General features: G+C 32.5%; 4 protein-coding genes, 2 long non-coding RNA genes and 1 other non-coding gene across 8 annotated transcripts; 3 read left to right on the top strand and 4 right to left on the bottom strand.

Annotated features, from left to right (window-relative positions):
• Window positions 1-916: 916 nt before the first annotated feature.
• On the bottom strand, window positions 917-5,278 carry LOC126670533 (mechanosensitive ion channel protein 10-like). Its single transcript, XM_050364286.2, has 5 exons — window positions 3,628-5,278; window positions 3,408-3,528; window positions 1,965-2,258; window positions 1,674-1,876; window positions 917-1,318 (listed from the first exon to the last, which is right to left on the bottom strand). Exons 1-5 carry the CDS (start codon window positions 4,953-4,955, stop codon window positions 1,051-1,053), a joined length of 2,214 nt encoding a protein of 737 aa, XP_050220243.1. The 5' UTR covers window positions 4,956-5,278; the 3' UTR covers window positions 917-1,050.
• Window positions 5,279-10,544: 5,266 nt separating this feature from the next.
• Window positions 10,545-33,636, bottom strand: LOC126670529 (mechanosensitive ion channel protein 10-like). Its single transcript, XM_050364282.1, has 6 exons — window positions 33,310-33,636; window positions 31,095-32,589; window positions 30,887-31,007; window positions 12,225-12,518; window positions 11,921-12,123; window positions 10,545-10,965 (listed from the first exon to the last, which is right to left on the bottom strand). The coding sequence occupies exons 2-6, from the start codon at window positions 32,573-32,575 to the stop codon at window positions 10,698-10,700; spliced, it is 2,367 nt and encodes a 788-aa protein (XP_050220239.1). The 5' UTR covers window positions 32,576-32,589; window positions 33,310-33,636; the 3' UTR covers window positions 10,545-10,697.
• On the top strand, window positions 15,512-18,527 carry LOC126670540 (uncharacterized). The gene is made up of 3 exons (XR_008790057.1): window positions 15,512-16,154; window positions 17,230-17,314; window positions 18,181-18,527. It is a non-coding gene; the product is annotated as an uncharacterized LOC126670540 (long non-coding RNA).
• LOC130015049 (uncharacterized) lies at window positions 23,207-26,293 on the top strand. Of its 2 annotated transcripts, none has more exons than XR_008790058.1 (3): window positions 23,207-23,920; window positions 24,996-25,080; window positions 25,947-26,293. It is a non-coding gene; the product is annotated as an uncharacterized LOC130015049 (long non-coding RNA). The 2 variants fall into 2 exon arrangements; XR_008790059.1 differs by having other exon boundaries at window positions 23,210-23,920; window positions 24,996-25,051.
• Window positions 33,637-34,617: 981 nt separating the features above from the next.
• Window positions 34,618-39,227, bottom strand: LOC130014648 (mechanosensitive ion channel protein 10-like). Its single transcript, XM_056104463.1, has 6 exons — window positions 38,803-39,227; window positions 37,109-38,615; window positions 36,811-36,931; window positions 35,782-36,075; window positions 35,468-35,670; window positions 34,618-35,063 (listed from the first exon to the last, which is right to left on the bottom strand). Exons 2-6 carry the CDS (start codon window positions 38,599-38,601, stop codon window positions 34,796-34,798), a joined length of 2,379 nt encoding a protein of 792 aa, XP_055960438.1. The 5' UTR covers window positions 38,602-38,615; window positions 38,803-39,227; the 3' UTR covers window positions 34,618-34,795.
• An 11,274-nt stretch (window positions 39,228-50,501) lies between these two features.
• Window positions 50,502-50,609, top strand: LOC126670810 (small nucleolar RNA R71). Its single transcript, XR_007638806.1, has one exon. It is a non-coding gene; the product is annotated as a small nucleolar RNA R71 (small nucleolar RNA).
• Window positions 50,610-59,811: 9,202 nt separating this feature from the next.
• LOC126668704 (serine/threonine-protein kinase STY8-like) lies at window positions 59,812-64,319 on the bottom strand. Its single transcript, XM_056104708.1, has 5 exons — window positions 64,101-64,319; window positions 63,448-63,765; window positions 62,399-62,912; window positions 60,970-61,112; window positions 59,812-60,045 (listed from the first exon to the last, which is right to left on the bottom strand). Exons 1-5 carry the CDS (start codon window positions 64,317-64,319, stop codon window positions 59,845-59,847), a joined length of 1,395 nt encoding a protein of 464 aa, XP_055960683.1. The 3' UTR covers window positions 59,812-59,844.
• Window positions 64,320-70,777: the final 6,458 nt, after the last annotated feature.

Here is a 70,777-nt window from a genome sequence, read left to right as displayed (position 1 = left end):
TTACTTAAAAACCACCCACGTTATTTTTTTTTCATTTATATCCTAATTTAGGAAAAAAAAACCGTTTGTACCTTTTTTGGGTTTTCATATTCACCTCTATCCTAAAATTAAAATTTTTGACATTTGAATTAATGTAAGGATAAAAACATTAAAATCAATTAAATAGAAAGGTTATGTTATACCTTTTTTTTATTTGAAAAAATATTTAAAAACTTTCAAATAAGTTTTAATAATTAATTAATTTCATTAATTTTACTGAAAAAGTAAAAAACGTTTCCAACCTATCCGATTGACGAACTCACTGTGACCCACTGGAGTACGAGCGGCTGCCGCTCCTTCACATAAATAGAGAAGGAGCGAGCTGCTTCTTCTCAGATATAGAAAAGGAGCTGCTGCCAGCTCTTTCTCCATATTTGGGAAGGAGCGAGCAACTCTTTCTCTATCTGAGAATGAGAAGGAGCTGTTGCTCCTTCTCTGATGGACCTGCTCCTGGAGAAGATCTATCGGCGAGACGGACTGCGACGATTTAATTTTATATTAATTTTTTACAATTTTTAATTTAAAAAATTATTGATAATTAATAAAAAAGTATAATTTTTTTTATTTTTTTTGAAAAAAATGGTGTTTTTCAACTATTAATAACATTAGCGTCTAATTAGAATATAGGTTAAAAATGAAAAATTAATTTAAATTTTTTTCTAAATCTTTCTTCTCATTTCCCTAATAACTGATTGTATAAATTCTAAATTTTTCATGAACCGGATCTAGGTAAAAAAATTTCTTTGGTGTAGAGGTGAAGCATCAAAATCCCAAAAAGAGTACAAACGGTTTTTTTTACGTCGGGATACAAATGAAAAAAAAATTAACGTGGGTGGTTTTTAAATAATTAGACTTATCAAATTCTTGGAATAACCAGTTCATCAAAGCAGTCAAATATTGTCCAATTCAATTTACAAATGAGTGGTCAAGATTTTATTGCAACGGTAACCTGAGCCATATATGTCAAAATTGAAGCAAAATAAACAAAAAGAGACTACATTTACAGCTTGATCAAAATTTGGAGGCAATTGCAGCATCTGATCCAATATGGCGGACGTGAATTTGTTGTGGCGGAAGATAATATTTGATTTCTAATTCTTCCAGCATCGTCTTGAGTGCAAAAACAAAGTCACTCCTCCGGCCGCTCTTCACCGGCCAGTCTTGAAAGTTGATAGTTTGAGAACAATATATAGCCATTTTTAATTTGTTCACATTCTCTATTTCTTTCACCACAAATCCATGTCCAGCATACCAATGTTGGGGATTGTTTTCCAGATATCTACAGGCAAATCAAAACACCATCAAACTTAAAATAAAAATAAAATATTCAATTTACTGATAAAAGATGAATAACTAATTTTCAAAGTATTTAATTTAACTCGATTTTAATTTAGACATTTGATTATAGCTTGGTTTTCCTTGAAAACTTTTTATGTATGCATACATTTTAACATATTTTATTAGTCCAAATTATGTATACATGACAAATTTTCATGCAATAAAAAAAAGAAGCGAAACCCGATTACCGCATAAGCATTTTTGGTCGGTTTGATATTAAAATTTTATAATCGAAATGAAAGGAATCAAATTTTATCACCATAATGAAATAAGACTATAATATAGAGTGAACTTACTGCTTGATTTTTTCTTTGAGCAATCCAATCTTCTCCATTGAAGTAGCAAAATCAATTGAGAATTCAATAGCTTCGCCCATATCAGGGCTTCTGTAAAAATTGGAGATCGGCTTCGTAGCCAAAACAGCATTGGGATAGTATACCTTTTCATTATCAAGCTTCAAGAAAACCGTCGTTAAGATGTTCATTTCCTCCACCAACAGCTTCATAATTTTAAATCAAACAGAATACTTAATTGATTTAAACATCTAAAGTATAAAATCAAATTAATTACTAGTTGAAGGAACATACAATCATGCCATCAACAACACAACGATCACCGACGTCAAAGGGATGCGCCACGAAAACAAACATTAGAGCTTCAAATACGGTTGTACATGTTTTCTTCATCATAAAGGCGATCACTAGAAGTTGTGTGACGATGTACCAAAGTGATTTTGAATCTGCAATTTCAAGTAACAGTATCCAAATAAAAATTGTCACAGCTATCAGAACTCCCAATACAACTTTGTTCAGCTGTTTCACTGCAGTCTTGGTATCACATAAAGCATGTGCAAGTGCTTTCCGACCATTGTAAACCTTAACCTGTCAAAACAATAACATAATCACTCACATGGAATGGAGCTATAATACACATACACTTCATTTCATTAATGTTTATGTATATCGGAAATATTTTGAAAATGAAAACTTATTAGATTACGAAAATATTTTAAAATACCATTTCACCTCAACTATTAGCATTTTATTTTCAGTGCAACCTAGTGTGGTACCCACCAAGGCCTGTCCCTCTTAGGCCGGACTTGAATAGTTATTATTTAACTCAAGCCTAGTCAGAGCCCATAACTAATAGACCTATTTTTTTTTTCTATGAACAGACTTGGACTTTTATAAATTTTTGTAGGAAAGTTTAGCAAAATACCTAAAAAAACTAAAAATATCTGCAAAATTTAACTCAAAAACTGAAAGTTTGCAAATGTACCTAAAAATTTAAATATTTATTTTTTATTCTGCAGTTTTAAAAGTTTCAAAAAACACAACTTCAAACTGTTTTCAAAAACAGTTTCAAAAACAGTTTCGAATAGAGTTTCAAACAGTTTCAAAAAAACACAATTTGAAATTGTTTTATAAACCGTTTCAAAAACAGTTTTTAATGGAAATTCAAACGGTTTGTAATGATTTCTTAAAAAAATAATTTGAAACCGTTTTAAAAAACAGTTTCTATTTTAGTTTCAAAAGGTTTTAAAAAGTTTATAACTTGACATTTTTAAAACTGTTTATAATACAGTTTCAAAAAAAAAACGGAGTATTTTTATAAATTTTCAGAGTAAAAAAGTAAATTTTTGGAAAAAAGATAAAAAATAAAATTTTAAAAGCGGAATATTTTTGCAAATATTTTTAAAATTAGAGTCTTTTCTGTAAATTCCTCTTTTTTGAATTCTAATGTAAATAAAAAAAGTCCTACTGAAATCCGTATAAATATAATGTGTGGGCCAGATTTGGATGGTATATATGAGATCTGAACCGAATTTAGACTGGGCCTGGATTTACATCTAAAGAGTCAAGCCCGGTTGATTCTGGTACGAAATAGCGCAAACTTGACCCATGAACATGTGTAATGCAATATATATAGATGTAGAGGGAAAAATTTCTTATTTAAACCCACTTTATTTTGAATGATTATCAAAAAAGCATAATAAACTCATAATGGAGGTAAGAAAAATGAGAAATTACCACCCAGTCTGTGAGAGATTTTCTGTCAATTTGTCCATTCTCAGATGCTTCAAACAGTGGAAAAACAAGATCCACCTCTTCACTAATCATAAACCTATGGAAGTCCTCTTCATCAATGTATCTATTAACCAAAACAGCAGAAATTTATATCATCGAAAAACCGAACAGAGAATTATAAGAACAGAAACATAGTAATCATTTAAAGAAATAGATTACTTACTTCGAACCAGGCTTAGCAACATTATTGAAAATATGATACGCAGCAGCAATCGCCTCCATCTCGTTATGAATCTCATTATCATAAGCTCTTGTATTTCCATTAACACTCTCTTCCAATGCATCAGAAAGTGTACAGAGTCTTGAATTTGTTATTGCATCTACCAAAGTTTTCATAGTCCCAGCTGAAACTTTTTCTTGCTTCATTGTATAGAGTTTCTCCATATCAATCACTTTTTTCTCATTCTTTTTACCCTTTTTCGAACTTCTGAGACTGAGTTGACCCGTGCTGGTTGATTTTCCAACTTTCTCGGCTTCCTCTATCACTGGAGGTCCTGAAAGAGTCTGCAAAACATACTGATGAAAGATTGATTCTTGAATTCTGTCGAAGAACGTGTTTACATGAAAACTACAGGCTAAAATCTTTAATAATAGAGTCTTGATCATCCACAAAAATGATCCGATAAGAAGCGCAGCAAGAGTCCAAGTTACGCAGTGCAGAAACTTTTTAGCTTTCTTGGATCTCTCAGTTTCGCAATCAAATAAAAGTCCCCAAGCAAGAAGAACCAAACCGATCCAAACAAACACTTGAACACTCTTTTTCAATCCGTAAACGAAATAAAGAACTTTTTTTCGCAGTAAATAATTCCTTTCGATCAAGAAAACAACAAAATTCATAAACCAAGTAGTAACCATCATTCCTGAGAAAATTACCAGGACAAGAACGCACCATTTCCAAAGCTCTAAGCCCCAGATCATATATTCCTTCATTTTCTGAACTTTCAAGCTTGCCACCAAGCAACCCAAAAGGCTAAGAAATACAATCCACTGCAGAACAACTTTAAAACCTAGTTTCTTCTTCTTTTCTTTTAAAGATTGAACTCTCTTGACAACATCCTCCACGTCATCGTCATCGTCATGGTCATGTACATGACCAGACAATCCTAGAGCTGTTCTATGAGCGATGGAGTTTGTCCGAATAGCAGAATAACCAGATTTGCTATTATGTGATCCTCTACTCAGTGACCTCCTCATAGACGAATTTCTTGAAATGTGTTCTTGAATATTAGCTAAATTATCTTCTTCCAGTACAGAAGCATCAACAAGAAGTGGCTGTTCACCAAATCTTGATCTTGGTTTTGAATACATTGACCTTGCGAGAGACCTTCTTCGAGTGAGAGTCTCATCAGAAACTGGGATTTTCGGGGGCTTACCGGGACCCGGGCCGCACCTCGGACTCATTTTTGTTAACTCAGTAGTTGAGTCACTTAGATATCCATCGCCTGGGACTGTTATCAGCAGCTCTCTAGGGGCTGTTGTCTTCTCTGCCATGCTTCTTTCAAAGGAGCAAATTCAGAACTAGAGCTAATCAGTGATATATGGTGATGATGTTTAAGTGAGTAGGAGATGTAAATTAATATGCAAGTTCAGTGATTCAGAGTGTTTAATATTCGAGTAGAATATATACATCACATGTTAATTCATAATAAAATAAAAAAGTTTGGTTTTCTTGAAGAAGATGAGTAGAGGGAGCAGCGAGTATCTTTCGGTATGGGTATTTTGAAATTGTGTGCCAGTTTGTTGGTACGCTGAGAGATCCATCCATGAAACCTCTTACTTATTTGTATTTTTCCTGAGCGGGTTTTTCCAGGGATGGGAATGGGAGTAATAATGTAAGGTTTTAATATTGTTTAAAGAATAAAGGATCATTTCACCCCCTTATTTTTGCACCAAATATTTAAGAAGTTAATTATAGGAAAACCGGACAAAATAATCCAGACCTTTGGTAAACCGTTTTCTGACACAAAAAAGAGTGGGTTTCATAATAAACTCTAATTAATCATAATGAAAACAAATTAAATTATGCATTTTTCAATTTTTTTAATCAATTATAATTAAAGTTTAATTAACCTCAATTAATCTAATTAAACCGTAATAGAACCTAATTATCCATAGATCTAATTAAATCCACTCTAAGTTTAAAGATTAGTTTTTTTTTACTCTAATAAACTCTCTAATTTTAACTCTTTATTATATTTTATCAATAAATATTAATTAATGTTTTTTTAATTTTAATTTTTATATTAAATTAATAGAAATTATATATATTAAAAAGAATATATATTTATTTTGATTTAAAAACTAAATACCAATCGATGAAATATGTAATATAGAGTACGAATTGGCTCTCCACATGTAGAGAGCGAAACTCGCTTTCTTTTCTAAATATACATAATAGTTAGTCCATTAGATTTGTATTTTATTGTTGCAGTCTTTAATTTTAAGAGTTTGACTTTTTTAGAGAGTCCATCATCGGCATGCTCTAATTGACCCTAATTTTATATTTGATAAAGAGTTAATTCCATACAAAAATCACGAACTTTATACGAAGTTTTATTTTAATCACGACTTTTTTAAAAGTTTCCATATAAAATCATGACCTTTCATATTTTTTTTCAAATCTATGACCGATTATTTTCCGGTGTATTTTTACCTTTTATTTTTTTAAAATCAGCCGGATTGCGGTTGCCACATCTGAAAAAATACACTGAAAATTAATTTGTTGATAGATTTGAAAAAAATAAAAGTTCATGGTTTTATATGACAACTTTTAAAAGTCATGATTAAAATAAAACTTCGTATAAAAAATCATGACTTTTTTGTGAAATTAATCCTTTAATAAACTCACTCTCTTTGTTCAAAAATCAAATACCCAAACAAAGCTTTGTCTTTGTGTTTGGGTTCATGCCCAGACAAAACTCAGACGAAGAAATCTGAGTTTGTCAAAAGCTTCGTCTGGGACGGACACTCAAACGAAAATTTCGTTTAGGTATTAATTTTTTTTTGTCTGGATTCGAACCCAGATGAAGAAAATTTTATCTAGGCAAGAACCAAGATAAATTTCTGATGGTGGATTTGCTGTTTTTGGTGGTGGACGACAGAGGAAAATAGAAATCGTTGAGAGGAGGAGAAACGGGGCTACGAAGGAAGAAGAAGGAGAAATTATAGATTTAATGGAAAAGTACAATATAATTCATAATGTTTTTAAAACGATTGATATGATATTGAAACTTGACTTTTTCAATATAGCTAAATGCAAATTCATACACCAACTTTAACCTAATTTGCAATTACAACATAAACTTTTAAACTTGGCAATATCGGTAATAAACTTTGCACTTTTGGCAAATCGATACACCGATATTCTTCTGGGACATTTTAGCTGAGTTGGAAGTCGGAATTGCCACGTAGGCTGACAAGTTGGACAATAAACGGTGTTTCGATTTGCTAAAAAAGTAAAAGTTGATAGTTGTTTTGCCAAAATTTTCAAATTAGTGTTGTAATTGCAAATTACACTAAAATTTGTGATTTCATTTGCAAACGTGCCAAATTACGTAGCAATACTGAAATCCATTGTGTCAGTATATGTGTTTTTTATGGCTTCCAACTCATCAAAATTGTCCCGGAAAATAATTGGTGTGTCGATTTGCCAAAAGTGCAAAATTTATTACCAACATTGTCAAATTTAAAAGTTTATGATGTAATCGCAAATTAGGTTAAAGTTGGTGTATTTGCATTTAACCCTCTTTAATATGAAATGGTAAAGGTCTGAATTTTTTTGTTCGATTTTTTTCACAACCGACTTTTTTGATACTATTTATTATCAATTATATACCTAAGTTTTTTTTTATCTTTTTTATGTTTGTATCCCAGCCTCGTAACTGTGTTGCATTTGTATCCACATTTTTATTTTGATTTAATCACTCAAAATACCTTCACTTTTAAACTTTTTTCAAACGCACCATGACGTTGGAAAATTCTCTCACCTTTAAATTCTATTCCAATTGCAAGCCTGACGTAGGAAAATTTTCTCAAAATCCCCCCACCTTTATATATTTTTTCAATTGGACCCTAAATTGGATATTTTTATCGTTTTGATTTTAAAACGTTATTGGATATAATTTTAGAAATAATAATTTTTTATATTATTAATGATATTAGTGTTTAATTAGAAAATAAATTAAAAATAAAAGATTATTTTAAAAAAAATTCATGTGAAAAGAGGTCAATTTAATACTTTGGGATACAATTGAAAACGAATCTAAAGGTGGGGGAGTTCTGAGAGAATTTTCCAATGTCAGGATGTAATTGAAAAAAAGTTTAAAGGTGGGATTTTTTTGAGTGATAAAGCCTTGTATTTTTATGCAAAAATTACTTATTTTATTTTGTACAGAAGTCACCTTGTTAATAAAAATAGACATATTATTTTGTACAGAAGTCACTGTACTTTTCAAAAATTGCAAAATGGTGACCGAACTTCAAAACGTAACAAATTGGTTACTAAACTTTCAAATATGTGATTTTGAAAGGTTTTTTAGTGTTTTACGGTCAAATTATACATACGTAGTAATCAAATTTTGATTATTTATAACAAATAATATCTTATATTTCATATATACACACAATCAACAAAAAATCGACTTGAAATAATTTTCTTCGGTAACCAAAAATCCTTCTATCTTAACATAACCAAATAGTATAGTAACTAAAATGTTACGTTTTGAAGTTCGGTCACCATTTTGAAACTTTTTAAAAGTACAGTGACCTCCAAAATCAATTACCCCTTCGATTTTAGTCCAAATTTTTAATTTTCAGTTTTGATTGTAGTTATTTGTTTAAATTGGAGCGAAATTATATAAACGATTTTCAAACATGAAGCAATATGAAGAACATAGTTGAATTTTTTCCGCTTCAATTTGACCAAATAGTTACAAATGAAACTGTAAATTGACAAATAGGTTAAAATTGAGAATTTTGAAAGTTTGAAGCATTAACAAAAAAAAAGTGTAGCATTTTTTAATGATTAAGCCGTTATGTCTCACCTTAATAAAAACAGGTATCTGTTATAGTTTTAAATCAATCTCATAACTATTAAGTTTATAAAAAAAATTATACATGTAAATATAAAGTTAAATATATATCAGATAATTAAATTATAAAAATTCACTATGCATGATGTTGTAAGGGTACATATTATGACAATCTATAAGTGTCAAGATTTAATAAAATAATTTCAATTTATAATCAAACAAACTTGACTAAAATAAGTGCCGATGTAAAAATTAAATATTTTTATAATTATAAAAATCATTGAGGACAATTACCAAAATTTATTTAATTATTCTAATATCATCTAATTTTAATTTTTTTTTATAATTTAAGTTTATAATATATACATAGATCTCAGTGCAACATAAAACTTATGGATACGCCAAGTATGTATTCAATTGTAAATATCTAATAATAATTAAAAATACAAAAAAGTAATTAAATACAATTTCAAAATATATTTTAATTAATAATATTTTAAATTTTAATTATTATTAATAAAAGCGGTAAAATTTAAGCTTGTTGAATTATTGGATTTGTTATTAGGATCGATTAGAATTCAATTGAAAAACATAGTTTTTGGATGGGAAAAAATTTAATATGTGATCGGAGTACAAGTTATATAATTCATAAATTTTTATGTTTATAGGGTCTACTTTGCTTGCAGGAGCAGACCCGAATTCTGATGGGATATTGGAAATGTAAGGGTGATTTTATGAAAACTACAAAAGCTCTTAAAATAATCAGATTTGCATATATATACATAAACCACATTCTTTAATATAGAAAATGTGCACTTGCACTATAAAGAAATTAGAACACCGACAATTTTCATTTCTCTATGCTTTTTTTATTGTCACGAAGTTTAAAAGCGTGGCAGATCAAAACCATTAAAAAAACTTATATCAAAATATTTTAATAATATATTTTATTTTTGTTAGATTTAAAGATTGAAATTCCCTCAAATTCATATTAACTTGAATGGGTCATATTTACGATTTTATACCGTTCATTTTAAAATAAACGGTGCAGATTAATTTAATTAATTATCGGTATAGTCATGCTAAATAAATTAGTATCAGTGACATTTTTATAAGTAATTTAGATGGATAAATGAATTTAGCATATGCTAAATTTAGCACATAATATAACGTTGCAATTGAGTTGTACATTTCATTCTAATATTAAGTTTATCATTGTGAAATTGATTTAGCATAAAAATGGAGATATTCTAACAAATTAAATTAGTGGACTCGATCAAACGACTAATTATCCAATTTTAAAATGAGACTCGATCAGATTGTTAGTTTTTAAACAAGACCCAACCGAGTTATCTTATTTTGTTAAAATTAAAGTTCAATTCCCTGAATCTACATTTCATTCAAAAAATTCAAATAAATTTCTAAAAACAGATTACAATTATTTGTAAAAGTTTGATTTACTTATATTTATTTTAAATTACCACATCCATATCCATATTCATATCCATAATAATGATAATAGTAATAATAATAATAATATTAATTTAAATATTTTTATTATTATTTTAATAATAACTAAATGAAAATATTTTTAAAATTATGAGTTGATTTTTTTTTAAAAAAAATAGGATTTTTATATATGTAAATATACCAAAAACAAACAAATGTTTATTTTTGTATATTTAGTTACTTTAATTTTAGTATTTTATTGCTAGTAAATTTTTAATATTGTTAGTGTAGTTTAATACATCGATAGTTTTTTTTTTGCAAAATAAAATAGTAATAAAAAATTTAGAATTTATCTTGTACGACATTAAAAAAAAATTAGTAAATCATCAATGTACTAAAATATACTAAAACTATACTGCCAATTTCACAATTTGATTAACGATAAAATTTATTAAGATTTTACTAATAGTATACACAAAATAAATATTTTTTTCTATTTTAATTAAAAAAACAATCAGTATTGTTATTATTTAAAAAATCAGCTCCTAATTTTACAAACATTATTATTAACATGCTATAATTTTTTTAAGTTGTATGCTTGTTGAGTAGTTGAATAAAGGTTTTATATTTATTAAATACAAGACTATTTGAATAAACAGTTCATCAAAACAGTCAATTGTCTAATTTAATTTACAAATGAATAGTCAAGATCTTATTTGCAATGGTAAACTGAGCCATAATGATCACAACTTGATCAAAATTTGGAGGCAATTGTAGCATCTGATCCGATATGGCGGAGGTGAATTTGCTGGGGCGGAAAATAGTACGTGATACCTAAGTCTTCGAGCATCGTCTTGATAGCAAAAACGAGGTCACTCCTCCGCCCGCTCTTCACCGACCAATCTTGGAAGTTGATAGTTTGAGAGCAATATACAGCCATTTTTAGTTTGTTCACATTTTCAATTTCTTTCACCACAAATCCATGCCCAGCGTACCAATGCTGGGGATTATTTTCCAGATACCTATTGGCAAATTAAGAAAACATGTCAAGTTTCAAATGAAAATAGAATATTCAATTTAAGCAATCATTATATATCTGTTTAAGTGGATTCAAAAATCTAAATTTATGCAATTTTTATTGATATTTACCAAATATTAACTAATTTTTTTAAAAATTTCATTTCAATTATGTCTCAATTATAGAAATTAAAATAGAACTGTATTTTTCTTATAATGTCATGTATTTTTTATTTATATAGTTGTCAATCAGAATAAATTATTAATTTATAACTGATAATGTGAAAAATTAAACTAAAAATGACTTATTATTTTATTTTTTACTTTTAAAAAATCTCTACATATATATAAAAATTCAAATTGCTGTCACATTTCCATCATTATAAAAAAATAACTCTTTTTATTTAATTTTGTAATTAAACTAAAATGGGATTTAAAAAAAAAAGAGTTAATACTGATAAGATTATAAATTTTAGTTAATAAAAATTGCAAGGTTTTTTTTTTTAAAAAAAAAAGGATCATTAGATCGAAATTCAATTTAAACAACCGCTATAACTATATTGCTAGTTTGGATAATTGATGTTCAAGATATTCAAACTATTTATTTGATGATAAATTCGTTTTGTTTTACTAACTCATCTTTAATTTTATTTCAACTGAAATTTTTAGTTAAAAATACGTGCCAATCTATTTTAGCTCTTTTTAAAAAAAAACTTGTCATGTATGCATATAATTCAACATGAAATTTACACATTACGCATACATGACAAATTTTCAAGCATAAAAAAAGTACAACTTTATTACCACATAAGCATTAGCCCAAAAATCCTCCGATAGAAAAAATTTGAATTTAATAATCAAAATAAAAAATGAGTTAAAATTTGGGCATCAAAATAAAATAAAACGATAATATTGATATTTTAAAAATTAATTATTCGATAAAAAGTAGAGTGAACTTACTGTTTGATTTTATCTTTGAGCATTCCAATCTTCTCTACTGAAGTTGCAAAATCAATTGAGAATTCAATAGCTTCGCCCATGTCAGGACTTCTATAGAAATTGGAGACTGGCTTCGTTGCCAGAACAGCATTTGGATAGTATACCTTTTCATTATCAAGTTTCAAGAAAACTGTCGTTAAAATGTTCATTTCCTCCACCAACAACTGTTAGAATTTCAAATCAAAACATAATTTTTCAGGGTATGTAATTTCTCAATCTGAAAACTAAATTCGTTCAAACAATTAAAAAAATTTAAATGACATACGATTGCGCCATCAATAACACAGCGATCACCGACGTCGAATGGATGCATCACGAAAACAAATATTAGAGCTTCAAATACAGTTGTACAAGTTTTCTTCATCATAAAAGCTACCACTAGAAGCTGTGTTGCGATGTACCAAAGGGCCTTAGAACTTGTAATTTCAAGCAACAAAATCCAAACAAAAATCGTCACAATTATTAGAACTCCACACCCAACTTTATTCAGTTGTTTCACTGCGGTCTTGGTATCACATAAAGCATGTGCAAGTGCTTTACGACCATTGTAAACCTTAATCTGAGAAAAAAATCAACATAGTCAATTATATATGATCGACGGAGATTAAAACTCTATTATTGCTAAAATTGTTACTATTAACTTATAGTAACAAAAAAAAATTGTGGCATGTTACTGTTAATAAAACGTTGTTTTAAGTAATTTGTTATATAATTTGCTATAAAATGCTCCTATAACTTAACTAATGGCAGTAATTTTTAAAATTATTGCTGTAAAATATCTTTTAGCAGTAAAAAAAGTTAGTTACAAAATTATTGTTGTCAAATAAGAAAATTTATGTAGCGCGTAACAATGTTTCATAGCATTGACCACTTGATTAGACCACCTTTTTTAACCGCCCATGTGCCATACCAAAAGAATTTCCTGCAAACAACCTCTATTCTTTTGATAGTAGTCTTTTTCAAAATGAATACTCATCAAAACTAAATTAATGAGCTGAACTCTTCTAGTCCAGCATGGGATAGACTCTTTGACAGTGTTTTAAAAACCGAACCGGTGGCCGAACCGGTGGCCGAACCGGTGGCCGAACCGGTGAGGCCACCGGTTTCCGGTCAACCGGTTGAACCGGTTTAATGGCCGGTTCAACCGGTTTGATAAATTTAAAAAAATTTAAAAAAATTTCTGATTCTCCGGTTTTTTACCGGTTCAATCCGGTCCGATCCGGTTTAACATTCGGTTTTTTACCGCTTTAATCCGGTTCAACCGGTCCAACCCAGTCCAACCAAAAAATCCGGTTTTTCGCAGTTTCAGACCGGACCACTGGCCGGTTCGCGGTTCAACCGGTCCGACCGGCCGGTCCGGTTTTTAAAACATTGCTCTTTGATGTACAGTGACTTATTCTCATTATTAGATCTTTGCAACAGTACTTATTCAGTCTGGTGGAGATAAAAGGCAGACCCAATTATTTTAGGGGGGAAGAGATCCTTTTTGTAAAGAAATAAATAATGGTGTTTATAATTAACACGTTTTAAAGGTCATATTATTTTTAAAACTTGATGTAAAAATTATGATTTTATATATAATTAACCCTTAATAATACTATACATACCATACATTAAAAGGAGCCTTCTAAATAAGAGTTATAGGAGAAAATTTGCGAGGGCGGCCACCATGCTTTCAAGCGCTACCAATCGTCGCAAGGGCGACCTTGAACCTTCATGCATGGGCGCGCTATGCCTGATCATGACACAAAATGCCAAGGAAAAATTGTGGGTGCAAACCAAAAAATCAGGGGCGCAAAGCATGTGACTGTTGAAGTCTGTTATGGACATTTATGAATTCCCTAATATGAAGTTCTGGCACACGCGGGGGGGAGCGGGGGGGGGGGGGAACTAGAAAAATTAAAATTAAGGGACAAAAAAAATTATAAAATATAACTAATCATACTGAAAATAATATATTTATATTAACCTATGATGCATATATATACTCAACTAAATAATTAAAATTGAAGTATTAAAATATAACTAATCATACTGAAAATAATATATTTATAATAACTACTATTTCAAAAAAAGATTGAAGTATTAAAATTAATTTTTTTTAAATTTGAGGGGGCGGACGTCACTTCACCCAAAAGGACTCTGGGTCCACCCCTACTGGCATATATTAGTAGTTGTTTGAAGTTTCAGGTCTAAAGCCTAGTTCGAGGGAGTGAAACGCCTTGTGTCAGCACAACAATTTCTACACTTTAAAGGGACAAGTGAAGGGGGTATTTGGTTGAGTAAATACTAACTATTTGAAATATATCAAGATTAGAATTATTAATTATCGTAAATATTCAAACCTCTCAAATATCGTTTGAAAATAATTATTATGTATTGATGGAATCTGCCATCTGATCCGGTAGATTAACCTACAAAACAGAGTAGATAGCTAACCGGACGGTGGCTGTCCGATTAACTCTCTGATGCAAAAGTCAGTATTAAGTTTTGAGCAGCGTTTTGAGTACGTGAATGTAATTGTGTGTCTAGGCATACCTCATGTTTTTTTTATAATAGATGATTGCATACCTAGCAGAGTTATAGTAGGAAAGTGAATCCTACTTTGTAGGGTTTAACCCTGATTAGCAGTGTCCTTCCTTATTCAGAGAAGAGTCCTATTTAGGAATGTCTTTCTAAATAGTCTCGTCTTCCTTATTAGGAGTTATCTTCCTAAGTTGAAGTTTGTATCCCAGTAGGAAAAATTCTTCGAGATCATATAGTAGATCTGGTCTGCTATCCGAATTCCGGGATTGGCGCGTTTTCCCCGAGTCTTCAGGGATTCGGTCTTCACCTTGCTATAATCAAGTAGAGGCGAATCCTATGGATTCGGCCCTATGGGCGCGTGCCTGAAGTCGTCTGAGAATAGATCTTCTGCGACTCGGTTCCATTGTAAGTAGAATAAGATTCGGAATCCATCATGTATCAATTTATATTGGTTTCTAAATATATGAATTATTTATTGATTTTCACTTTGTATGTCAGCTACGAGTTGATCTTTAGTAAAAGCTTCAAAGTTAGGTGTTGAACTTTAAACACCATTATTCTAACTTGTAATCTAGTTTTTAGTGAATTACAAATTTTAATTTTTAATTGATGATAGGAGTAGAAATACTCCTATATTTAGGTGTGTTTATGATTCGATATATGCATATTTTTGTATGTTTTTAAGTGTTTTGTCATCTTATTAGCATTATGAGCTTTTCAGGATAAATGCGTGTATATTGAGGATTTCGGAGCTAAATTGGTGATATTCAAGAACTTTTGGATATTGGAACGAATCGGAGCTGAGTTGCAGAGTCAACAAGCAATTTTCTGATGCAAATCATATCATATGCTGTAATACCCCGTATGCCTGACGTTGCCAAAGTAAGCAACGTGTCTAAATTTAAACAGTTAAAGCAGCCAGAAAAGGAATTATCGGAAAATAATTAAATAAAAAAAAGAGACCCGAGTAGGTCGATATTGAGATTTTAATAAGAAAATCTCAATATTAAAATTCCATAAATGAAATGGAATTATACTCAAAAAGGAAAATATGAAAAGGTGGATAAATTGCACTTAAACTCGAAAATTGGAAAATAAGGCTTTAATTCCCGGAAAATAGAAATTTAATATATTTTTGACGGGAATTAGTATTTATAAAAATAATGTCGATAAATTGATTATCGGTAAGTATTAAAATGAGATTTGGACAAAAAAGTTGGAAAAAGTGCGTTTTAGCTCAAAATTGAATTTTGAGCGTTTTTAGCCGGAAATTGCTAAAATAAACTTACGGAAATAGAATTATGAGATATTAAGGTGATATTATTTATTTGGACATAAATAATATGAAATTTATGAAGATCAAATGATTAAGCGATTAATGGGTTAAATTGGACGAAAGAAAAGTTGGAAATTGAAAGGTATGGAGGTGGCAACTTTAAGGATTAAAAGAGATACTTTGCCATTAATATAAAAGCCTATTTTATGTGATTTAAACTCAGAATAATTCCATTTTCAGCTTCCAAAAACGAGCTCATCTCCTTCCTTAGAGAAATCAACATGAAAAATTTTCAAAACTCCATAACTTCTTCGTTTTTGATCCGATTGGAGTGATTCTTGCGGCAACGGAAAGAGGAAAACGATACCTACTGATTGAGATCATCAAACCAAGGTAAAAATCTCAGCTATTGGTTAGGGTTTTGCTGTAAAAATTCTGCTTAGATTGAGCTTAGTATTGATGATGATTTAAAGCTTTAAAATGATGATTAATAAGTTAGAATGGATGGTTTATGGCATGAATTATTAATTATGAGCTGAGTTTGATGTTTTGTTGTGAGATATGAGGGTTGTCATATGTATGGGTATGGTGTATGTTAGGATTTCATGTAGGATGAAGATGAATTGGTGGTTGTTTTGGGGTTTTGATGGCCGGAAGTAATGAACCACCGTGATTCGCACGGTGGGGCTGCGTTTCAGCAGCCATGGTGCGTTGCACCATGGCTGGAGCAGCCCCTCCCTGGCCAAAACAGGGGAGGGCTGAGAGATAGTGAAGTGGGGGCTGATGCCACCCTTCCCCGATGGTTGTATCGCTTAAAATCGACGCAAATGCTAAGTGTTACGTAACTAGTTTCGAGCGTAACATAAAAACTGTTTTGAATTAAACTTTGAACTAAGATTTTAATGAGTTTAAGGTGGTGATAATGACATGATTAAAGGCTGTAGTAATTGGTGTAATGTTGAGTATATAGGCTGTTTTAGTCGACCGAAACGTTAAAGAGATAACTTGAGAATTTGACGATGTTGCTGGAAATTTTACGCTGCGAAACAGCCATGTTGCAAGGGCAATATCTCGAGCTATTTAGCTCCAAATTAAGTTCCGTTTGTTGGTACGGAAACTTAAGGATGTCGTCTATAAATGTCTAAGTATAAGTTTCTGCTATTTCGGCCTCTAAGTGGCTCAAATAAATCAGAATATTATGTCGCGCATAGCAGTTTTGAAATTTAGGACAGCCCTAAGTTGTTAACTTCGGGGCCAAATTCCGACACCTTCGGGTACTTATCTCAGTCCGAGACCTAAATGAAAGTTGTAGGCGACGTTCTGAACATTAAGAATGTCAATTTTATTTAGTGGTCGGACTGTTTTAAGTAAACGGTTTCAATAGCCGAAGTTGGCTAGAAACCTAGTTTTGGATTAATTAATTATAGTTAGATTGTAATTAATTCGAGTTATTATCGAAATTGTGTAGACTTGACGAGGCGACTACCAATGGAATCCGAAACTTACAGAACGCGAGATCGCTAGGTATTATCGAAGATTATGGATAGCAAGCAGTGAGTATATTTTACTCACTCTTATTATCGTATTAAAAACTATTTTATATATACTGTATATATTATTATTATTATTATTAAATGCATCGCATAAATTATATAGCTTGATTTTATTGGGTTGTTCTTATTGGATTGATTTATATTTGAATTGTTTGTTTATGGAGTGAACTACATTGTATTGGTTTGACTTGTTTGATATATGAATTGTATTACTTTGCTTATGACTTGTTGATTATTTGCCAATGTGAGTTTGTATATGATCCGAAGAAACGAGCTACCTATTGGGCGTCAATAGGCCGTGTGATCACCGGTGTTTATGAAAGTCTAGATATTCGTACATAGATACGTTTGATATGAGCTCATTAAATGTTGATCATATTTATAATTATGAAATGGAATATGTTTGGGTATCGGAAAGGAGGATTATAATTGTAGCAGATACGAGGTAACTCGGTCGAACTATCTCGGGACCCGTATCTGGTGGGTAACTCGGTTGAACTATCTCGGGACCCACAACTTGGGATTAAGTAGTGGCATGATGTAACTCGGTTGAATTATCTCGGGACTATGCCACGTGGTAGCGGGTAACTCGGTCGAACTATCTCGGGACCCGGCCACTCGGACGATATGATTCGAATATGAAACGGATTAGGAGAGGTTAAGGAGTTTAAGATTAAGGTTTCGATCGGATCAAATACTTGTCTTAAGTGAATTGTTTGCAAATCGCTGTGATTGTATATGTTGGAATTATTTGAAAATGTGATTGTATATATATATTTTAAAAAATGTTTTAAATGCGATGCTTATTTTGATAATATGGTAAGTAAAGTATAACTCACTCAGCTTAATAGCTGACCCCCCAATAGTGTGTTTTCAGGTACCTAGATTCTGAACTTGGCTAGAAGTCCGTCTTTGACCGGAAGTCCCTTTGGCTATGTACAGTCCCGACTTCCATAATTGCTGCAGTAGTGTAATGTTTGACTAGTGTCGTAGCCTAGTAAATTAATATGTTTTTCCTTGTTTACAGTTGTTGACAATGTGTTTATGTTTGTTTTGGCTACGATTGTCATATTTATTCCACGGAGGTAAATTCCCGTGAGGTGTATGTAACACTAGTATTGTACGCCGGGTTAGTACGTACAAGGTACAGAAACGATAGGCCCGAGCAAGTTGTAATGTTTTGCTAGTGTATATAAATGCTTCCGTTTGTAAAGTCTTTGTATGATTGTTATTTGCGAAAAAGTTTTAGCGATTTTCAGGCTTGCTACGGGTTTTGGAACTACAATTCCCATTCCCTAGCGCCGGTCGCGGCTCGAGATTTCGGGTCGTGACAAAGGTGGTATCAGAGCAGTTGGTCCAGTTACCACTGCCAGTCTATGAAAACTGTCTGTTTGACCTTAAGTACCTAGGAACTACTGCAGCGTATAGAGTCGAGCCTTATTGACTATATATGTTTGATTGAATTTTGTTAGATGGTATAAGCTGGATATTGCCGAGTAGAACGTGTGTGTGTGAGATTGCTTACGTGTTTAAGTGACTGTGATATGCTTAGATAGTTAGTCAAGCTTTAAGTTAGATAGTGCATATCATATATTAAATTATTGGATATTGTAAAAAGTGATTTGGACAGTATCACATGATTAAGAATTGTTCCTGTTCAGCATATCTGGGCAAAATGGAGCTCAGCTACTTGCTGTATCAGAAGAGGAGGAAGCGTCTCCTATTTATCAAATGGATTTCATGTAAATACTGACAGACTATCGGAGATACACCAGAACAAGTGCTTATCAGACATTGAAGGATCTTTTGTAACTCGAAGTGGGACCATTTTCCCAGAGATGGAAGTTAGTAAGGAGAGTGAGGAAAACCCATCTGAAGAGGAAGCATCAGAAGAGGTTAATTGTCGGTACATTAGGAATTTAGGACCCGACTTTGTTGAGCTATACAACGATGCACCTGAGTATTTTGGAATGTTATTCGCTAGACCTCGTCAGATAGCCAACGATCATGAGTGGAATGACGATTCCATTCCACCTTTCTTCTTTCGACGTGAGAGACCGAAATTCCCTTTTCGTAGGAGTACTGCTCCTAGTATTTGGCATTACCCTGCAATTATGCATAGAGGTAGAGGCAGTGCTAGACGCGCTAGAGGATGCGGATGTGGCATTGCGACCCGAGAAGGGTGAGTCCAGTGAGACGCCCTCAAGTACGAAATGCTTTCTATGCTTATGTGCCAAACATGTTTATGTGATTGAAATGTTTGTATTGCTTTGTTTATTTTGTGATCGATTGATATGGCATGCATTGATAGAATTGTGTATTGTTAGGATAATGCCTATAGAGATAGATTGAGAAACCTGCGCATATAGACTTTATTCTAAACATATACGATACTTGAAAATTAAGAATGCATAAAATACATAACATACATAATATATATAGCGTGAAATGTAATCCCCTATATTACGTTTCCATTACCACAAGGATGGTAAACGATTTTAAAGAAAGTACGCTATGAAAGATTGACACGTGAGCCTAAGGACTACGTGAGATAAGAATATGATTGAGATGGCGAAGATGGGTGAGTATCGAAGACGGGGAAACAAAATATTTGTTGAGCAATGCTAAAAGAGGATGGCATTGACATAAAACACTTAGATAAGTGTTAAAGGATGACGAAAATTCCAATAATCGAAAATCATAATAAACCCCAATAAATAATAATGAAAAGCCATTTATGTCGCAGAGTGTGTAATCTGAAGGGACTTACGATTTTTCAAAAAGATACAAAAATCTTATGATTTTAATAGTGCAATTGTGCTCAGACATCGCATATGGCATATCATGATCACGTTAGGAATGCATAAAAAAAATGATTTTCAAAAATATAGATCATGCATCATATTTGTATAAACATCAAAGAAAACGTGATTTTATCGAGCAACTCTTTAGTGATGAGAGGTGTCATCACTCTGAGCTACAATTGTACCAATGTTTTCAAACAATTTAAAGTAAAAGTATTTGAATCGAAAGAAAAGTTTGAAAGACTGGTCGACCAGCAATGTTTGAAATGTATCTGTTTTGTAAGAAACTCAGATGTAAAGCCCTGCGACAATAATAATAAAAGATTCTTGACCAACAAGAATGAATATATGTGATAAAATACACCCCAATATAAGAAATGAGCCCTAATAATAATAAGAAAATATTGATATTTATCGATGCGAGACGTGTAAGATATCAGTGAGACACCTATGATTGGTACTTACCCAGGAATGAGATGGGGTAAACATAGAAAGTGTGCATCAAAAAGAAAAGAAAACATAAAAGACCCGAAAAACATACGGGCCACGGGAAAGACCATGGAAGGATGAGAAGAATCGAACAGTAAGTGTATAACGCATAGTACTCGATAAGAACAAACGGGGAAATAGCAGATCATAGTGAGGTAGTCTGACAGAAAGACACCTAAGATGAAGAGTAAAGAAATAAGTTAAGAGGATATGAATTTGGAATAGCCGCAAACAAAAAGAGTCAAATGTAAGAGTTCGACATAAGCCTAAGATCGACCTTACTGATAGATTAGATGTCAGTAAGAGTCCGATATAAAGATGTACGGACGATCCAGAGTGTAATACGTCGACAGGTTCGAAAGAGGAATAGTTTTACCTCCTATTGATAGTTGATATTGGAAATATCAAAACAAAAGTGCAAGAGGATCGGGAAAATGATAAGACAAAGATAAAGAACTTAAATGGACGATAATAAAGGAATTATCGGTCTTGCGTTCATTAGGACCAAGAGAGGTCATGTACAATAGGCACATTGGAATAAGAGATAGGGAGATCGGAAAGCATTGGGTTAAGATAGACAAAGGATCAAGAAGTATTGGAATGGGATCGATGATATAATCGAGAAACATAATAAAAAAAAAGAAAGGATTACGTCGGACGATGGTAAAGACGCTACCAATCCGATATAGACGAGTAAAGTTAAATGATTGAGAGATAAGAAGTACAAAAAAAAAATGGATGTGAAACACAAGGAGTAATGCTTAGTGAGTATTCAACTTCATGAGATTCAATATTAGGACACCACAAAGTATGATATTGGTATAAAAGGAAAGATTTCCTATATACCATTAGGCTTTAATAAGGATATCAGACGAATAATCGTCTAATTCTAACTGTTGACTAAGTTAGTAAATAATTAAGTTAGAGTGTCGCATCAAAAACGTGAAAGGAAAAGATAAGCATAGACATGACCGGATACGTGAAAGACACGAGGAACGTCAAGGAAAGATGACATTAGATTTCGATAAACTCGGAAGTTTATGTGATGCGAAACAAAGGTAGAGACTATCAAGAATAGTAACACCTAACAAGAAAATGTTAGGATTAAGATTAAGATTTGAGAAACGATTAAAAGGAAATCGATAGAATTATTATGGAATAATAATTCATCATGAATATCGAAGAATACAAACAACTAAAGGACAAGGAAAAACATTAATTTGGAATAAGAAGTGCCTAATGGTCATAACATATCGAGAGATAAATCGAGATTAAGAAAGGAAAATAAAGGAACGACGTTAGTCGAGTGTAAGATAATAAGTTACGCATTGTTTGGTCCAGAAAAACATGGTAACCCGAAAATCAAGGACTAAGATGCGAGATAAAATAAAGGATAAACCTTATACTTAGTATGAACAATATAAATGCATGTTAAGTGGAGATGTTAAGAAGGAATTTCCAAAGCAAGGTATATTGGGATTGGCAACGATATAACGCAATTCCAAATTAGCTCATGAAGCTATCTTTCGGACCCCGAAACGTCAGTGGTTTTTTTTAAAATCAAAATCAATGGATATAAGTAAATGATATTGCATAGATAAAATTTGGATAATCTAATCATGGCATTATTCAATTGGATTAGTTGTTTTTCAAGCTCAAAGATGAGCCAAAAACATGAGTTAACCTAAGGGTAAAAGTATGGCTAGTAGCCAATTTTGAGGACGATTTCAGACATTAAGGGATTGTCGAAAGGGAATTTGGTCTTAATGAAAGTTGTAGACGGGATAGCAAAATATAAGGATACTGAATTTAATTTAGAGTTAAACGTTTTTAAACGCTTGGTTCATCGACTTGAATAACGGCCTATAAGACCTACAAGTGCAGTCTCAAAACTACCTCAAGAAGGCGGTTTCAGCGCAAGTTTTTGACTTCATCGAGCATTATTTTGACTCGATGTTCAAATAAAAGTTGGAGATAGCATTGCGGACTATAAGTTTATCAATTTTATTTGACAAACGAGCTACTCGATATAAGTGATTTTAAGGGTCAAAATTGACCAGAAGAGCAATTTTGGATAAATAACTTAAAATATTAAGTTATTTAATTAAACTATTTTAAATTAATCAAATACGATTTTGATTAATAAATAAAGGTATTAAAAGGACGTCTTAAGGTTGTATCAAGTATGATACAATACAAATACGACATGCAGAGTAATGAGGAAAGAACGATGAACATGAGCATATTCAAACGAGACATTAGCAGATGGCGGGAATAAATTTCCAACCTATAATAAGTGAGATCCGTTTATAACGGAAAGTGTGTGTGAAGCAGTTACGTGAGAACGCAGGAGTTATGCAATAGTTGTAGTGACAAGCATACACGCCACTAATGTGATAAAGCGGACAATATAAGGAGATGGTAAAATCTTTACCAGAATAAAATAATTTAGCTATAAGAAAATTCGAGGACGAATTTTTATAAGTGGGGAAGAATGTAATACCCCGTATGCCTGACGTTGCCAAAGTAAGCAACGTGTCTAAATTTAAACAGTTAAAGCAGCCAGAAAAGGAATTATCGGAAAATAATTAAATAAAAAAAAGAGACCCGAGTAGGTCGATATTGAGATTTTAATAAGAAAATCTCAATATTAAAATTCCATAAATGAAATGGAATTATACTCAAAAAGGAAAATATGAAAAGGTGGATAAATTGCACTTAAACTCGAAAATTGGAAAATAAGGCTTTAATTCCCGGAAAATAGAAATTTAATATATTTTTGACGGGAATTAGTATTTATAAAAATAATGTCGATAAATTGATTATCGGTAAGTATTAAAATGAGATTTGGACAAAAAAGTTGGAAAAAGTGCGTTTTAGCTCAAAATTGAATTTTGAGCGTTTTTAGCCGGAAATTGCTAAAATAAACTTACGGAAATAGAATTATGAGATATTAAGGTGATATTATTTATTTGGACATAAATAATATGAAATTTATGAAGATCAAATGATTAAGCGATTAATGGGTTAAATTGGACGAAAGAAAAGTTGGAAATTGAAAGGTATGGAGGTGGCAACTTTAAGGATTAAAAGAGATACTTTGCCATTAATATAAAAGCCTATTTTATGTGATTTAAACTCAGAATAATTCCATTTTCAGCTTCCAAAAACGAGCTCATCTCCTTCCTTAGAGAAATCAACATGAAAAATTTTCAAAACTCCATAACTTCTTCGTTTTTGATCCGATTGGAGTGATTCTTGCGGCAACGGAAAGAGGAAAACGATACCTACTGATTGAGATCATCAAACCAAGGTAAAAATCTCAGCTATTGGTTAGGGTTTTGCTGTAAAAATTCTGCTTAGATTGAGCTTAGTATTGATGATGATTTAAAGCTTTAAAATGATGATTAATAAGTTAGAATGGATGGTTTATGGCATGAATTATTAATTATGAGCTGAGTTTGATGTTTTGTTGTGAGATATGAGGGTTGTCATATGTATGGGTATGGTGTATGTTAGGATTTCATGTAGGATGAAGATGAATTGGTGGTTGTTTTGGGGTTTTGATGGCCGGAAGTAATGAACCACCGTGATTCGCACGGTGGGGCTGCGTTTCAGCAGCCATGGTGCGTTGCACCATGGCTGGAGCAGCCCCTCCCTGGCCAAAACAGGGGAGGGCTGAGAGATAGTGAAGTGGGGGCTGATGCCACCCTTCCCCGATGGTTGTATCGCTTAAAATCGACGCAAATGCTAAGTGTTACGTAACTAGTTTCGAGCGTAACATAAAAACTGTTTTGAATTAAACTTTGAACTAAGATTTTAATGAGTTTAAGGTGGTGATAATGACATGATTAAAGGCTGTAGTAATTGGTGTAATGTTGAGTATATAGGCTGTTTTAGTCGACCGAAACGTTAAAGAGATAACTTGAGAATTTGACGATGTTGCTGGAAATTTTACGCTGCGAAACAGCCATGTTGCAAGGGAAATATCTCGAGCTATTTAGCTCCAAATTAAGTTCCGTTTGTTGGTACGGAAACTTAAGGATGTCGTCTATAAATGTCTAAGTATAAGTTTCTGCTATTTCGGCCTCTAAGTGGCTCAAATAAATCAGAATATTATGTCGCGCATAGCAGTTTTGAAATTTAGGACAGCCCTAAGTTGTTAACTTCGGGGCCAAATTCCGACACCTTCGGGTACTTATCTCAGTCCGAGACCTAAATGAAAGTTGTAGGCGACGTTCTGAACATTAAGAATGTCAATTTTATTTAGTGGTCGGACTGTTTTAAGTAAACGGTTTCAATAGCCGAAGTTGGCTAGAAACCTAGTTTTGGATTAATTAATTATAGTTAGATTGTAATTAATTCGAGTTATTATCGAAATTGTGTAGACTTGACGAGGCGACTACCAATGGAATCCGAAACTTACAGAACGCGAGATCGCTAGGTATTATCAAAGATTATGGATAGCAAGCAGTGAGTATATTTTACTCACTCTTATTATCGTATTAAAAACTATTTTATATATACTGTATATATTATTATTATTATTATTAAATGCATCGCATAAATTATATAGCTTGATTTTATTGGGTTGTTCTTATTGGATTGATTTATATTTGAATTGTTTGTTTATGGAGTGAACTACATTGTATTGGTTTGACTTGTTTGATATATGAATTGTATTACTTTGCTTATGACTTGTTGATTATTTGCCAATGTGAGTTTGTATATGATCCGAAGAAACGAGCTACCTATTGGGCGTTAATAGGCCGTGTGATCACCGGTGTTTATGAAAGTCTAGATATTCGTACATAGATACGTTTGATATGAGCTCATTAAATGTTGATCATATTTATAATTATGAAATGGAATATGTTTGGGTATCGGAAAGGAGGATTATAATTGTAGCAGATACGAGGTAACTCGGTCGAACTATCTCGGGACCCGTATCTGGTGGGTAACTCGGTTGAACTATCTCGGGACCCACAACTTGGGATTAAGTAGTGGCATGATGTAACTCGGTTGAATTATCTCGGGACTATGCCACGTGGTAGCGGGTAACTCGGTCGAACTATCTCGGGACCCGGCCACTCGGACGATATGATTCGAATATGAAACGGATTAGGAGAGGTTAAGGAGTTTAAGATTAAGGTTTCGATCGGATCAAATACTTGTCTTAAGTGAATTGTTTGCAAATCGCTGTGATTGTATATGTTGGAATTATTTGAAAATGTGATTGTATATATATATTTTAAAAAATGTTTTAAATGCGATGCTTATTTTGATAATATGGTAAGTAAAGTATAACTCACTCAGCTTAATAGCTGACCCCCCAATAGTGTGTTTTCAGGTACCTAGATTCTGAACTTGGCTAGAAGTCCGTCTTTGACCGGAAGTCCCTTTGGCTATGTACAGTCCCGACTTCCATAATTGCTGCAGTAGTGTAATGTTTGACTAGTGTCGTAGCCTAGTAAATTAATATGTTTTTCCTTGTTTACAGTTGTTGACAATGTGTTTATGTTTGTTTTGGCTACGATTGTCATATTTATTCCACGGAGGTAAATTCCCGTGAGGTGTATGTAACACTAGTATTGTACGCCGGGTTAGTACGTACAAGGTACAGAAACGATAGGCCCGAGCAAGTTGTAATGTTTTGCTAGTGTATATAAATGCTTCCGTTTGTAAAGTCTTTGTATGATTGTTATTTGCGAAAAAGTTTTAGCGATTTTCAGGCTTGCTACGGGTTTTGGAACTACAATTCTCATTCCCTAGCGCCGGTCGCGGCTCGAGATTTCGGGTCGTGACATATGCGGGCGCACAAGAGTGGTATGCGGGCGCACAAGAGGGTGATGAGGGCGCATAAAGCTTCTACGTGAGCGCACATCGTCAGAAGAAAATAGCTTCTACGCGGGCGCATAAAACGTCTACGCGGGCGCATAAAACGTCTACGCGAGCGCATAGACCAAAGTATGCGGGCGCGTAGTTCTGGTATGCGGGCGCATACGACGGCAGAAGTTGACGAAAATTGGACAAAAATACCCCGACATGTCACCGATCTTCACCAAATTCAAGGACGTTTCTGGGTTTTCATAGAAACTCGACCTAAAGTCAGTGGCCGAGACAAAAGACATATAAATAGCACTTTGGACATCATAATTAAGGTTCGCTTAGTTCGTTTGCCATTGTATTAGACTAAAAACACTAGATTAGCTTAATTTCAGTATTAGTTCATCGTTCTTCGATTTGATTACTCTTTGAGCTGGATTTTATTCTTCGATATTATATTGAGATTTTTATGCAAGTAAGGTACGATAATTCAGAGAGATCTTTTTCATTGTTTATCTTATCAATTATGAATTCCATATATTATATTATTGGTTTATCTTTGATCATGAGTAACTAAACCCATCGTGGGAATTATTAATAGGATTTATGTCTGTTTAAACAAATTGGATTGGTGGGTTGTTGTTGTTATTATGTTTTAATTATTGTTCTTAACGCTTGAATTTATTTAGCTAATTTATTCATTGTCCTGTGTTTTGGTTTTAACTTGAGAGAGTAAAACTGAAATAGACCAATATTATTAAGAACGTAGGAGTTAATTGTGCAAGAGTGAATTGACGAGTACGTGTTCTTAGGGTTTGCTTCATAAACATCAATTGATCAAGAGAGTGAGTAATTACCCTAGTTTTAGTTCGTTGTAAGTTTTTGCCTGCAATTGCTCGACAGAAAATTTTAGGTGTTTACGATTAGGCTGAACCTTAGTAAAACAACCAAATTCATATTCCAATCTGATTGAACAGCATAATGAAAGTTAATAATCCCTGCTTTATCTATTATTGTTTAACATCAATTTAATTACAGCTTTAGTTTATTAATTTATACTAGTTTGATTTAGTCTTTTAATTTACACAACAAAACAAAAATATCTTTTCAACTAGCCAAATCGAGTCTGCTAACTGGTTGTCTTTAGTAGTTTTCTCTATGGGTACGATATCCGGACTTCACAGTCTGCATTACGAGTTGACACTGTACGTTTGCAGTATTTTGCCAACAATTGAGTAATAAAGATAAGTGTGTATTTAAACTAAACCATTTTAAAATTATTTTGTCAATTTTCTAATTTCTTAAAAAATTTCTATTTTTTCTTAAATAAAGTTCAATTTTTTAAACAATTTATATTCATCCCCTTTAAAATAATATTTGTAATTTAAGTTCATTTCTTTTAAAATCCTTTATTTTAGTTTATTTTATTAATTTTAAATTACTTTAGTAAAATATAAAATTTTACATAGTAATTGAACTAATAATATATTAAAATATAAAATATTAGACAATTAAATTCAGAAAATATATTAGCAATATATCTAGAGGTGGCCATGGGCCGGGTTAGCCCGTGAACCGCCCCGGTCAAATCCGGCCCGGAACCGGTCAAACGCGGAACCAGACTAAAACCGGCCCGGAACCGTACAAAGGGCGGTTCCGGACCGGTTCCAGATTTGTTGAACCATGAACCAGCGGTTCCGGGTCAAAACCGATGGTTCAAGGGTCGAAACCGTTGATGAAAAATATATATTATATTTTTAAAATATATATTATATCTTTATCATATAATATATTTACTTTTGCAATTATATATATGTTATATCAGTTTTAGTTAAACTTTTGGTTAATATTTTAATTTAAAAAAATCTGTATTTTCTTATAATACTATATTCGTGAGTTATTTTATTGTTAAATTACATTTTTTAGTAATTAAATTTTAATTTTTTTTCTAAACCATCCTAAACTGGAACCGTCCGGTTCTGAACCGTCATGGAACCGTCTCTTAGGCGGTTCCGGGCCGATTCCACTTTTTCTTGAACCGTCGGAACCGCCGGGTTATGAACCGTGGCCACCTCTAAATATATCTATAGTATATATAAAAGTACAGATGGAGAGGGGATTTATTTACGGTAATGCCTGTAAAAAAAACTTAATAATTATTTTAATATTTTATATTAAATCAATTTATAATCATCTATACTATCGCTATGCTTAATATTCAAATAAAACTCTAAACTTCCGAAACTATAGCCCTTTTTATTCTAAAGTTTTAAAAAGCTATTTTATAGTATATAGTTTTCACAATAGCTATTTTATAGTATATGGTTTCATACGATATTTTCTATTCCAACAAAAACTCTGACTAATTTAACATTGATTATAATCTAATATATTTTAGTACAACTGTAACAATTTTAATTTATAAAACATTACATTTATTGCTACGTTTATTATTAGTATAATGAATCAATATAATTGATATTGTTAATCTAACTCATAAAGATATTTCATAACCGAACAAAAAATCTAACTAATTTTATATTAATTATATATAAAATGCATTAGATTATAATAAATTTAATATATAATAAATTAACGTATTTATATGCTTGGGGATGAGGAAGCACTTATGGTAGGAATTGAACCCACGACTTTAGTTGCGCAGCGCTTATACCATTTGAGTTACAGCTTGTTGGTAAAAAAAATGTTATTAACATTAGTTAATTTTGAAAAACTAATAAATTAAAGTATAATATTTATTTATAATAAACATTCTATTATAATAAAATTTATTAATTTTATTTATGATAAATTTAATTAACATATAAGTTGATCAGTCACATTATGAATTATGAGTCACGATGCTAAATTAGTGTGTGGAACTATATATACTGTAAGGACTGGAAGATACATTGAGGAAGAACCGGAAGTTTCTTTGGCTAGAGTGTGATTCAATGTTCGAAGTCAAAGCATAGGTGGAAGATACGTTAATGGCCAAATGTCGTAAAAAGCCAAACCTTTTATAAAAGTTTCACAAAAGTCCCGATCTTTCAATTTTGTCGATTTTGGCCAAAAACATATTATTTGATTTTAATTATGGCCAACTCTCAATTTGATTTCAATTTGTCTATGTGGCGCCTACATGGCATGCACATATATTAAAAGGTCAAGACTTTTGTAAAACCAAATAATTCATTTTTGGCCAAAATCGACAAAATTAAAAGGTAATAACTTTTGTAAAACTAAATAATCAATTTTTAGCCAAAATCGACAAAATTAAAAGGTCAGAACTTTTGTGAAACTTTTGTGAAAGGTTTGGCCTTTTTACGACATTTGGCCTAATCTTTTTAATTCGAAATCAAAGCATAGGTGGACAAACTACCTAGAAATTATTTCAAAAATCTGTTTTCGTGTTTCTCATAGAATGGAATCAAGTGGCGGATAAGCTAGCAAGGTATGGAGTCTCGGCAGTTGCTTACTCTTGGTGGGATTCAGCTCCGATTCTTGTCAGACTTCTATTAGTCATGATTGTAATAGGCAAGAATCATATCGATTCTGCTAATTTTTAGTTTTTTGGTTGGCTGTATCAAACATTTTATTTTATTTTATTATATTCGTGGTCTTTAAAAGCGTGATTCAAATGCTAAGAGAGTATCAACTAGTTGAAATGTAAAGGTGCGTTTTTGATTTCTATATTCCATCATTTTACTAAAAAAAAGTAGTGTGTAGAAGTGGGGTTAAAAATATTTTTTAGAACACCGAATTATAGTTTTTTTACTAAACGGTTACCGAATTATAAAAAGTTATAAAATAATTACCGATCTATAGTTTTTTGACATAATGGTTATTGAACCTTAAAAAGTTACAAAACCATTACTAGAGTATTATTCTTTTACAAATGGATTACTATATTGATGATGTAAACAAGCAAAATATGTATAATAAGATAACCTTTTTGTAATAAAAAAACAAAAATTCGATAACCGTTTTGTAAAAAAAGACTATAGTTCGATAACCGTTTTTTTACTTTTTATAGTTCAGTAACCAATATATAAAAATATTATAGTTCTGTAACTATTTTATAACTTGTTATAATTCCGTAATCATTTTATAAAAACATTATAATTCAGTGACCTAAAAATATTTAACCCGTAGAAGTGTCTTTTACTAAGGTAAGAAAAATAGGAGAAATACTTGCGTGAACCTAGTTCGCCACGTAGGATTATGTACCATCCATTTATCGTATGACACGTGGCCACAATAAATGTACTAACCAATCAATAAATATCACATTAATTCTTTGCATTTTAATGTGAATTAATGTGATATTTATTGATTGGTTAGTACATTTATTGTGGCCACGTGTCACACGATAAATGGATGGTACATAATCCTACATGGTGAACTAGGTTCACCTAAGAATTTCTCGAAAAATAGAGTAATTAGTAATTACCACCCAGTCTGTGAGAGATTTTCTCTGAATTTGTCCATTCTCAGATGCTTCAAGCAGTGGAAAAACAAGATCCACCTCTTCCTTAATCATAAACCTGTGGAAGTCCTCTTCCTCAATGTATCTATCCAAAACAGCAAAAGCTTTATTTCATGGAAAATTTGAACCTGCAGAGACTTAGTAATCATTCAGAATAATAAATATTACTTACTTGGAACCAGGCTTAGCCACATTATTGAAAATATGATACGCAGCAGCAATCGCCTGCATCTCGTTGTGAATCTCATTATCATAAGCTTTCGTATTCCTTCCATAAACGCTCTCTTTTAATGCATCAGAAAGTGTACAGAGTCTTGAATGAGTGATTGCATCTACCAAGGTTTTCATAGTCCCAGCTGAAACTTTTTCTTGCTTCATCCTATAAAGTTTCTCCATATCAATCACTTTAGTCTCTTTTTTCTTACTTTTTTTCGTACTCCTGAAACTGAGTTGACCCGTGGTACTTGATTTTCCAATTTTCTCAGCCTCTTCTATCAGCGGAGGCCCTGAAAGTGTCTGCAAAACATACTGATGAAATATCGATTCTTGAATTCTGTCGAAGAACGTGTTTACGTGAAAACTACAGGCTAAAATCTTTAATAATAAAGTCTTGATCACCCACAAAAATGATCCGATAAGAAGCGCGGAAAGAGTATAAGTTATGCCGTGCAGAATATTTCTAGCTTTTTTAGAACGCTTCATGTCAGAATCAAATAAAAGTACCCAAGCAATAAGAACCAATCCGATCCACAAAAACACCCGAACACTTTTTTTCAATCCGTAAACGAAATACAAAACCTTTTTTCGCAGTAAAAAGTTCATCTCGATCAATAAAACAATGAAATTCATAAACCAAGTAGTGACCATCATTCCAGAGAGAATTACAAGAACAAGAACACACCATTTCCAAACCTCCAAGCCCCAAATCTTATATTCCTCAAGCTTCTCAACAGTCAAACTTGCAATCAAGAAACCCAAAAGGCAAATAGATATAATCCATTGCATAACAACTTTAAAACCTAATTTCTTGTTATTATCTTTTAAAGATTGAACTTTCTTGACAACATCCTCCACATCGTCGTCATCCTCGTCACTGACACGTTCGGAAAGTCCTACTGTTGCTTGCGGAGCGATGTTTGTCCGAATAAAAGAATTATGACTAGATTTGCTATTATATGATCCTCTACTCAATGACCTCCTGAAAGATGAGTTTCTAGAAATATGTTCTTCAATATGAGCTAAATTATCATCTTCGAGTACAGAAGCATCAACAAGAAGTGGCTGCTCTCCAAATCTTGATTTCGGTTTTGAATACATTGACCTTGCCATAGTTCTTCTTCGAGTCAGAATATTTTCATCAGGTACTGGTATTCTTGGGGGCTTACTGGAACTCGGCCTTCGGCTCATTTTTGCTAACCCAGTAGCTGAGGCAATTAGGTCTTCATCGTCTGGGACTGTTATTAGCATTTCTGTATTAACCGTTCTCTTCTCTGCCGTGCTGCTTTCGCCGCCTAATGAATCAATATGTGGGATTTTTGGGGGCTTACCGGGACTCGGACTCGTTTTTGTTAACCCAGTAGCTGAGTCTTTTAGGTCCTCATTTCTTGGGACTGTTATTAGCAGTTCTTTATTAGCTGTTCTCTTCTCCGCCATGCTTCTTTCGCCGCCTAAGGAAAATAAAGAATCAATTTGTAAGAGACTGGTTTAAAAAAAAGTAGTAAGAACTTACTGATGGTTCACTTTAATGGTGAAGGTCAAGTATCATAAACACGGATATAAAAAAACGGAACACTAGAATACAAACAATGCGAAATGGCCTTATTTTTAGGGTTTTATGTTAAAATTGAGGATTAAATATTTTTTAGGTTGCCGAAATATAGTACTTTTAAAAAACGGTTACCGAATTATAAAAAATTATAAGGTGGTTATCAAATTGTTGTATTATTATAAAATGATTACCGAACTATAGATAGTTATAAAACACTTACCAAACTATAGTTTTTTTTTTTACAAAACGGTTACCGAGAAAAAGTTATCTTACTATATATATTTTTCTTGTGCACATCATCAAGATGGTAATCTATTTGTAAAAAAATAATACTTCAGTAACCGTGTTATAACTTTTTGTAGTTCACCATTTTGTAAAAAAGCTATAGTTCGGTAACTATTTTTGTAATTTTTTATAATTTGGTTAACCGTTTAGTAAAACCACTATAGTTCGGTGACTTAAAAACTTTTAACCCTAAAATTAAAGTTTTATATCTGAAACATCAAATATTTGATAAGTTTCCGAAACCAAAATCGAAATCGTTAATTGAATAAAGTGTCCATGCTACCACGTGAAGATTAAAGAGATACAAAACTTAGAGAATATTGATTCTGTTTACCTGAAACACAATCAATAACTATAATCTGTCAAATCACTCCATATTAAATGATCCAAATGCTCTATATCACGGGCCCACGAACACGGAGAAATGGGATATTTGAATACAGCGATATTTTCAAGTTTTCTACATAGAAAATGAAATTTTGGATACGTAATGTCAAGTGTTTGAAACGTTTTTGAAACAGGACTCGTTGATTTAATGAAATATCATGCTACCTAGCCCAAATGGAACTGAAAACAGCTGGTTGAATTGGTTTTGTTACAAGAGCTATTTTGTTGTGAGTTTCTCAAAGAAGATGTGTAGAGGGTGCAGAGAGTATCTTTGGGTATGGATAGCTGTCTCTTAAAATTGGATTTTGAAGAAATTGTTTTGAAGAATTTTTTTTGAGAAAATTGTTTTGAAGAATTCAAATGAAACTAACGACGTGCTTAATTGTTTTGTGGGACGTGCTTGAGTGAACTTTCTTCATGGCTAAAGGGCAAGTTAGACCTCTAAATCTTTATTTCTCCACAGTTCAACTCTTTTTCAATACTATTCAAATAGCTAGATACTCCTATTACAACGCGGGTCAATTTCTAACCCCTTTATAAGGAGAATTTTTTATGCAAACCAAGTCCATCTCGTAGGATTTATGAACCATCCATTTAATACGTGTAACGTGGCGTGATTATTTATAACAACCAATCAATTAAATGAACATTAATTCTTAATAAAATATATTAAATAATCATTAAACAATGAAATAAGAAAGAACTTAATCAAACAATTTTTTTTATTATTTTTTAATTAATTTATATATTAAAAAATTAAACATATTTATTATTACATGTGTAGATTTGTTATTGGTGTATATTTAATACATTTGGCTGTTGTATGCTGTGGACATACACATCAGATGCCACCTAACCAAAAGTTAACAGTATTAAAAAAATTAACGACATGAACGGTTGGGATATTAAATAGAAGTTTGAGGACTATTAGGATAAAAATTAAAATTTAAGGATGGTTGAGGGAGAGAAGAAAATTCGGGAATCGTTAGTAAAAATTACCCAACTTTTTAAGGTACTATATATAAAATTATGTCATTCCTTAGTCTCATTAGAAATCTATTTTTTATAAGGTTTTAATAGATCATAAGATAAAGAGAGAAGATCAGTGTCATCTACTAGTTGAGATTATTAAAAAGAAGATCTTTAAATCTTGATGTGTTACAGGAATATCAATTGATGTTCTTGAATTAGGTTGTATTTATTTTATTTTATATTCAATTCAAGTTATTGATATTTTTATTTTAGGCTGATCTAGTTGAATAAAGGTTTCATATTTATTAAACACAAGACTATTTGAATAAACAGTTCATCAAAGCAGTCAATTGAATTCGATTTACAAATGAGTGGTCAAGATCTTATTTGCAATTGCAACCCAAGCCATATATGTCAAAATTAAAGCAAAATAAAAAAGAGAGATTACAGTTACAACTTAATCAAAATTTGGAGGCAATTGCAGCATCTGGTCCGATATGGCGGAGGTGAATTTGCTGGGGCGGAAAGTAGTACGTGATACCTAAGTCTTCGAGCATCGTCTTGATAGCAAAAACAAAGTCACTCCTCCGGCCGCTCTTCACAGGCCAATCTTGAAAGTTGATTGTTTGAGAACAGTACACAGCCATTTTTAGTTTGTTCACATTCTCTATTTCTCTCACCACAAATCCATGCCCAGCGTACCAATGTTGGGGATTGTTTTCCAAGTACCTATAGGCAAATAAAAAAACCCATCAAATTGAAAATAAATATTCAATTTAAACTATCACTATGTTTATTTAAGAAGTTTTAAGTTTTAGGAAAAAAACCTAAATTTTTGTGATTTTTATCCATTCTAACCAAATTTTATTTTCATTCCGTCCCTTCAACTTAGTATAAAAATTAGAAAAATTCAAATTCATAATTAGTTAAATTTTTTAGGTAAGTTTACATCTTAATTTTATTGTAGTCTTGATAGTCAAATGTGTAAATTGATTTAAAATTAACGCGATACAATTTTTTTTGGTCAAAACTATAAATCTGAATTTTTTTTCTTTTACCAGAGTTAAAGAAGTAAACCGAGTATTGTCTACAGATTGCTAGTTAGCATTAGTGATAATAGATAGAGTGCTTACTGCTTAATTTTATCTTTAAGTAATCCAATCTTCTCCATAGAAGTTGCAAAATCAATTGAGAATTCAATAGCTTCTCCCATGTCAGGACTTCTATAAAAATTGGAGATCGGCTTGGTCGCCAAAATAGCATTCGGATAGTACACCTTTTCATTATCAAGCTTCAAGAAAACCGTCGTTAAAATGTTCATCTCCTCGACCAATAACTGTCAGATTCCAAATCAAATAGGATTTATCAAGGTACGTAAAATCTCAATCTGAAAAATTAAATCAACTTAAACAATTAAAAAATAAAATGACGAGTAGAAGGAACATACGATCATGCCATCGACAACGCAACGATCACCGACGTCAAATGGATGCGCCACGAAAACAAACATAAGAGCTTCAAATACAGTTGTACATGTTTTCTTCATCATAAAGGCAACTACTAGGATATTTGTTGCGACGGCCCAAATGAATTTTGTGCTTGCAACTTCAAGTAGGAGAACCCAAATAAAAATCGTCACTATTATAATAACTCCCCACACAACTTTGTTTAGTTGTTTCACTGCAGTCTTGGTATCACATAAAGCATGTGCAAGTGCTTTCCGACCGTTGTAAACCTTAATCTGAGAAAATAATTACAAAATCATTTTAAGGGTATTTATATATAAACTTCCGACTTTTAATAATTGTAGCGATTTAAAGACATCATATAAAACGCAAAAGATAAGATTTTATATACAAATAATCCTTTTTTTTATTTGAACTCAGTTCATAATATTTGATTAGGACGAGATAAAATTTCAATTTCATATAAAGATATTTGCCATTAATTAACAAAATGAAATGGTGTATTTCTTACGTGGATGCTGAGTTGTCTTCCCACATACAACTCTGGCAGCCACTTCAGCTAAAATCATCAGTGCTAGGAATTGAAAAAAATTACGGTAAATGAAATTGTCAACTCAAAAATAACATGATTAATTGCATTTTCATAAGAGGATCGTGAATTTATTTTAATTAAAACCCAGTTCATAATAGGGAAAATGAACTTATCTATTCATAATTTAAGCTTGTTTATCAAATATAGCATAATTTTTAAATTTTTTAGTCTGCTCTATCATTTTTTTAATATTTGTCGAATATATCAACAACTTGTTTGAAGATGACAAGGTGTAATGTTATAGTCCAATTAGGCTAATGTTATACACATAGACGTATAACATTGCGCCACGTCTGCTCCAAACGAATCATAAGTATATCTAATAAAATCGAAAAAATAATATATGAAACTGACAAAATTAGAATATATTTGACAAATTGATTAAAGTTACAGGTAAGAAAAATGGAATTATAATTACCACCCAATTTGTGAGAGATTTTCTGTCAATTTGTCCATTCTCAGGCGGTTCAAACAGTGGGAAAACAAGATCCACCTCTTCCCTAATCATAAACCTCATTAAGTCCTCTTCATTAAAGTACCTATTCAAAAACAACACAAGCAGCTTTCATAAGAAAATCAAACAGATAATTATTATAGAAATACTGATCGATAACTATTTTGTAACTTTTTATAATTTTATAAAGGTAACCATTTTATAAAATGATTACAGTTCGATGACCTCAAAAATATTTAACCCAAATAATTAATTTACTTACTTCGAATCAGGCTTAGCAACATTCTTGAAAATATGATACGCAGCGGCAATGGCCTGCATCTCGTTGTGAATCTCATTATCATCACTTTGCATACATGTTCCATTAACACTCTCGTCCAATACATTAGAAAGTGTAGACAGTCCTGAATTGGTGATTGCATCTACCAAAGTTTTCATGGTACCAGCCGAAACTTTTTCTTGCTTCATCGTATAAATTCTCTCCATATCAATCACTTTTGTCTCCTTTTTCTTACTCTTTTTCGTATTCCTGAAACTGACTTGACCCATGCTAACCGATTTTCCAATTTTCTCAGCCTCCTCTATCAGAGGAGGCCCTGAAAGTGTCTGCAGAACATACTGATGAAAGATTGATTCTTGAATTCTGTCGAAGAACGTGTTTACGTGAAAACTACAGGCTAAAATCTTTAATAATAAAGTCTTGATCATCCACAAAAATGATCCGATAAGAAGCGCGGCCAGAGTCCAAGTTATGCCGTGCAGAATTCTTCTAGCTTTTTTGGAGCGCTTCATGTCACAATCAAATAAAAGGACCCAAGTAAGAAGAACCAAACCGATCCATACGAACACTTGAACACTCTTTTTCAATCCGTAAACGAAATACAGAACCTTTTTTCGCAGTAAATAATTCCTCTCGATCAAGAAAACAATAATATTCATAAACCAAGTAGTAACCATGATTCCTGAGAAAATTACCTGAGCAAGAACACACCATTTCCAAAACTCCAAGCCCCAGATCTTACATTTCTCGAATTTCTCAGCTGTAAAGCTTGCAATCAAGAAACTCAAAAGGCAAAGAAATATAAGCCACTGCATAACAGCTTTAAAACCTAATTTCTTGTTCTTTTCTTTTAAAATTTGAACTTTCTTGACAACATCCTCCACGTCGTCATCATCCTCGTCATCTACACGTCCGGACAGACCTCCTGCGTTGTGGGGAGCGATGGAGTTTGTCCGAATAACAGAATGACCGGACTTGCTATAATATGATCCTCTACTTAACGACTTCCTGAAAGATGGGTTTCTAGAAATATGTTCTTCAATATTAGCTAAATTATCATCTTCCAGTACGGAAGCATCCACAAGAAGTGGCTGTTCTCCAAATCTTGATTTTGGTTTTGAAATCATTGACCTTGCCAGAGTTCTTCTTCTAGTCAGAATATTTTCATCAGAAAATGGGATTTTTGGAGGCTTACCAGGGCTCGGCCTTGGGCTCATTTTCGCTAACCCAGAAGCCGAGTCATGTAATTCTTCGTCGTCCGGGACTGTTATCAGCAGTTCTCTATTCGCTGTTCTCCTCACTGTCGCGCTTCTTTCGCCGCCTAAAGAATCAATCTGTGGGATTTTCGGGGGCTTACCGGGACTCGGTAAACACCTAGGACTCATTTTTGCTACACCAGTAGCTGAATCCTTTAGATCTTCATTTCTTGGAACTGTTATTAGCAGTTCTTTATTCTCTGTTCTATTCTCCGCCATGTTTCTTTATTCCCCTGAGGAAAATCAAGAATCAATATGTAACTCCAGAACTAGAACATAAACTCACGACTTAGCAGAATTTTTCGTACAAGCGCGCGCTCTCTCCAATTATTAAAAACAAAAACAGCAAAAACTCAGTGATGGTTTACTAATCGAGAAGATTAGAGAAATAAAACTTAAAAAAGATCGAATTATTGTTACCTGAAACAAGAAATTAATGTCTATATATAAACAGTTGGTGGTACTGGTTTTGTTATATGTGGGTAAAAGTATGTATATATAGAGATGGTGTTAGAGTGAGACGTAAATAATATTCACATGGTGTCCATAATAAAATAAACAGGATTAGTTAGAAGAGCCATTTTGTTTTTTTCTTGAAGAAGATGGGTAGATGGTGCAGAGAGTATCTTTTTAGGGTATGAACAGCTAGCTGTGACTTAAAATGGCGTGCCAGTAAATTTTGGTAGCTAAAACCAGGAAGACTTGTTCAGAGATCTATGAATCCTTTCATGAATTTGTATTTTGCTTGAGCGGGCTTTTCAGGATCAAGAAAGAATACCTATACTTCGATCCACAGTCGGAGTCTTCATCTGTATTGCCAGAAAATGAGCCAAGAACTCATAACGGTACTTTTGAGGACTCTATATTCAACTCTAAGATTTTTTGAAATTTTTTAGTTTGCATGTCAAAGATTTTTTTTGATTTGATTAAAATCCTTGAACTAAAAAAAGGGTGAAGATTTTTCAATATTTTTTTTTGATATTGTTTTTTAATATATATTTGGTTTGGATGCTTGTTGATAATAAATTTATCTTTCAGATTTCTCCTGAATATATGTTTAAAAAGTACGAAGTTTCAACAAATCGAACAGTTTATTAGTTTAGTCAAATCAAATCAACATTAAAGTCCTCGTACCAATGTAACCTTATTTATCGTTATGCGTCAAAGTGGCATTTAGCAGTTTCTCGGCTTAATTCTTCTCATTTCGATTAATTATTTGCTTGTATCTTTTGTTGTTTTCTAACTATTGTTATATTAGCTAGAGTGAAAGATCATATATTTATAATTTGTTATATGATTTTCATATTGTATTTTAATTCTCTTTAAAGATTTCCATCTCTGTAGAAAAAATTAAAAATAAAATAAAAGATATTAAAGTAAATTTGTTAAAAATATAAAATTACGCATTTAAATTTTATAAAATCGATTAAAAGGTCCGTATTATTGGATGTCTTTTTGAACCGATTAAAAGTTATCGGATGTATTTTTGAACCGGTGTTTATATTAATGCAGTTGAACTAAATTGAACATAGTGATTTGGAGTATATTAACATAAAAGATAATACCCATCACGGGTTGGCTCAATTAGTTATAAGTGTGGACCTTAAAGAACCTACATTCGAATTTCATATTTCATAAAATGAGATTTATTGGAAATATTTGTGATGAGTTGTTAAAAGGTCCGTATTAAATTAAACGTCTGGGGGGTGAGATGCTGACACTAGTCTCCCCGAGGGTTTACCCAGATGGTCGGGCTCCGCCGGGAATTCCATCTTCACAAAAAAAAAACATAAAAGATAATAAAATTTAATACTAAATGTTTATAAGGTTAATTCAATAAACAATTATGACCTCTGCACGAAATTTCATTTTAATCACGACTTTTAAATGTTGGTATTGAAAGTAGACCTGTTCATGAACTTGGGTGCCCGGCCCGTCCGTCCAGGCCCATCCTCTTAGGACCGGGATTGAACATCAATTTTTGGTCCCAAGTCCGGCCCGAGCCCGAGCCTGATTTTTATGGGCGGGTGTTGAGCAAAAAGCATAACTTGTAATAATCCGGAAGTCGGAATCGATCCCACGAGAAGTGAATCTAGAGCGATTGATGAGAATGAACTTTAATTGCGATTCAATTCGTTTAGCATAATAGACAATTGGAATTTGAATTCAAGTATCAATTTGACAATAGCAATTAACTAAAACAAAACTTTCAATTAACAATTAATCAACAATTCTAGAAGACTAAAGCGCTTAAACAATTACGGATAACTCAATTAATAAAGGGGTTTGGAGGTCGAAACTACGCTTAGGTCATGCAATCAATAGTTCGGGTCTAGGGCTTCAACAAGTGAACCGAGCGTTCCTAAAGCATAACTCCCGCTCTCTCGAGCCTCAAGGAGTTATAAAATCACAAACAAGCCAACTAACCAAGCCTAATCCACTCTCGTGGCATTAAACACGATTAACAAGCCAGCGATTAACAATCCACTCTAAGGTTTCCTAATTTTTAACCCACTCTCATGGTGTCATTAATTAGGATCCTAATTGATCTATCCAATTAATTAACCTTCTCTCAAAGTGTTAACCAACCTAGAATCATGCTTTAGGTAGCTAATCTAAAACAAGCATTAGGGAAATCAATTAGAACACAACAATAAGCCCAAACCCTAACCCAAATCATACATTTCTAAACTTCATTTCAACCCCCAAACAAAGGGGTTTTAGCCAACCATGGCTAAAACAACAAACATCAAGCAAATAGAATAATAAATCATTGAGAGATAGATCTAATTACCTTTGTAGAAACCCAAGCCAATAACATTCAATAAGATAATACTTCAATAATAAAATGAGAATAAATCTTCAATAGAAAAAGCTTAAGTATTCAACAATGGAGGAAAATATGAAAATCTGGAAATTCTATTGAAGAAGGCAAGGACTAAACTTAGGGATTTCTAAAATTAGGAGAAGATTCAAAAGTACACTAATAGAATAAAGTCTAGGGAAATCTTACATACCTAAAATAGAGATAAGGCCCCTTATATAGTACTTACAAAAGAAGGAAAAAGACAAACAATCATTTAACATGTGTTGGGCCCAAAATAGCAAATTAATAAAGCCTTGTTGTATCTTGAAATAAGATTTCTCCATTCCAGCAAGCCCAAGCTCGAATAGAGCTCCTTGGGCTAAATGAGGAGCCCGATTTGAGCTGCCATTTTCTGCTCCGGATCTCGATCTTCAAACCTTCACAACTCGGTGTAGAAATGTCCGATTGAGTCGATTCTTGAACCGTTGGAAAGCTTAGGACGTCTACTTTAACTTTCATGAAGATCACGAGTTCATTTGAGGCTTCTAGCTAGTCCAAATTGGTCAATTAGTGCCCAGGGGTCAGCTTTTCAGATTTGCAAATGAGCTTCCGCATCGCTTTTGTCGTCTTTCCCAACTTTTGCACCAAAATGCTTCCGCAATGCTCCTAAGTACCTGAAATACTAAAACACGTAATAAGGCATTCGAAATACCATAAAACCGTGATAAAACGTTAATAAAGCATGCGGAAACGACACTAAAGATAGGAGTAAAATACTCCTATCAAACCTCCTCACACTAAATCTTTGCTTGTCCCCAAGCAAGAAATGAACTTAGGCAAATCAAACGGTAACTAATCATGGCGATCTCGAACAAGTATCAACAAATGAACTCCTATTCAACAATGGCTTAAATGATATTGTCTAAAGTCAACAACCTTTAATGATGCACACAAGAGATGAATGCACTTTTAATGACAAAATGTGATGACAATTAGACTACACTTGCATTGGCTTAAGGTTCTTGTTGAACAAATCAAGTCATTAAGGTCATCTAAGGGACATGCACTACTTGGTCAAGTGATAAGAGGGCAATCAAGGCATAGCAAACATAGGCATCAATTAAAAGCATATTAATTCTCACAAGATTCACTCTAACACACAAGTGTTTGGGGTGCACACAATTAAGCTCAAGAAAAATGCTAATTCACCATAGGCTTGCTTTTAGTCCGATTCTCCCCTACTTAGTTCGGTAATCAATTGCTATCATATGGTCTTTTGAATGGGTTGTAACTTGGCTAGGGGTTAGGGGGGTAGATAAAGAAGGATAATTTGGCTACAAAAATTTGACTTGATAACTAGATATTTGTTCACATTTATTTGTCTAACTTGGAATTTTCTTGCACATTAGAACTTCATCTTGATTTTCATGCCTTTTATTCAACTTTTCTTTTTACTCTTTTTTTTTCTTTTTATTTTTCTCGATCTTTCTTTATTCTTTCTTTCTTTTGCTTTTCTTTCTTTTCTTTAGGCACATAATTAATTCTTTGCTCATGCTTTTCCTATTCTTCAAGTTAGACAAATGTCTTAATAGTTAAGAGTCATTCAAGTCAATTTTTGGGGTATTTTCAAAGGGGTAATTTGTTGAAGGGATGGTGTGTTAACATGTGTTATAATTTGAAAGAAATGGTTTAAGGCTCAAAGGGGTGACCTAGTGGTAAGGGTAGGCTTTTTAAGTGGTCTTAAACAAATGGTGATCCTAATGCCATAATCACTTAGCAATCGACACTCAACTATATAGTCTTAAATGGACACCAAGCAAGTTCTAGGAATATAGCTACACAACACACAAGAATTATAATCAAGGCTCAACATTTTAGAAAAGAATGTGGTGTTATGCACTAATTTAATTCCTATGTTCTCATGCCAATCATGCCCAATTTTATTCACAAATGACCCAAAATATTCAAAAATTTGCACATCATGCATCCATATCCCAAAACAACTATCATGCTCACAATTGTTTTCACCAAAGAACATTTTCACCAAATTTCCATCAAAATTTGTCACATAAAAGTATTTTCATCAATCAATCATCCTTGGAAGTTGCTTAAATTAGACAAAAACACATTCATGCCATTAAAGATCGGGAGATGTCACAAGTTGATAAATTTCCAAATTCCGCCACAATCACAAACATACAAAACATTCAATAACATGCTTAGAACAAAGATTTAGTGGAGGTGACTCAATAACTAGACTACTAACACAAACTAAAACAACAAAGTAAAATAAAACACACTAAAGCATAAAACAAGATAAATTTCAACTAACGACATGCAATTGACTAACCCTCCTCACACTATTTCGAACTTAGTCCCTAAGTAAGAAATATAAAGCAAAATTGTATGAGTTGAGTTAGAGAAATGCAAATCTTGTTTTAGTCGAATTCCGGTGGTTCGGGCGATGGAGTTGGAGATGGATAAGCCGGCGCCCCCGGGGCATTGAAATAGTCACGTAATTTTTCCTCGTGGCGCCTTTGTCGATCATGAAGCCTCGTCATGCGATATTCCATACGTGCCCACATCTTGCGTTGATCCTCCATGAATCGGAGTTGGGCGGCTTCAAAGTCATTCCTTGTATCCACATTAGGAGCGGGAGGCTCCCATTGCACGCCCTCCGGTATTTCTCCTCCTTCGGCGCTTGTTCCGGCCGCATTTTTGTCTTTCCGTCGCACCGGCTCTTTAGGTCGCCTCGGCTCTACTTCTTGTCTTGGTGATGCGCGCAACCTATGCGGAATTGGCTGGCCGGGATGTGCTTCCACCCAATTATCATGCTTGTACTTTCCCACAACTCTTTCCTTCCGCACATACCCTCCGATGCTCAAGTGATCCATGTCTATCATTCGTGGCGGTTGAATTTGATACTTGCTTTCATCAAACTCCGGATCTTTTCGTGCCAAAAACAACACCAACCATCCAAATCCTTTCTTCTTTTGAGCTTTAGGCTCCTCTTGAAGCAACTTTATCAACCGATACGCCAAATGCACTTGCTTCTCTCGTTCCGTTGGGTGATTCAAAGCTTGCAAAAGGAACAAATCCGACCGTGCTACTTTGTGATGCTCATGGCGTCCATAGAAGGTGTAGCCGTACCACTTAAGCAAGATTATGGTGGCAATATCCCGAACCTCTTTCAACTTGGAAAAGTGTGAGTCGTAGCTTGGTTTCCCCGATGCCTTGTTCCATATCACGTTTGCATCAAAATCACCCTTATGCGACAATTCTTTCATCCCTAAGTCGGTTAACCCAAAATCTTGATACAAGTTGATCATGGAATATTCCCGCTCCTTGTCGTCCAACCGAAAGGTAATAGAAGTGTCGGTGGTGGACTCAATTGTAGTGAAGAATTTATATGTGAGTGCTTCACATTGCTCATGCGGTATCCTTATCAACTTATCAAGAAAAAGGAATTGAATGAGATCATCCAACTTCTCATGAATGCCCAATTTTTCCATAGTCATCCAACAAATTTCATACGCATCGGTGACACCAAATTCCTTAAGCTTCTCAAAGCGTTCACCCTCACTAACCGAGCGGATTTCGAAGGGTGCCTTGTATTTCCGTGAGAGAGCCCCGAAATTGGTTGTTTTCTTCGATGAACGGATAGGTTGTGGTGGTAGTTCAACTTGAAATTCTTGCTCACTAGGAGGTATGGATTTTTGCTTGGAGGCTCGGCTTGCTCTTGTATTCCGAGACATTGTAGAGGAGGGAAAAGGGTGTTTAGAAGTGTGTTTAGTTTTGAGTTTGGCTTGAGAATGGTGGAGATAGAGCTTGGAAAATTTTTGCTAGAAGAAAGAGAATGGAGGTCTTGGCTATGGAGTTTTTGATAATTGGGGAAAAGAATTTGGAGAAGAAGAAGTGTTGGAGCTCTTTTTGGGGTAAGATTTGAAAAATAGGAGAAGAGGGGTGGAGATCTTGCCATGTCATGAATCTTTGTGAAATGTTTTTTCTAATTTGAAGGCCAAGATTTAAACACCTCATCAATCCATGAGCCTTAAAACACCAACCAATAGGAACATTTCAAAGCCAAGAAGGAAAAAAAATCACCCCCCTTTTAATAAGTTGTAGCTCGAATCGAGCTACACCCCATTAATGTGTAGCTCGAATCGAGCTACACTTCCTTCAAAGGGAGCTCGAATCGAGCTACACAAATCTGTTGTGTAGCTCGATTCGAGCTCCCTTATATAAGGGGAGTTCGATTCGAGCTCCCTTATACAGGGGGAGTTCGATTCTTTTCCGCTTTTTCTTCTTACCTACACATTCAAAATCAAACACACCGGCGTTATCTTGAACAAAAAAAGACATAAAATCAACAACAAAAAAAACAACATCTAGACAATCTAAAGAAGGTAAAACAACAACCAAAAACATTAAATCGAACCTCTTGGGAATGCCTCCCAAGTGCGCTTGTTTAAAGTCGAAAGCTCGACCGTCTCACGGTGGATTCATGTAGGAGTTGTGAAAGATATCTCATCTTCCACCCGATTCGTCAAGGGTCCAAGATATGGTTTGCACCGGTGGCCATTAACCTTGAAAGTTTCACCCTTAGAATTCTCCAATTCCATCGCACCGTGATTCGCCACATTCCGGATTTTGAATGGGCCACTCCAACGAGATTTCAATTTACCCGGAAACAACCGCAAGCGTGAATTGTAAAGAAGTACAAACGAACCAACCTCTAAGACCTTTGGGGAGATGTGAGCATCATGCCATCGCTTCGTTTTCTCCTTGTAGAGCTTGGCATTCTCATAAGCCATGAAGCGAAATTCATCTAACTCATTCAATTGAAGTAACCGCTTCTCTCCCGCCTTCTTGAAGTCAAAGTTCAAATTCTTAATAGCCCAATACGCTCTATGCTCAAGCTCTAGAGGAAGATGACACGCCTTCCCATAGACAATACGGAACGGAGACATCCCAAGTGGAGTTTTGTAGGCCGTCCTATACGCCCACAATGCATCATCCAATTTCAAAGACCAATCTTTCCGGGATCCATTCACCGTCTTCTCTAGAATTCTTTTCAATTCACGGTTCGAAACCTCAACTTGGCCACTCGTTTGGGGGTGATAAGGTGTGGCGACCCGGTGATGCACATTGTACTTCCTCATAAGAGCTTGAAATTGCCGATTGCAAAAATGCGAACCACCGTCACTTATAATCACTCTAGGAGTCCCAAACCGATTCACTAGCCGCTTAAGAAAACTCAACACCACCTTAGCATCATTAGTGGGCAAAGCCTCCGCTTCTACCCATTTTGAGACATAATCCACACATACCAAAATGTATTGGTTTTTGAATGAAACCGGAAAAGGCCCCATGAAATCTATACCCCATACATCAAATATCTCCACTTCTTGAACCGAAGTCAAAGGCATCTCGTCTCTTTTTGAGATGTTGCCTACACGTTGGCACCGATCACAATGGTCAACAAACTCTTTAGCATCACGAAATAAAGTTGGCCAAAAGAACCCGCTCTCAAGCACTCTAGCGGCGGTTCTAGCCGAACCATAATGTCCGGTCTCATGACATGAACTCAAAATGGGCATCATTTCCCCCAAGGACACACATCGTCTCAACATTCCATCACCACATATTTTAAACAAGAAAGGTTCATCCCACAAGTACCTTTTAACATCGGATAAGAACTTCTTCCTTTTGTGGGATGTCAAGTCCGGAGGCATGACTCCCGATGAGAGGTAATTTGCAAAATCGGCATACCATGGTGTCTCCACTTCCCGAATCATCATAAGCGTTTCGTCCGGAAACCGCTCATTAATCTCCACACCAATAGGGATTGGTTCCGGAATTTCAAATCTCGAAAGGTGGTCCGCTACCACATTCTCCGTACCTTTCTTGTCTCGGATTTCTATATCGAACTCTTGCATTAGAAGGATCCATCGAATAAGCCTAGGCTTTGCGTCTTGTTTAGTGAAAAGGTATCTCAAAGCGGCATGATCGGTATAGATGATGGACTTTGATCCAAGCAAGTATTGCCGGAACTTGTCCAAGGCAAACACTACCGCCAACATCTCCTTTTCGGTAGTGGTGTAGTTGAGTTGCGCGCCCGCCATAGTCCGACTAGCATAATAGATCACATGCACCCGCTTATCTTTTCTTTGCCCCAACACGCAACCCAATCCGGAGATGATATAATGGGAGCGGTCACAAGTGCCTCCTTTAGCTTCTCAAAAGCATCTTGACATTCCCTTGTGAAGTCAAACGGCGCATCTTTTACTAGCAAACTTGTCAACGGTCGTGCAATAGACGAAAAATCCTTAGTGAATCGCCGGTAAAAACCCGCGTGGCCCAAAAATGCCCGAACTCCTTTGACCGTAGTCGGAGCGACTAATTTTTCAATAACCGCCGTCTTTGCCCTATCCACTTCAATTCCCGCCGTCTTTGCCCTATCCACTTCAATTCCCGCTTCTGATATCCTATGCCCGAGTACAATGCCTTCATCCACCATGAAGTGGCACTTTTCCCAATTTAGCACTAAATTTGTCTCCACACATCGTGCTAAAACCCGCCTTAGATTCGCTAAACAACCATCGAACGAATCGCCAAACACGGAGAAGTCATCCATGAACACCTCCATAATATCTTCAATCATATCGTTGAAGATTGAGGTCATACATCTTTGAAATGTGGCGGGTGCGTTGCATAGTCCGAAGGGCATTCGCCGGTATGCAAAGGTACCGTAGGGGCATGTGAAGGTCGTCTTCTCTTGATCTTCCGGGAGGATTAATATTTGATTGTAACCCGAGTACCCATCAAGGAAACAATAAAACTTGTGTCCCGCTACCCTTTCTAACATTTGATCGATAAATGGTAGCGGAAAGTGATCTTTTCGGGTTACCTCATTGAGCTTCCGATAATCGATGCATACTCGCCAACCGGTTACCGTCCTTGTGGAGATTTGCTCTCCTTTTTCACTCTCCACCATTGTCATACCGCCCTTTTTAGGAACACATTGAATGGGACTAACCCACTCACTATCCGAAATCGGATAGATTATTCCGGCGTCGAGGAGCTTGACGATCTCTTTGTGCACTACCTCCTTCATATTCGGATTTAATCTTCGTTGCCTTTGAGCCGACTTCTTTGACTCGTCTTCGAGATTAATCTTATGCATCACAATTTGAGGACTTATTCCTCGAATGTCGGAGATTTGCCAACCCATTGCTAACATGTGCTCTTTCACTACTTGCACAACCTTCCTTTCTTGATCCTTAGAGAGCTTGTTTGAGATGATTATCGGCAAGGTCTCATTTTCCCCAATAAAAGTATACCGGAGGTGTGGCGGAAGCGGCTTCATTTCAACCTTCGGGGGCAACTCCGAAGATGGTGGAGTCACACCATTGCTCTTGTTTAAACTTTCCGGCTTCGGTTCATCCTCTCTAGTATATTCATCATCCCCCGACTCGGAATGAAACGAAACTTGAGAGATTTGTTGAGGACAAATTTCTACCCTCTTTGCTTCGTTCAACAATTGCACATTCTCCCGGAGTTGCTCTTCCACAATCTCATCAATCACATCAATCCTCATGCAATCCTCCTCCTCGATGGTACCCCGCATGACTTTCTTCATATCAAACTCAACCGATTCCTCGTCAATCCGCAAGGTCAATTTGCCACCATGCACATCAATTAAAGCCCTTCCGGTGTTCATGAAGGGTCGCCCCAAAATCATTGGGCACTCCTTATCAACCGCATAGTCCAATATAACAAAATCAACGGGGAAGATAAATTTATCTACCTTGACAAGCACATCCTCAACAATCCCAAACGGCTTTTTTAACGAATGATCCGCTAGTTGGAGTACCATCGAGGTGCTTTTCACGGTTTGATCTCCACAAAGCGTCCTGAAAAGAGTTAAAGGCATAAGATTGATGCTAGCACCTAGATCACATAAGCAATTAATGGAACTCATGTTTCCTATAGTGCAAGGTATAGAGAAACTCCCTGGGTCCTTCAACTTAGCCGATAGATCATTCAAGATGATTGAGCTACACACTTCCGGAATAGGAACCGTTGCACCGCTATCCCAACTCCGTTTGTTGGTAATAATGTCCTTCAAGAACTTGGCATATTGCGGCATCTCCCGGAGTGCATCCGCCAAGCTAAGATTGATTTGCAATTTCTTGAAAATCTCAAGGAACTTATGAAACTTTTCGTTCCCTTGAGCTTTCCTTAACCGGCTTGGGAACGGAACCGGTGGTACAAACGACGATGGCGGTGGTGGTCTCACATAAGACTCTTCAACCTCAATAACCACTTCCTCACAATCCCTTGGTAACTCTTGACTTGAGCTTGCTATATCAACAACAACTTGAGGCTCATCCTCCTCAACAACTTGTTTCTTTCCATTGGCTTTCTCAAGATTTCTCCCGCTTCGAAGCTCTACCGCCTTAACATGCTCTCTAGGGTTGTTCTCCGTAGTAGATGGCAACCCTCCTTGAGGTCTTCCTTGAAGCGAAATGGCCATTTGAGAAATTTGAGTTTCCAAATGATGGATAGTAGAAGCTTGATTCTTCTCCCTTTGCTCCATTTTTTCTAGCTTCTCTAGTACCTTAGAAAGCACATTTCCCTCATCCGTATTCTTTTGTGGTTGGAATCCCGGAGGGTGTTGAGGTCTACCACCATAGTTGTTTCCTTGCCCTTGTTGGTTGTGATAAGGACCTTGATAAGGACCTTGTTGTTGGGGCCTATTTCCTCCTTGGAAACTAGGACCCGCTTGTTGATTTGCTTGCACATTGCCTTGGCCCTCTTGATTCCTCCATCCGAAGTTAGGATGGTTTCTCCAACCCGGATTATAAGTATTCGAGTAAGGATCATTCCCTTGGCGTTGACCTCCCACATAATTCACTTGTTCGCTCCACGCTTGACCCGTGGCATAGCACTCACTACTTCCATGATTGAAATCCCCACAATGCTCACAACCTACTTGGACATACGCGACCGGAGCATTCCGTAGGGCCACTTGCTTCTTCAAGGCATCAACTTGACTTTGCAAAGAGGCATTCATAGCTTTCATCGCTTCAAACTCCTTGGATTGGTCAAGTGTCATTAATGTCTTTTGAGCCGGTGGTCTTCTCCTTTCCGAGGACCAAGTGCTACTAACCATAGCCAATTTCTCAATCAACTCATTAGCCTCATCAAGCGTCTTTTGCATCAAAGAACCTCCCGCGGACGAATCAATGGTAGATCTTGTAATCTCACCCAAGCCATTATAGAATATTTGAAGCACATGCTCCCTTACAAGTCGATGATGAGGTACGTGCCTTTGAAGATCCTTGAACCTCTCCCAAATTTCATAGAGAGATTCCCCTTCATATTGGTAATAATCAATGATGTCCTTTGTCAACTTTGCGGTTCTCCCCATCGGAAAGTACTTGTGAAGGAAAGCTTGAGCAAGATCCCGCCAATTGTGGATTGATGCATTAGGTAATGACCGAAGCCACAAGCTTGCCTTATCTCTTAGTGAGAATGGAAACATCTGAAACTTGATTTGATCGGAGGTGACATTATGGAGCTTGAATGTGTCCAACACTCCCAAGAACTTGGCTATGTGTTCATTCGGATCCTCACTTGCTAACCCAAAGAATTGGCACCGATTCTCTAGGAGTTGAATCGTGCTAGGCTTGATTTCAAAAGTAGCCGCGGTGACCGGTCTTGCAAAGCACCCATAGGTGGCATTATCCACATCCGGGAGGAAGAAATCCCCCAAAGTTTGTCTTTGTGCTTGATGGCCTTGAACTTGAGGGTGATTGTCCCCTTGTTGCTCTTGCCGATTTCTCTCATCGAGTGGAGGAGGCGGATGTTGCCTCACTCCATCGTATTGAGGGTGATATTGCTCCTCCTCATAATTATCATCCCCATGTTCCATGATAACGGGTCTACGATTCTCCCTTCTCATACTTCTCTCAAATCTCCCGAGGTTGTCTTGGAACGGTTCTAGCGGAAGATTGGCCCTTCGTGTATTGTGCATACACTATAGTTGATCTCCTACACAAACCACAACAAACAAACCACGCGTAAATCCGGAAAGAAGCAAAAACAACAAAAGTGATAAAAACAGAAAATAGAGCTAACTCGACCGAACAATAACTAATTTCAATCAATCAATAAACACTCAACACTCCCCGGCAACGGCGCCAAAAACTTGTTGAGCAAAAAGCACAACTTGTAATAATCCGGAAGTCGGAATCGATCCCACGAGGAGTGAATCTAGAGCGATTGATGAGAATGAACTTTAGTTGCGATTCAATTCGTTTAGCATAATAGACAATTGGAATTTGAATTCAAGTATCAATTTAACAATAGCAATTAACTAAAACAAAACTTTCAATTAACAATTAATCAACAATTCTAGAAGACTAAAGCGCTTAAACAATTACGGATAACTCAATTAATAAAAGGGTTTGGAGGTCGAAACTACGCTTAGGTCATGCAATCAATAGTTCGGGTCTAGGGCTTCAACAAGTGAACCGAGCGTTCCTAAAGCATAACTCCCGCTCTCTCGAGCCTCAAGGAGTTATAAAATCACAAACAAGCCAACTAACCAAGCCTAATCCACTCTCGTGGCACTAAACACGATTAACAAGCCAATTGGCGATTAACAATCCACTCTAAGGTTTCCTAATTTCTAACCCACTCTCATGGTGTCATTAATTAGGATCCTAATTGATCTATCCAATTAATTAACCTTCTCTCAAAGTGTTAACCAACCTAGAATCATGCTTTAGGTAGCTAATCTAAAACAAGCATTAGGGAAATCAATTAGAACACAACAATAAGCCCAAACCCTAACCCAAATCATACATTTCTAAACTTCATTTCAACCCCCAAACAAAGGGGTTTTAGCCAACCATGGCTAAAACAACAAACATCAAGCAAATAGAATAATAAATCATTGAGAGATAGATCTAATTACCTTTGTAGAAACCCAAGCCAATAACATTCAATAAGATAATACTTCAATAATAAAATGAGAATAAATCTTCAATAGAAAAAGCTTAAGTATTCAACAATGGAGGAAAATATGAAAATCTGGAAATTCTATTGAAGAAGGCAAGGACTAAACTTAGGGATTTCTAAAATTAGGAGAAGATTCAAAAGTACACTAATAGAATAAAGTTTAGGGAAATCTTACATACCTAAAATAGAGATAAGGCCCCTTATATAGTACTTACAAAAGAAGGAAAAAGACAAACAATCATTTAACATGTGTTGGGCCCAAAATAGCAAATTAATAAAGCCTTGTTGTATCTTGAAATAAGATTTCCCCATTCCAGCAAGCCCAAGCTCGAATAGAGCTCCTTAGGCTAAATGAGGAGCCCGATTCGAGCTGCCATTTTCTGCTCCGGATCTCGATCTTCAAACCTTCGCAACTCGGTGTAGAAATGTCCGATTGAGTCGATTCTTGAACCGTTGGAAAGCTTAGGACGTCTACTTTAACTTTCATGAAGATCACGAGTTCATTTGAGGCTTCTAACTAGTCAAAATCGGTCAATTAGTGCCCAGAGGTCAGCTTTTCAGATTTGCAAATGAGCTTCCGCATCGCTTTTGTCGTGTTTCCCAACTTTTGCACCAAAATGCTTCCGCAATGCTCCTAAGTAACTGAAATATTAAAACACGTAATAAGGCATTCGAAATACCATAAAACCGTGATAAAACGTTAATAAAGCATGCGGAAACGACACTAAAGATAGGAGTAAAATACTCCTATCAGCGGGCTGGCCTTCTAATATTGTAAAGAAACAACGTAAGCCCGCCCAAGCCTGCCCCGAGCCTGTAAAAATAGTAAATTTGGGCCGGGCTTGGATAGTATTTAAAGTCCGAACCGGACTTGGGCGGGCTTGGGCTTGCCTTTAAAAAAGTCAAGCCATGCCCGAGCCCGCTCAAACCCGGCCCATAAACAGGTTTAATTGAAATGCACGACTTTTTATTTTGTTTCAAATCTATTACTAAAGTAAATTTCGGTGTATTTTTTCTAGCTAAAAATTACTAATCTTATATACTCTAACTGAAAAATAATAATATCTAATGACGATTTATATTTCATTAATAGTTTAGTGAAAAATGTCGATAAGAATACACTGAAATGATAGATTTGAAAAAAAATAAAAGGTCATGATTTTATATAACAACTTTTAAATGTCGTGATTAAAATAGAATTTCGTATAAAGATCGTGATTTTTTTATGATATTAACTTATGTTTATATTGAAATTTATAATAAAATAGTATAACACTCTTAAATTATTTATAGTATAGAAAATAGTGTTACTCTATTTTAGTGTATAAAATAATATTGGATTGGAGACCATATTTCATAAAGAAAAATGGTTTGGTGTATATGGTGAAGATGACGCTTTTAAGCAAGAAAACCACATTCCAATATAGAAAATGTGCACATGCGCTATCAGGAAAATAGTGTTAAAGGACACTGACAAATTTCAATTTACGGAATTATTTTATATCAAACTATATACTATTAAAATTGAAGCATGGCAAATTAAAATATCAAATCTAAAAATATTAATTGTAAACTTTTAAATTAATTTATGTTTACTGCATAAAAAACACATATAAACATCATTGTAAGTGGACGGTTAAATGTTTGGTTCAAACTTGTCAATCGAGTGGCCTTATAATACATTTTAGAGCAGAAGTCCGAATCAACTTATTTTTATTAATATGTTAAAAAAAAGCTTATTTTAATTTAAATTTCAAATGCCTGGAACTGAATCCAACTCTGGTATTCTCTATTAAATTTAATTAGACTAATAGCTAGAAAATATAGTTGCAAAAACTAGATTGTATGAACGTTCTTACAAAATTACTTTTTGATGCCAATATATTTGCATACATTTATTATTCATATACAGTTTTACAGTTTTAGAGCAAATTGTTATGTTTTTTTTGTTCAATAAATCAAAAGGAGAGGGGCTTATATTAAAATGATTTTATACTAACTACTACTCACAGTCAACAACAAGCAAATACAGTCGACCCTCTAATAGTTAATATTCTATAAATTAATAATTCTAATAATTAATAAAAAATTGAGAGAACCAACTTCGTTCCATGTCAGATAATTAATAATTCTATTATCTAATAATTAATAAACTTAAAATATATTCTACATGAATATTAATTATTAGAGAGATTTTTTTTAAAAAAATATATAATAATTGATGATTTATTTGAGGTAATCATGTCCGGCTTTAAGTATAGGCCACTAAGGCCTATTCCTAGGGCCACAAATTTTAAAGAGCCCCATAATTATATGGGGTCCATAGGAAAAATAAATGTTATATTAAAATTTTATTAATTTTTTTGTGATAGATGAAATTTTCATTTTTAAAATTTAATTAGGTCTTTTAGTAATTAGAAAATAAATTTTAAAGGGTCTCTTTTATAGTAGTAAATGTTGTAATTTATATTTAAAAATAAATTAGGCTCTTTTAATAATAATTTATAGCAATACAAACAAGAGTAAATTACAGTTTATATATATATTCTTTTTATATAAAAAATGTTTTTTTAAAAGAAATGATATAAAAATTTACTAAAATTCTATCGATATTTACCAAAAATCTACTAATATTTATCAATAATCTACCGAGAGAGTACCTTTATAAAGTGAAAAAGAACATATTTTTAAGAAAAAAATAAAACGAGTTTATTTTTACGAACAATTTTACAAAAATAGATTTTATTTATAAAAAAAACTAAGATCTCGCCTAGGGCCTCGGTTCATCTAAGGCCCGCCCTGAAGGTAATACTAATCTTAATTCATAAAATGTAAGTTAAAATATCATCTAATTATAACTTTTTTATTCTTTTGAGAAATTTTAAAAGAAGTTATTAGATAAACAATTTAAAGTAAGTAAAGTATCTTTAGTATAAAAAATATTAAAAATTATTTTACTTTATGAATACAACTTCTTAATAATTGTTTTTTAATTTGATATCAATTGATATTTTTTAAATTGAATATAAAATTATTTATTTTAAATTGAGTGATTGTAAAATGTATTTATTTAGTTTTTTTATAATATAATATTAATATTAGGTCTATTGATGTAGAATTTTTAAAATATCTTTTATAATTTTTTTTATACAAATTCAATAAATTAATAATTCTAATAATTAATAAATTTTTAATCCATCATGTGTATTAATTATCAGAGGGTCGACTGTAAATAAAACTCCAGCTAAATTAAATTTTGAACTATCTAAACACGTAGAACTTTACTTTTTTAAAACATCTTCTGATTTTGGATTAGTATCTTTAAAGATAACATTGTTTCTCTTCTGCCAAATGTAAGTAAACACAAGAACAAAAGGCAATGCGCCTTACTCTGTCGCTAATATTTTTTCCTCCGTACTTTCTAGGAAACCGACTCACTTCTCTGTTCCAGCTAAGAGGATCGCTATAAATCCTACAGGCAGCAAGCACTTGCTTCCAAACTGTAGCAGAGAAAACACACTCAAAGAAATGTGTTTGGCAGATTCAGTGCAGCTATTACAGAGCACACCTGCTAACGGATCCTCATCTATATTATCTTTTGGCCCTATTATTTAAACCATTATAAATAGCCATCCACATAATAAAACTATGTGTAGGGATGATTAGGAGTTTCTACACAATATAATACAAGGAAACATGAGATACAACAGGAAGCAAATTATTCCATGCAGTTTTGATGGAGAAGTTCTTGTTCTTACCTGATTTAAAAAGAACTTTATACTCCTCATTTAAGTTATTAAAAGTAGGCCGATGCTGTAAAAAGGCCAAATCTTTCACAAAAGTTCCACAAAAGTTCTGACCTTTCAATTTTATCGATTTTGGCCAGAAACAGATTATTTTGCTTCGATTTTGTCCAACACTCAATTGACAATCAATTTTGTTGATGTGGCGCATACATGTGCCACACAATAGGCCACCGTGGCAATTATCAGGTCAAAAGTGCATTTAAGTTCTTAATGTTTAAAAAAATTACCAATTTCATACTTATAAATTTTTTTAACATATTTTACCCAATTAAATACCACTTGCACCATTTTAGGCTGCCTCTCCCGTTTCCTGACAGTCCCATTTTTTTTCAATCGATCCATCACAGTCGCCGGAATTTTTTTTCAACCAAACTAATTTAGAATACTAAAATTTTATGTGCCAATTTATTTGAAAAAATTTTAAAAATATATTTTTTTTTCAAAAAACGGAGGAGCTGTTGCTCCAAAAACGAGGAGCAGCACCAGGCGAGGAGCAGATCTGCTCCTCACTGGAGGAGCAGATGCTCCGGAAAAAAAATCGGAAAAAATTTGTCTGCGATGGGACGAGATGATTATTTAATTAGTTTTAATATATAATTTTATTTTTTAAAGATAAAATAAATGAAGAAGAGGGTGAAAATGTATTAAAAAAATTATAAAAATAAAATTGGTAAATATTATAAAAGTTAAGTTGAAACAATTTAAAATTAAAGGGTGTAAATAGTTGTTTTAAAAAAAATTAAGAATTTATTTGCACTTTAACCTAATAAGTGCCATGGTGGCACATTGTGTGGCACGCCACGTAGGCGCCACATCAACAAAATTATTTGTCAATTGAGGGTTGGACAAAATTGAAACAAAATAATCTGTTTCTGGCCAAAATCGATAAAATTAAAAGTTTATGTCTTTTGTGTAACTTTTGTAAAAAGTTTTACGTTTTTATAATTTTTGGCTTGTGCAGAAATTCCCAAACTTTTTATAATGTTCCAGTAACTAAGCCTTTTCAGCTTGTTTTAAATCACCCAAAGGGGTCAAAGAGAACACTTATCAATAAGTAAAAACCAAATTTACTTTAGAACTGCAGCTTTATTCCATAAATCAATTTTCCTAATGCCCAAAACACCTTCCTTTTTCTTGCTACAAACAACATTCCAGGAAATTTTACCATATTTCCTTCCATTTGAGTTACCTCTCCAATGAAAAGATCTACTATTACTAAAATTATTATTAAAAATATTAAAATTATTTTATATTACCCGTGCAATGCACAAACATCGACCTAATTCAAAATATAATAATAAAACACATATTAAATTCGTATAGATCATATTGTTCAAAAAGTTATATTCTTATTGATCTAGTATAAAATATTTAAAATTTATATTGATTTATTCGATATGCATAATATTATACTGATGTAAATAGAAAAAGTTTTTCTTGTAGTAGACATGTGATATAGTGTAGTAAAAGAATGGGTGCTTAATTGCGCAAAAGGACAACTATAAGGTGTTGAAAGTTGAGCTGGAATTACTATCTATGATGAAGTTTTTTTTCTGTACGATAATAGTTTATGAGATATAATTAACCGGAGAAAATGATATTGGCACATTTATGAACGCATATATCTTTTTATTGTGTCTGATTTTATTTTAAAATTTATTATAACTAATAATGAATGAATTATATTTTTAATATTAAATTTAATCAAACATATTTTCATATGAATGTTGTTCTATGTTAATTATTATTTTCTTTTGAAATATTTTCTCATTATTGCAAAAAACCTCACTCAACTGCAAAATTCATTTGAAAATTTTAGACAAAAAATCGTATATATTCATAGTTTCAACAAAAACATTTTTATAAAAATATTATGACAATTTAATCCTTTTACGGTTTATCACAATTATATTTAAGTTTCAATATAAACTTATTCTAGATACTTATTCTTATACTTAAAGAATTAATTTTTACCAAGGCAGAAGGTATAAAAAAATCCTCGATTTTTTCTCAAAGGTGTAATTCAACCCTTTTATTTTTTTAGGCACAATTAAACCCCTGTGTTTTTAAAATTGAACAATTAAATCCTTGTTATTTTTAAAATCGAACAAATAAACCCTTTTAATTTACTTTTGGGACACTTACTCCCTCAAATTTTTGATAAATTTTTTAAATATTAAAATTATTTTTGAACTTCTTTCTTGTATTATAATGAGAGACATATCAGTCATTAACAAATGTTTCTAATGATGCTGGATGAAAGGGGTTATTTGTTCTATTTGAAAACAAAAAGAGCTTAATTATACTTTAAAAAAGTCAAAGCACTGATTTGTATTTTTATAAAAACTACGAGGGTTTTTTGTACCTTTTGCCTTTAACCAATGAATGGTCAATTACCAATGAAGCGTCATATATTATAAATTAATATGTCCAATCGAAATGAGTTTTTTAAAATTATTTTTATTATTTGGGTCATAATATGAATATATAGAATCACTTTGTCAGAATTTGAACTGAATACAATAATTCCATAAAGTTGAAAATGATATTTTTTAAATAAATTTTAAAGGTAATCAAACAGAAAAATTATAGTTTATACTTAATTGTTTTAAGTATCGTATAGTATCTAAACACGTGGATTCTTAAGATATATATAATTGAGTTATTATTCCTTTTTTGAGACACTAGCAGACACTTTACACGTTATTGATTGCAAAAGAACAAGAAAATAATTCTTGCCGATTTAAATTATCTTATAATTAATTATGTTTTTTTGGAACTAAGCTTATAAACTCTTATAAACGGTGAATAAAACAATGGTTTAGCATATGCAGGAACAGATTGAATAGAATATACGTGTAGAAAATCAAAACGGATTTTTAAACTAGATACGGCATGCCATTTTTATGGTGTTTGAGAACAATAATCACTATAAGACATTTTAGTCAAAGTTGGAAATTATATAGATAATTTAATATATGTTTGGTATATGAATGTGAAGATGTTGAATACATAGATAAAACAAATGTAAGAAATTATTTCTTTTTAATCGGAATTCAACTAGGGTTAGTTATCCAACCCTAACTTCAATTTAGTAACAAGGATTGAAGAACTAGACCTTCAACCGGAAATTGGCCAACTGTTTATTCAGACCAACCTTAAGAACTGAAAATCCATTTCAATTGGATTCAACCGACGAACCGGACTGAACCGACGAAGCATGAGTATTTAAAAACCATATGAAACAATTACACACATATTTTTTCTTAAGAAAAAGTTTGATATTAGGCAATTTACTTTGATATTTTTAGTATTTTCTTTTTAAATTTTTTAGTACTAGACAATTTTATTTTAATTTTTTTGATATTAGACCATAAATATTGCTAAAAAGATCATAAACCATACAAATTAGATTCATTTTTTTATATAGTTACTTAACCGATTCAACCAGGCCATTGAGCTGGTTGAATTAGTTGCCACAATGATTCGCCCTATATTCTGTTTCCAAAATACAATTCAATGAAGCTCCTTCTTTCTCCTTTCCTTCCTCTCTTCCGTCGATACTGTTTTCTATTATATAATATGTGTTAGTTGATGTTTAATATTTAACTATGGATGAAATGTATGATCTCATGTACATGAGAATTTCTTTTAAACCAATAACAAAACTTTTAGGTCAAGTTCCCCATATTAAATTAGTACTATCACACAAAAGAAAATTGATATTGATAATATTTTTAGTTAAACTAGAGTTTAATATTGATCAACATTAGAAAGCTGGTGCTGATAATTGACCATATCATAAATTAATTAAAAGTATTAATTAGGTAAACATGAGCAACTGTGGTCTATGATTCTTAGCTGAATTGTTTTTAGGACAGAAGTGATGGTACCAAAGGATGGTCTAACAGAAGGATCTTGATCCCATGATGCACAAATTAGGTTGATGAGTGGGCCTTTTTGATCCTCTGCAGCTGGAAGCATGGGCCTCAGCTTCCCTTCTGCAACTTCCAGACCAATCTGATTTCACCATTTTATAAACACAATTATTAGAAATAATCAAATTATTTTATAAACTGCCATCAAAAGATGGAGACAGCTTTCATTTTATTAATTAAATAGATTTATATTTTATTCATGCTTCAAGCCTAAATATTAGTGTACAGAGGTATGTATTAAAGATAATGAAATTGTAATCACTTAACAATTTAAAAAAGGACAAAAAAATTTAAAATAAATTAAGTATAGAGACTAAATAAAAACAAAACAATTAAATAAGGATTTTACGATTCGCCGCCCTAAATTACTACCTACCACCCTAAGAAATTATCCTTTTACCCCTTAAGTAAAAAAAAAAGCTTCTCTCAAATTGATTCGAATAAACCGATTAAAAAAACGGATAACGCTTACGATTCGCCGGAAAACGAATATCCACCATCTGAAACTAGCGTATTCAGATTTTCCTAAATAAATTCTGTATTTTAAATTTATTTATTTATTTGAATTGGGCCAGCGCCCTTGGATGGCGTTGGCCCAGTAAGGGACGATTGTCCCTACGAGCCAGCGCCCTGGGCCAGCGCTACCAAGGGCGCTGGCCCAATAAAAAATATTTAAAACAAATTAAAAAAATAAAAACGCAAAATCGATTATTTATCGGAGGTTTCCGTCCTTTATCTCGGTTAAATCCCGGCATTTTTGTTATAGATCCGCTCGGTTTTCGTCAAATTTTTGGTTGAGTTGATCAGAGGATTGAGTTTTTTTGTTTTTAAAAATAAAATTGGGTTAGGGGTATTTAGGTAAAAAATAAGGCGAGGCGATGGATAGTAATTTAGTAATCCACTTAAAAAAAACATATAAATAAAATTTATAAAATACAGGAGCCTAAAAAATATTTAGCTTCAAAATATTGAATCATGGATACATTTTGAAAGATAAATTCCATACCTTGGTGGGACCAAAATCTGTTTCTATGTAGGGATGATTGCCGGTTATAATCTCGTTAAGTATAATACTGAAGCTGTAAACATCGCACTTTTCATTATATGGCTCGCATCGAATCACTTCAGGCGCCATATAAACATATGTTCCTGATCACAAAGTTAATCTAATCAACATTAAGAACATTCTTAAACACTTGAACAGTATTCCCTCCGTTTAATTTAGTTAAAAGACTTTAATTTATACAAAAATAATATCTAAACTTTAATTTTTATTTAATCCAAATCACTACAAAATTTTCATATTAAAAATAAGTTGCTATAGCTATCGGTATATTGCTGTGTAAGAGCATCTCCAATGAACTCTCTAATATTGTCAAACTCTTTAAATTAAAGAGTTTGACAATAAATTAGGAGTCCAATGAACTCTCTATTTTTTATATTTAGAGTAGAGAGTAAAAATGGCTCTCCACATGTAGAGAGCCATTTTCACTCTCTACTTCATTTTTCAACTAGTAAAATTTTAAATTTTAAAAATAAGGTGGTTATTTTTACTTTTAAATATTATATTTTTACTTTTAGTAAAAAAACTGAATAAATAAATGAATAAAAAATTAAATAAAAAAATTATTTTATTAATATTTAATATTTTATTAATTTTTTTTTATGAAAACAAAATAAAATAAAATTTAATATTAGAGAGGCAATTAATTTAATATTATTACTATTTAATACTTTTATTTTATTATTAATTATTAAAATTATATACAATGAAAAACTAATATTAAAGAGTCCATTGGAGTAAAATTTTAAATATCACTCTTTATCTTTAAGATGCTCTTTATTTTATAAAAGATGCTCTTTATTTTAAAGAATACCATTGTGGATGCTCTAAGATGCCATATAGTTACCAACATAACAGTATATTCTAAATTCAAAATAATATTCCCTCCCTCCAGGCCACTTTAAAAGAGAGATATTTATTTTACACATAGATTAAAAAGACATTTATTTATTTAGTTATTGTTAATTTACCCCTACTAATTATGGTATTGTAAATGGTGTTTAGATTATAGCCATTAATGTTAAAAGGAGAATAGTGGATAAAAGAGAAAATTCAAGAAAGAAATAAAAGCAAAGTGTTTTATTAATAAAAACATACAACTAGTTTTTATTTTATTTTTATGATAAATTAATTTATATTTGAAAAATATTTAATAAGATTTTCTGTCACTACAAAATTAATTTTAACAAAACTTATAAAAAACTTATAAATTAGATAGATAATTTTATATTAATTTTTCCTTCAATTAGGGAGTAGATTGTCGAAATTATTTTTTTAAAGATATTCTATCAGTTTAGTCAAAGTTAATTTAACTTTTCTAAATATATAATTCCACCTCGTATCATATCAGAAACTTAATAGTATAAATTACCAGTTTCACCGGTGAGTGCCATTTCTTCATCGCCAAGAAATCTCGCATGACCAAAATCAGCAACCCTAACATGAAAAGCATCGTCCAAAAATATATTACTAGGTTTAAGATCCCGATGAATCACTTTAGGTTTTTGCTCATGAAGATACTGCATTGCTTGAGCAATCTCTAAAGCTCTCCCAATCCTCTCTTTAAACGGAGGCAGTGGACTCAATCTCTCTTTTCGCCTACCTTTATTCGATCCATGAAGCCATTCTTTAAGTGTTAACCCTAAATACTCTGTCACAATCCAAGCATGACTCGGAGGATCAAGGCATGCGCCCATAAGCTGCAGTACGAATCTGTGGCGCTGTTTCGATAGAGTTTCGAGTTCTTGAGCGAAAAAGGCGACACCGCTTTCGTTGGAGAGGAAAAAATCTGGGTTTATGCATTTTACTGCAACGTCAAGCCCTCGCCAAACGGCTTTGTATATTTCTGCTGTGCTTCCTTGCCCTATTTTTTCTTGCACTTCAATCTGCACATATTTTCAAATAGACTAATAAACTTGAGCTGCAAGTAATCTCTAGGATTAGGGTTTTTTCGTCTGTTTGGTGCCAAATGTTTGCTTCCAGTTTCAATTTGATACCCAATCTTCAATTTCTATATTGCTATCATATTAATTTACATTTCAGACGTTGGTTTTGAATAAATTCAGATTGATACATGCTGACCAGGTACCATCACAGGAATAAAAATTGAAGTTCCGATATCAAATTTATATTGTTCTTCCATCTAGACTTATTTTCAAATAGAAAAATAAACGTTAGCTCGATATCATCTTTAGAATTAGGGTTATTCGCCCGTATTGTACTAAACTTTTGCTCCTAATTTCAGTTTGATCTAATGAAATTTCAGTTTGTATTAAATTGATGGTAAATTTAATTTATATTGCAAAAAAATAGTTCTTATATAGGTTCAAACTGATGCATGCTGATGTGATATATACACATCAGTATACATACGACTCGAGTTTGAGCCCGATTAGGATCAAAGGATTTTAGTATTCATACCTCACAATGATCAATATACCATCCGTTCATCTTGGCTTGACAAATAAGGGCAGAGAGGTCGGAATTTTTGTGATCAATTGGAATGGGAGAATAGAATTGGGGACTCGCATTAGCGGTGAGAAAAGGAGAAGAAACTACAGGAGATTCTTGTGGGTTAGGATCATTTTTAATATTCTTGTGAAGTATGAGGTCCAAAAACCCATGATCTTGGGCTACTTGAAGACAGTATTTTAAGTAGTCATGTGTTCTTTCCATTCTCTTTCTGTACATTATCCTCAGCTCCTTCTGCTTTACAACTTCCTTTTCTAGATCTTCCACCTTCAAAATCCAAATTTAGATTTAGCAAATTACAGCATGAGATGCATATCTAGGTTCTATTTTGTAAGTTTAACCTAAAATTTACAGATTTGTAAATGCACCAACTGCACCTAGTGTATAGATGCATGCCGGGTTAAAAATATTCGCAATTACAGATTTCTACTAATTATTTTAGGTTGAAACCCGTTTAATTTTGTGGCATATGCATGTTATAACAAATAATGAATGAGTCATATTTATTTTGACATTGATTGTCTTGTCCGAGTAGCTATAGGTCAACACTACACGAATATGAAAATTAACCCTTAGCTAGTTAATTTAAATTTTGAACCAACCTGTTGCTCCAGCAAAGACTTAGGGCGCTGCTGACTCTGGGTAGTTGAAAGAGTAGAACCCATGCTCATACAGTCATTGGCGCTCCTACACAATCCTCGGCGTGAACGCGAGGTTCTGGCGACTGGTTCGCCCTTTTTATGGGGGAGATTCGCCGCCGGATCCCGCTTCGGACTGAAAAGATAGGACTTCTTAGGTTGGTTGTTGCCTGCAACAATCATGTTGTGTTCGTCAATCCTTTGATTAATTATGGCGCTAACTTAAATACATGGCTCAATCTTGCTTATAAACTAATCTAATGCTTGTGTTATTTGGTAACTAATAAGAAGACAAATTTTTGGCGGATATCGTAATGTGAAAATAAATAAATTTAGTTGACATTATATTAATGTTAACAAGATACAAATATGCAATGATTTCTTTTTCCTTTAGGATTGTGAACTTCAATGCTTTAATATATGCAATAGCAGAGCTGAAAAATGAATTGATAGAAGATAAAACTAAAAGAAGAAAAATAACATTCAGTAATTGGGAAAAAAATTAAATAAAAAAAATTAATATCATGAAAAATAAAAAATAAGGAAACAATAAGCTGTGAGTAACATTGGTTAGAATTAGAAAGGCCGTCCATTCGGTCCAGTACTGAGTCCATATTGATTAAGTATACATGAAATGGACATGGTGAATTTTGCAATTTGACGGTGTATCCTATAGAATAAACGGCAGATAAAACAAATATTTAACCATGGTAATGATGGCCAGGCGTTTTGATTCAAGAGCTATATTTTCACAATCAAACCAAACAACGGAAATTTTAATTGAATTTTGAAATTTATTAAATTAGTATTTTACATGGTATAATAAAAAAATTAATTTTAGAAGTTATAAGTGTAAAATTATAAAAATAAAGTGCTTTGGAAGTGATAAAAAAAGAAGAAGCTAAATTCACATGTTAGTTGTGTCATGTCATTTGCATATTAAATTAATAAGGGATAATGTCATAAAAAAATCACCAATTTTACATATTTTTTCATTTTAATCACACTATTTAAAAATCATCATTTTCATACGGCAACTATCCGCTTTTTTTTTAATTCATACACCGTTCAAAATCCGGGAAAAATTGTTGACGTATCACTATCTGATTCGTTGCCAACTCAGTAATTTTCACCGAATTTTTAAACGATATATGAATTTGAAAGAAAAATGATAGTTCTTGTATAAAATTGACGATTTTTAAACGGTGTGAATAAAATAAAAAAATATGTAATTAACTCAATTAATAAAGTGTTTAGAAGTACAACTGTCTTGCTATAAAACATATTCTTAAATTTTACATATTTTATTGTTTTGTTGTACAAAGTATATATATGGTGTAATTATTTTCTAAACCTTCATGTTCAACTTAATCTTTAATGTAAATTTTAATGTATTTTTTTTAGTTTAGAATAGTATCTACCATTTAAAAAAAATCCTCTTTCAACTAATTTCTATTTTCTTGTTACTCATGTTGATGTGGATCGCATATGGAAGAAGGTTCAACATTTATATTTGGAGTTGGTAAAATAAATATCAATGTTTTATTTTTATAGCCATTTAATTCCAATATTTGAAAGGTTACGAAATAAATTTTTATTTTTTTTATTTTTGTAATTTTTAGCACCAATCAGTTTTCAGCAGTTTTATCTGTCACATATACATGTCTCTAATATGGTTGTCACGTATACATGTCTCTAATATGGCTGTCACGTATACACAAAGTTGCAGGAAAATGATTGGGACTACAAATTTCAAAAATAAGAAAGGTTGTGATTTATTTCGTAACATTTTAAACGTTGGCATTAAATTGCTATAAAAGTAAAACGTTAAAATTATTTTTGCAAATGCTTTTTTATTTTTTTATAACATAAAGTTTTAACAAACATAAATTATTTATTCAAATTGATCAAAATACCATATGTATATCATTTATCATTCATACTAATAAAGATAACGACAAAAAAGATATTTTAATAATGTTAAATATTACGTTAAAACAATTTAATTTATTAAAGTCTAAGTTACAATTTGAACCTAATATAAAAACTAAAATTATCATTTGACAAAAAAAGATCAATAATGCACGAATGGGTAAATTTGAAATAAATACAAGTTGGTGCAACCATAATGATTAGAAATGAAGATGTACATGACTATTGAATTTATAAATTGATTTAATTACCTGGCACCTTAATATACATATATTTTTCATCTACTCCTGACATACTGAACAAGAATATTTAAAGTTATGATTTTATTAAAGACCGCCAAGAAAATATAGATGTGGCATGTGATTATGTTATTGTTGATCTATCAAAACATTTGAAAAATAAAATTATACTCCAAAGTATGAATGAAAAGAAAAAGTATATGTAAATAAAATATACAAAAGCTGATCATAGATCTATTGGGAATTTGGGAACTCATCTCGGGATTGCAATTTGCAATCACAAGAAGTGCTTGTTTTTGAATAAAATTTTCCTACAACCTTGGTTGTAGAAAACTCCTACAACCATTGACATGTCACTTATTAATTGGCTTCTTTCCATATATTTAATTATAAAGTTATATTTTTAGTTCTTATATTTTGTTAGAAGTTATATTTTAATTATATAGAGTAATTTTACTTTTTTATTTTTCCAAATAATACTTCTAAAATTATATTTCTTATTAACATTTTATCATGAATGAAAAATTAAATTAATAAAAATTAACTCATATATTAATAATAATATAGTCTAAATTTTAATTTACTATTATAACAATTATTTAAAATTATTTAAGTGTAACTTATCATAATTTTAAAAAATAAAAATGGATGAAATATATGTTATTTTTTTAAAAAAAATATTAATAAAAAAATTTAGTTAACTAATTTCACAATCTTTATTACTTTTATTTTTTAATTTCATCCCAATTATAATTTTATTATATTTAACACTATTGTCTAAAAAAATAAAAATATAGAGAAAGATTATCAATTGGAAATAAATAATCATACTATTGTCCAATTTGCAATTTTAGAAGTCATAAATTATGTGGACATGTTTTATGTAAAATATAGGAACTAAAAATGTAACTTTTTAGATATATTAAATATATTGAAAGAGGCCAATCAATAAATGACATGTCAATGGTTGTAGGAGTTTCCTACAACTAAGGTTGTAGGAAAATTTTATTCCTTGTTTTTATGTGCCATTTACTTGAATTTATATGCGTCCGGGTACGTATTCGAATCTAACCGTATCACATTAGTAAAATCTTAGGAAAAACACATATTTGGCTCCTTATATTTATATTTTTTAAAATCATATCCCTTTATTGTAATTTATATATTGAGTTATTATACTTTTAATTTTGTCCCTCCGTCAGAAAAAATATAAAACTGAAAAAACAAAATGAAATACTTATTTTTAACAAAAATAACATTGCAAAAACTTCTTTTAAAAATATTAGTACGTATAATAAATGAATAATTATTTTGTCTCAGTTATGTTTACAATATTTAAAGTGTAGAGATTCTAAAATGACAAATAAAAATAAAAAAAACCCAATCAAATTTTTATTTTCACAAAATTTTACTTTTATTTAAAAATCAAACTAACTTGAATTTATTTGACAAAAAAAAAGCTAATTTGAATATATAACAACATAAAAGATCTTAAATTAAACGGAATTGAAAATTAGTTGATCTTTTTATTTCATTTTGTACTAAAAATTAACTCAGTCAAAATAAAATTAACTGAATTCATCGATTCGATTTAATTGTTTAGTCTAATATTTTTTATACACTTCTGTCAAGGGGATTTGAATGACCGTTTTACTGGTCACTAATTACCTAAATATCTCTTTTTCTATTCCAATCTTTTTTAATCATCTCATTTTATTTTATTTTTAAATCATTAGATGATTTTTTCTTGTTGATGATGTCACTAGAATTTTTTTTATATATAGATTCAGTTTACCACGTTATTCATAAATTAGACAATATATCACTAAAATTATGATATTATTGTAATAAATATGTAATAATTGTACGCATATTTTAATAATTTTTTCGATAATATATATATCGATTTTGATGATGATATTACAATAATAATATTATTTTAATGATATGTTATAATATAATTGATCTAATCTAAGGAGGAGTCTACCTAAAAGAAATTCCTCATTCTATAAACAAATTAAAACAAGAACATGAACGTAGATAAAAAAAAAAGGTTGTATAATTATTTTGTCTGGCTTTGCAAAGCAAAAGTGTTAAAAAAACAAATTGAGAAGGAGTGAATGACACTCTTTAAACCCTTCTCTTCTCTTATTCTTTGCCAGCTTTTACGTGGGGCTTTGTTAAAATTGCAAGGGCAAACTAAATTAAAAAAGAATCAATAAAACAAAAATAAAGAATGTTTTTTTCTTTCTCTTTTCTTTGAAATGTAATTTAAAGTAAGTCTAAAAGTGCCAAATTTTATGAGATGATTGCATTTAGGTCCAAAATTTAATGTCATTTTCTTACATGAAAGTTAGGGTTTATGTCAAAGTTTTCTAAGGCTGAACTGAACTACTGAAGTACTTGTAATTATATACTATGGACCATAAACAGATACTCATTTCGTTTTCTTTGATTTTTCAAGCCAATTTAGGTCAAAAATTCAGAAGAATCTGGACTTGATTCAGCTACAAAAGTGCTTGTAATGGAGTACTACTTTAAGTACATCAAGACCCTTAGATGAAAAATAATAAATTTCTCAATATTTGAATTTATAAATTACATAAAATATGATTCTTAACATAAATATGATGATTAATGTAATACATTTAATTATTAAAATTAGAAAACTTGAAGCAAATATTAGAGTCTATTTAGGAAAATTATCCAATACAATTGTTGCGTCATGTCATTCGTGTAACAAATTAACTGTGCATTAGTCATGTGGAATTTTTAATGATTAAAAAATTAATAATAATTTATCCAAAAAAAAGATTTCTTATCACAAATGCTCATTGGCTTGTTGTAAATATGACATGACACAATCAATGTATAGTATAAACACTCGTCTATTTAACATGAAACTTATTCATTAGGTAATTGATTTCATTGTGGTGATATCCAAAATTATCGTTTATTTTAAATATTAGATTTTAATTTTATTTCGTGGAAATTTTCGATCAATATTTATACGTGACCACCGCATTTTTCCACGTGGCAGTCATTTTTTGCTTGTATTTTTTAAAAAAAAATTGTATTTATGCATAATTTTATTTCAGAAAAAATAATTAAACCAATTTATACATATATGGCAAACTTTTAGGAAAAACTATAAAAAAATTGCTTATTCATTAAAAAAAATAGTAAACCAGAAAATTGAAAAAAAATAAAAATAACAACTAACTAAAGAAAAGAACGGAATTGATGAGGCGATTAATATATGAAGTTTGAACATGGTAAAAATAAACAACGGAAGGCTATATGTGACTGATGACAGAAAATGTCTTACAAAATATTGATTATTAATAGGTAAATAAACATATAATTACTAATATGCTACTTTTAATTTCAAATTAACAAATCAATAATTAATTTTAATTACTATATAAGAGCTAAATAATTCAAAATCAAACTATGTATAGCCTTACCCACCGATACCAACCGAGTTGCATATAGACATTTTTAAATATGGACCCAGAGAAAAATACAATTACAACTTTTTTTTTTTAATTAAAGAGGGTAACTAATATTTCAATTAAAAATATCAAGCATGCAACATTCCTAGACCATAGCAAAAAGAAGGAATTTAGTTAACAAAATCAATATTAATCAAGAAAGGGAGAAAGGAATATTATGATTATGATAGAGGGATTAATTAATTTGCTATAAATATTAATTAAGGTGATGGTTAAGATGGAAGAGAAGTTGTTAGATTTGTCTTTTTAATGAGAAGCCTCTTCTTTCTCTTCAACACCCACAAACATTATTCTTCTCATCATTGTAGCTAGCCACCCACCGTACGGAATCTTCAACAAGCTAGGGAAGATTAGAGGAATAATTATGATCCTAACTCAAAGATTATTATAAATCAAACCCAACTACAAATGGTTAGTTATCTATTAGAATAAAGCCTAGGTGATAAAAAAATACAAACCTTTTTTGACTTCTTTTACAAATTTAATTTCATGACTTTTAATCTAATTTTATGTTATCAAAACCGAACAAGAATGTAATGATATAAACATAAACAATAATGAACAAACAAATTGAAGTATCATTTTTTGGCCAAATGTTGTAAAAAGGCCAAACCTTTCACAAAAATTTTACAAAAGTCCTGATCTTTCAATTTTGTCGATTTTGGCCAAAAATTGATTATTTGGTTTCACAAAAGTCCTGACCTTTCAATTTTGTCGATTTTGGCCAAAAATAGATTATTTGGTTTCACAAAAGTCCTGACCTTTTAATATTTGGCATGCCACATAGGCGTCATATAAGCTCCACATAGGCAAATTGAAATCAAATTGAGAGTTGGCCACAATTGAAACCAAATAATTTGTTTTTGGCCAAAATCGACAAAATTGAAAGGTCAGGACTTTTGTGAAACTTTTATAAAAGGTTTGCCCTTTTTAAGACATTTGGCCTAAATTAAAA

This window comes from Mercurialis annua, linkage group LG2 (genome assembly GCF_937616625.2).
Source record: "Mercurialis annua linkage group LG2, ddMerAnnu1.2, whole genome shotgun sequence".
Classification (NCBI taxonomy): Eukaryota; Viridiplantae; Streptophyta; class Magnoliopsida; order Malpighiales; family Euphorbiaceae; genus Mercurialis; species Mercurialis annua.
This window is presented reverse-complemented; position numbering and strand designations above follow the sequence as displayed.

Bases quoted from the DNA above. Each gene is read 5' to 3' on its own strand.
- LOC126670533 (XM_050364286.2), bottom strand. From the start codon at position 4,955: ATGGCAGAGAAGACAACAGCCCCTAGAGAGCTGCTGATAACAGTCCCA. The intron at 3,529-3,627 runs GTAAGTAATCTA...TTTGGTTAATAG, and splicing joins GTTGCTAAGCCTGGTTCGAA to ATACATTGATGAAGAGGACT. The intron at 1,877-1,964 runs GTATGTTCCTTC...AAAATTATGAAG, and splicing joins GTGTTGTTGATGGCATGATT to CTGTTGGTGGAGGAAATGAA.
- LOC126670529 (XM_050364282.1), bottom strand. From the start codon at position 32,575: ATGGCGGAGAAGAGAACAGCTAATAAAGAACTGCTAATAACAGTCCCA. The intron at 12,519-30,886 runs GTAATTACTAAT...TTTTTTTCTCAG, and splicing joins AATCTCTCACAGACTGGGTG to ATTAAGGTTTACAATGGTCG. The intron at 12,124-12,224 runs GTATGTCATTTA...AAATTCTAACAG, and splicing joins GTGTTATTGATGGCGCAATC to TTGTTGGTGGAGGAAATGAA.
- LOC130014648 (XM_056104463.1), bottom strand. From the start codon at position 38,601: ATGGCGGAGAATAGAACAGAGAATAAAGAACTGCTAATAACAGTTCCA. The intron at 36,932-37,108 runs GTAAGTAAATTA...GTTTTTGAATAG, and splicing joins GTTGCTAAGCCTGATTCGAA to GTACTTTAATGAAGAGGACT. The intron at 36,076-36,810 runs GTAATTATAATT...TTATTTTCTCAG, and splicing joins AATCTCTCACAAATTGGGTG to ATTAAGGTTTACAACGGTCG.
- LOC126668704 (XM_056104708.1), bottom strand. From the start codon at position 64,319: ATGATTGTTGCAGGCAACAACCAACCTAAGAAGTCCTATCTTTTCAGT. The intron at 63,766-64,100 runs GTTGGTTCAAAA...TGGATTTTGAAG, and splicing joins AGTCTTTGCTGGAGCAACAG to GTGGAAGATCTAGAAAAGGA. The intron at 61,113-62,398 runs GTAATTTATACT...CTTTGTGATCAG, and splicing joins GGCACTCACCGGTGAAACTG to GAACATATGTTTATATGGCG.